General features: G+C 36.3%; 1 protein-coding gene across 1 annotated transcript; it reads right to left on the bottom strand.

The window, feature by feature from the left end:
• Window positions 1-14776: 14776 nt before the first annotated feature.
• Window positions 14777-56467, bottom strand: CUNH14orf39 (chromosome unknown C14orf39 homolog). The gene is made up of 17 exons (XM_041657921.1): window positions 56419-56467; window positions 56275-56331; window positions 54979-55105; window positions 52768-52857; window positions 49076-49263; window positions 48945-48987; window positions 47102-47222; window positions 45707-45795; window positions 43052-43176; window positions 42263-42339; window positions 39361-39446; window positions 39140-39186; window positions 25757-25818; window positions 23955-24133; window positions 21559-21697; window positions 17741-17798; window positions 14777-14898 (listed from the first exon to the last, which is right to left on the bottom strand). The coding sequence occupies exons 1-17, from the start codon at window positions 56465-56467 to the stop codon at window positions 14777-14779; spliced, it is 1659 nt and encodes a 552-aa protein (XP_041513855.1).
• Window positions 56468-72089: the final 15622 nt, after the last annotated feature.

The following is a 72089-nucleotide window of genomic DNA, read 5'->3' as shown; positions in this document are numbered from 1 at the left end:
GCCTTTGTGTCTAACGGTAAGGCTTTTATGTTCAAACTGTTATTTGATTAAAATAAATAAGTAAAGCTATAGATATTCTACTTACATTTTAAGGCAATTAATAAGGTAAGTAACTTAAACACAGGGGAAAAGACCAAAATAAAAAGATGCCAATAAAAGAAATCAACAAAATAGAGAGGGAAGAAAAGGAAAGACAGAAAAGAACTATTAGACTAACAAACACACACTAGCAATGGTTGCTATTTTCCTATTGATAATTACTTTAAATATAAATGAATTAAATGACCAGGTCAAAAGATAGAAATTGGTCAAATGAACTTTGACAATATGACTAATTATATGCTGTGTAAAAAGACTTACCTGAAATAGACAGATTAAAAGCAAAATTATAAAAAAGAATAGTTCATGCATATCAGAACCACAGGAAAGCAGAGGCAGCAATGCCACCATCAGAAAAATCAGACTTTAATATACCAATAAAAGTCAGTACATGCCTGGAGGGCTGGCTCTGGAACTAAGGTCACTTGTCACTCAGAGAACCCAAATTGATTTCCCAGCATTTTCAAGGAGGCTCAACCATGTAACTCCAACTTCAGAGGATCTGACAACTTCTCCTGAAAACAGAGGGCTTGAATGTGATGGACTAAGTGGACCTGGTGGACACAAATAGAACATTCAGCCCCATGTTAACAGCGCACACCTCTCAAGAGTCAGCAGACTTTCTCAATGGTCAGTCACAAAGGAAGTCGCAACATTGAAGAAATCTGGTATCATATCAAGTGTCTCTGCCGACTGCAACAAAGCAAAACTGGATAGGACTATCATTTTTTTTCTCTTTTCCCCTTTGAGAGCCAGAAGTTAAAGTCTAGGACATTCAGAGAAAGCATGAGCAAGGGACATTAGACCGTGACCATGCATGTCCCAGGAAAGGCACAGGCTCGGGAACGTCCTGAGAGAACTACAACTCTCAAGTTCATGTCTCAAGCTCATTTTTGTAACAGGCAGACTAGAATAACTTTTTAAAAAAAAAAAAGAAGAGAGACAGAATGGAAGGAAGGAAGGAAGGAAGGGAGGGAGGGAGGAAGGAAGGAAGGAAGGAAGGAGGAAGGAAGACAAAGAGACAATAATAACACCTCACTACCAGCTAAACCAACCCTGAGAAATGAAGAAATTCCAATTTACAGAATTACAGTATTGGGTTCATGTTTTTATGTTTTTCAAGATAGGGTTTTCCTGTGTAACAGTCCTGACTGTCCTGGAACTTGCTTTGTAGACCAGGCTGACCTAAAACTCAGAGATCCACCTGCCTCTGTCCCGCCGCCACCCTCCAATGCTGGGATTAAAGGCATGCACCATCATTGCTGGGCTCTGTATCTAGTTTTTAACAACAACAAAAACCAACCCCACAAAAGGCACAAAGAAACAGGTTACTGACCGACTGCAAAGATAGAAAGGTGAAGTGGATGAAAATATTTGGTGGCACATCTAATGACAAAGGCTCTGAAACATCTGGTTTCAGGTTTCTTAAAGCATTAGAGAAAGTCATGGAGGCCATGTGTTGACAAATGGGAGTGTTTGCAGTAAAGAGACAGGAAAGCCTATTTTAAAAAAGGAAATTCTGGAATACAAGAGTATAATCATTGGAATTCAAACTCCACCATCAGGGTTCCACAGCAAGGCTGTGCAGGCAGGAGAGTCAGTAACCTTTAAGATGGGAGAGCACGAGCCTAGCAGACGGTGCTTATGCAGTCAGATGCTCTGGAGGTTAAGACTGGAGGATCTCTTGAGCTCAGGAACTCAAGGCCTCCTTGAGCAACATAAGCAATAAAGGCAAAACGAACAAACGGAACCCATAGAGAGCACAGAGAGAATTCTGAAACCCATGGAAGGCCTGGATTGGAAAGTTCAAGCCATGTCAACAGAGCAGCACGTGTACGGTAGGCCTGAAGAGACAGACAAGACGGATTGTTCGAATGGAACAACTGAAAAAGTCCCCAAATAATAAAAGACATGAAACTGAAGAGATTCTGGGATAAACCCAAATACATCCATACCAAGACACACACAAGTCATGAAGCAGCTCGAGAGCAGGGGGAGCTCCTTGCATACAAGAGTCCCCAGTAAAGACATTGGCAGGTTCTCATCTGAAATATCAGCTGCCTACAGGCAAGTGTAAATCTAGTCAAAGAACTGTAAAAAAAAAAAAAAATACCTGTTAACCAAAAAGCCTATAAGCAGTGAAATTTTCCTTTAAGTGAGAGATTTAAATGTTCCCAGGCAAACAAAAGCCGAAGGGACTGTTCTGAGCTCCATCCAGGGAGTCCTGGGGGTGTGGTGTAGCAGGACACTAGACAGCAACTTGAAGTTATATGCAGAGAAGCCACCTCAGCAAAAGGAATACATGTAAACTTACAAAAGCTACCATTATTGTCAGAGTGGCTGCCGTGGCGCTTTTTGTTTTCAACACTGAGACTAATACATTTTATAAAAAACAAACATTGGCTTAAAAGCTAATGCTCCTGTAAGTGGTTTGTAGCTCTACCTTTGCTTTCTATGTCATCTAAAAGACTTAATACTTTTCAAAGTATTACTAGTGTGCATTTTGAGGCACACGATATATAAACACACCATTTTGTGACATCAGCTGAAAAGGGAAGAGATGGAGTTGTTAAAGACATAGAACTAAGTTTACAGATGGCTGAATCAAGCTGGTAAAAGTTAAATTCGGATGTTAGGCCTTTGTATTCAAATGTGAAGTCCTAAAGAAAGCAGCTACACACTCGCTCATTCACCCATTAAAGGGGAATGGAAAAGTTTCACTGCAAGTTATCAGCTAGACCCTGAAGAGCACAGAAACCAGGAAAGGAAGGACAAGAACTATAGGGCACAGAGGAGACACACAACAAAATGACACAAGTCCCTCCTTGTTGCTCACCACTTTGAATTTTCAAACCCAAGGACAGAGATTAGAAGATATTTTTGTTTGTTTTGTTTTTCAAGACTGGGTTTCTCTGTGAAACCGCTCTGTCTGTTCTGGAATTCACTTTGTAGACCAGGCTGGTCTCAAACTCACAGAGATCTGCCTGCCTCTGTCTCTGCCTCGTGTGTACTGAAATTGAAGGCATGTGCCATCACTGGCCGGCAAAGAGATTTTTAAAATATGATTCACCTACACACTGTTAGAAGAGATTCAAGTTAGATCTAAAAGATAGAAACAGATATTCCACACAGAAAACCAAAGACAGCAGAAGTGGCCTAGGTAATATTGAATAAAATCCATTTTACATAAAACATTGGAATAAACATATATATATGTGTGTGTGTGTGTGTGTGTGTGTGTGTGTGTGTGTAAAAAGTTCAATACAGCATGAAGACAGGGTAATTGTAAACATTTCGATACCACTCCTCAAAATACGCGGGACAAACTGGACAGAACCAAAGGAAAAATGACAAAATTTTATAATAATGAAAGGCTGTGGCATGTCACACTTAGTGATAAATAAAACAACAAAACCAAACGATGACTAAAGAAACAGAGGGCTAAGGGGCTGTCTCAGTTTGGGTTTCTATTGCTGTGACGAAACACCACGACCAAAAGGCAGGTTGGGGAGGAAAGGGTTTATTTGGCTTACACTTCCACATTGCTGTTCATCACTGAAGGAAGTCAGAACAGCAACTCAAACAGGGCAGGACCCCAGCAGCAGAAACTGATGCAGAGGTCATAGAGATAAGCTGCTTACTGGCTTGCTTCCCATGGCTTGATCAACCCACCTTTTTATAGAACCCAGAACCAACAGCCCAGGGATGGTATTACCTAGCATGGACTGGAAACTCCCCTGTTGATCACTAAATGAGAAAATGCCTTACAGTTGGATCTCACAAGGGCATTTCCTCAACTACTGAGGCTCCTTCCTCTGATGACTCTAACTTGTGTCTAGTTGACATGCAAAACCAGCCAGTACATGGACAAAGAGAAGGTTCAGTGGGGAAGTGCTGGCCAAGTGAACGTGAGGACCTGTGCTCAAGCCCCATCAGCACATAAAGAGCCAGGCATGGAGGCTAGACTTCCAATCCCAGTGCTGGGGAACAAGTGCTGGGGCTCGCTAGACAGCCAACTTAGCCTCATTGTTGAGCTCCAGGTCCCAGGGAAAGATACTGTCTTATAAAAAATAAACTACAACAAACGAAGGTGCATGGCTCATGAGGTTGACCTCTGGGCTCCACATGCATGCAAATGAACGTGCACCTGTTTATCCATTTGGAACTGCACACACACAAACATACACGCACTCTCATACACAAATACATGGAGGGTTTAACACAATAAACTCACAGACATATACAAATGTTCTATCTAGTTAAAACAGTATATATATTCTTTTCCAAGTATACATGGGATACTTTTCAGAATAAAGCAGATTTTAACCCACAAATGAAGCCTTGAAAATACAAATATCATCCAAAGTTTTTTTCTCTTACTAGTAGATAAAATTAGAAATCAATTCCTAGAAAAGTTAAGTACTCTTTAAAAATGGATGAAAAAATAAACCACCAATACAAATTTAAAATACCTATAGAAAATGAAAATAAAAACACCACAGCAAAAATTAGGGACCAAAGAAGACAGTGCAAAAGCAAGAAAAGATAGCTACAAGTGCTTACATTAAGAAAGATGAGGGCTGGAGAGATAACTCAGTGGCTAAGAGCTACTCTACTAGAGGACCAGAGCTCAGCTACCAGCATCCATATGGCAGCTTCACAACTGTCTGTAATTCCAGGCCCAGAGGATCTTACACCATCTTCTGACTGCTAAAGGACCAAACACAGATATGATGCACAGGCATCTATGCAGTTAAAACATCCATACACACAAAATAATAAAAAATGTCACCTTGATTGTATATGTAAGATACTAGAAAAAGAAGCTATTAAAAAACCCAAAGCTAGCCTAAGGAAGGAAATAATAAAGATTGGAGTGGGAGCACATGAAGTAGGAAAAAGATAGGCAATAGGCAAGAGTAAAATATACTGAAAGGAAGTTCAAATTGACATTTAGCTATGTATACTGAGGAAAAAAAAGAGAGAGAGGGCTCCATGGATCTTAGATCCAAAATGAAAATGAGGTTTTGCTGTTAAACATTAGAGGACTGATTATAATACAATAAAATGATTATAAGACAATCAAAGGATCATGAAGCTGTGTTATAAAAATTTTATGCTAACAAATTGTATAACCTAAAAGAATTGTACAACTCCTAGAAGCATAGAAATAATGGGCATTAAATGATAAAGAGATGGACAATCTGAACAGACTGGAAATGGTAAGAAGAATGAATTGGCAGTCAGTTTCCCAACAAATTACAGTCCTGGGCTTACCGGCCTCATTGCTGAATTATATGGAACATTTAAAGAAAGAGGAACCAAATATTTTTTCAAATTTGATCAAGCAATGAAAGAGAAGAGAATAATCCCTTACCTAGACACCAAAGCCAGACCCCCCCAAAAAAACAAAAAAAACCCAAACCTATTGACCAATATCTGCTATAAGCATTAATGTAAAAACAATAACAAATTACTATCAAATCAAAGCAATATATTAAAATAGACTATACCATGACCAAGTGGGATTTGTTCCTAGAATACAAAGATGATTCAACATATGATTAAAAAAATCAATCAACAGAGCATTTCATATTAACAGAATGAAGTGCAAAAACTACAGGATCCTCTTAATTCATGTGAAAAAGTATTTGATAAATTTTAACACTCCTTCATGATTGAAAGAGACTGAACAAACTAGGAATAGAATCATCTTCAACATACTACAAGGTACCACGAAAAGCCCTCTAGGAACACCACACTCAACAGTGACAAACTGGCAGCATTTCTTCCTAGGCAAAATACAAAGTAGGGATGTCTGTTTTCACCACTTCTATTACAGACAGTGCCGGAAGTGCCAGTAAAAGCAAAATAATAAATAAAGGCATCCAAATTGAAAGAGAGATAAGATTATCTCAGTTTATATACGATACACTCTTGTAGGTAGAAAGCCTTAAACAAGAGCTTGTGTGCATGAGTGTGTTTGCACAGCACACATGTACACACATATGCACACATCCATTAAGGGCTCTTAAATGAATCCAGTGAAGTCGAGTAATAAACAAGAAGCAAAGGTCAGCTGTATTCCCCTATATTGCCAAGGAACATTCCAAAAGGCAACTACAAAGATAATTTCACTTCTAATAGCAACAAAAAAGAAAATGCTTAAGGATAAACCCAATCTAAAAGGGTCCACAGATGTGTATACTGGAAACTGCAAAACATTGCTGAAAGAAATCAAAGAAGACATAAAGAGATGGAACCAATCCCACTCTGTGAACCGAAAGGCTGAACACTAAGATGTCAATACTATCCAAAGCGATGTACAGACCCAGTGGACCCCTATGAAGTCTCAGTGGGAATTTTGTACATAAATAGAAAAACATAGCATAGAATTCCAAAATGCACTCGAGTGGAGAGAGTCAAAACAATCTTGAAAATGAACAAAGTTCGAAGATTCCCACAACCTGATTTCAAAATTTGCTACAAGACTCAAGTGGCTGAATCATAAGAGCCAAAAGGTAGGAAACTCCACCAGCAAAGGAATCAATCACCCACAAAAGGTGATGCATACATATAGAAGTATTATTTGGGGCTCAAATGGGAGTAAATTGTGGCAAATTTCCTCAAGGACATTAAGCTAAGTGAAATAACCTTTCTAGTCCCAAAAAGACAAAAATTGAATTCCACTTACAAAGGAACTTAAAGTAGACAAAATTTACAGAGACAGAAAATGGAACTGCTACTGGCCAGAGGCTTGAGAAAGATAATGGAGTGTTGTTTCATGGGGGTAGAACTTCAGCTGTAGTGTAAAGAGAAGGTCATACAGTACCACAAAGGACTTTAGCTCAGATGGAAATATTCCTGGGAAATATTTTCCAAGAACCCTTGGATATATGCCTGAAACTCATTTTCCCCCTGCACATACATCAAGATATAACTTAATTCATAAAGTAGGCACATAAAGAGATTAACAGTAGCAGTAACGAAATGGAAGAATTGTAACTATGTATTATAAAACTGAGTGGCTGCCAGTACTCTCTCCCTAAGGAGATGAAGGAGCTAAGACAGTGAGCCTAGAGTGGACACGCTGGAGAGGAATGATTCATCCCTTGTGAGGCGGAACCAAATGATAATGACACTCCAAGATGCTCAGAACAGGACACTGTCATTTAAGACTCACTGTTTATTTATGGAATTTACACTTAATATTTCAGCTATGGTTGACTGCAGTTAACTGAAAACATAAAAAATGAAACCCACGGATAAGAGGGGACTAAAGTGATTAGGATAGTAATTTTACTATGTGTATATTTTACTACAATAAAACATTGTTGGAAGGGGCTAAAGTTTTGTTTAAGTAATTTTATTGTCTATTGAAAACATTCTTTAATGCAATCATAATAACATTAGAAATGTAGTATAAGAACACTAATGTTGAATCTATATTTTAAAATTAAACACAAAATAAAAAGTAGTGGCACAGTGTTTGCCAAGTATGAATGATTACATAAAATAAATACAGTATAGCATGATCACAGAGAATAATTTATTGTCAACACTTTTCATTTTGATCTTCCTACATATGTGTGTACAGACATGGTTGAGAGTGAGTTATGCATAAGCATGTATGCCTTTTAATTGTTTTAGATAACAGGGTGTGACGGTTCTATGAGAACATTAAGCATGCCTTACAAAAAGGTAATGTTCTAGAAGGAACTGTTGAGCTGCAGACCACGTGGCTGTGAGTCAGAGGCTATTAGGACAAGGCTTGTCCACCAGGAATACAGATTTGATTACATGTGACTCGTGTCAGCTTTGGAGAAATCAAGAGCAAAATGCAAAGGGAGGCGACAGAGGGCTTTCTAAATGAGCTGCTGAGCCTCTGAGGCAGGTCACATGGCGACAACTGAAACTCAAAGGGAAAGCATGTCAGCTTTACTGCCTTTCAGTTATATATCAGTCGTTCATTCATTCCCTCTAAAGGTCAGACAGTTTACAGCGAGTGGTGGCACATGCCTGAAAGCCCTCAGGAAGCAGAGGCAGAAGGATTACAAGTTGGAGGCACCTCAGAATACATAGGGAGACTGTTTAAAAACTAATCGGACCTGGGAGGACAGAAGTCAATAATAAAAGCGACTAGGCATGGAGGTGTGCATGTGCAATGCCAGCACTGGAGAGCTACAGCGAGGCTCAGTGGCCAGTAAGCCTGGCCTCCTTGGTCAACTTCAGGGCAGCAAGAGGTGTGTGTGTGAACCAACCTGGGAAACAACACCTGAGGTTCTGAGATTCTCCTCGGGCTTCCATATGCACATATGTTCACATGTATATACAATCATACTTCTAGCACCTAAAATCTTAATACCTATTCAACTGAACTGAATTAAAATAAACAATCTTTATATTTCCAGTCATCGAAAGGATTAGCAACCCTGAGTGGACAGGGTAGTGAAGGTTCACTGCTTTTAGCATTCCAAGCTATTCCGCCAAGAGCATTTATATCTCATTTCCTGAGTCGACCAAAGTGCACTGATGCTACTATATACAAATAGATCTTATTCCCAAGCTTTAAAGTCAATATAGTTTACACTGCTTGAAACCTAGCAGGATACTGAGGAAAAATTCAATTAAATAGTGAATTACCTTAATATCGATACTGAATCAAATGCTCAACTACAGTCAAGCAAAGTGGTCTCAGAATCGTTAGTGGCTATATGGTTTGGGGACTCCAAAGAGAGTTCATCCAATTTAAGTAAACAAACTTCAGTGTAAGCATTTCAAATTCCTGCCTAAATTTAAAGGAAGCTAATTGTTTGAGAGCATTCTCTAATTTGGATAATTGAATAATTGTTGATGAACTGCTACATGGTGCTGGAAATGGAACCTAGATCCTCTGGAAGAGCAGTCAGTGCTCTGAGCTACTAAGTCATCTCTCTAGCCCTTAAACATACTTTTATATGAAAATAAGAATACAAAAATTTGATAAAGTAGTAATTAAATATAGAGAGAATGATATATAGAGAGATATATAGATATAGCTAAAGTCGCACCAAGAAGAAAATCTACAGCACAATGTAGTAGAGAATACATCAACAATTCAATTATTAGAATCAGAGAATGCTCTCAAACAACTAGCTTCCTGTAAAAATTTTAAGACAGACAGATCTCTGTCAGTTCCAGGAGAGCCTGGTCTCCATAATAAGTTCTAAGTCGGCCAAGATTGTCTAGTGAGACCCTCTCTCAAAACAAAAATTATAAGAAACTAAAGCAAGAGAGAAAAATAAACCTAAAACAAAGAAAGAGAAGGTAGGAAATGAGGAGTATAAATTTATGGAATTAAAAACAGAAAATAGATAAAACCAATTAAATCAGAATCTAAATTTTCATGGGGTAACAATAACAAACTTGTAAAGCCCTCAACATTAAAAAGAAAAAAAAAATCAATGTCAGTTGGGCTTGGAAGTTAGAGGCAGGTTGACCTCTGTGAGTTCAAGACCAGTCCGGTTCACATAGCAAGTTACAGGACAGTAGGACTGCATAGATAGCAACTTGTCATCACTTATAATAAAAGAATTTTAAAGAGGGGGATTGGATTGATACAGAAAAAGAAAATTCAAAGTCATTCAAAATAAAAAGTCTCGGCAAACTGCGTCTTGAGCTCAATGCAACCCAGGCTGGCCTGGAGCGTGTGACCTTGCTGCTTTGGCTTTCAAGCACTACATGCATCACCACATCTGGTCAAACAGCATCGAAAACAATTTAAAACTGATAATACTAAGTGCTGTCAAGGCTGGAATGCTCACACAGTGCTGGCGGGAACACATGATACGATCACTTTAGAGGACACCCCTGGGCACTTAAGGATGCGAAATAAACACTCATTGCTCAGAAGGCTTACATCCCTGTAACTTCCATATACAACCCTAGAGGTGATTGGGAATGCCGGCTCTCATCAGATTAGACAGACCTTCTCTACCATGTGATGGCATAGCTAAAATGAATCATACATGACTAGAGGGCCAACCTCCATCAGACACCAAATCTCCCCATGTGTTGGATGTGGTCTTTCCAAAACTATGAGAAACAAGTATCTGTTTATAAGCTTCCCAGCTGATGAGCTTCTAGAGATAAGTATCTCTTCCTATGTTGCCCAGTTGGTGGTCAGCTTCTAGCACACACATACACTAAGCTATCCATAGAAATCCTGAACAAGGTATTTATCGGAGCTTTATTTATAATAATCAGAAATTACAAAGGTGGTTAAAGTCACCCCTCTCCCCTATCAACAGGCTGACAGATAAGCTATGTTATAAACATACAGTGGACTATATCTAGCAATAAAAATGAACTATTACTATGCAGTGCATTTTGCTATGTGAAAGAAGCCAAATTCCAAAGAATGTGTATTCTATATTTCTATTATATGGCATTCTGAAAAAGATAAAACTAAATAAACAAAAAACAGATCTGTGGATTCCAGGCATTGGAAGTAGAAAGAGGAGTTGACTAAAAGGGACTAGGGGTGTGACCTTCACAGGAGCAGGTACAAGGAAGCAACTGCCCAGGGAGCAGGCCCAAGCCAGAGACCTCTGTGGGACCAGGCCTGAGCCAGAGACCTCTGTGGGACCAGGCCCAAGCCAGAGACCTCTGTGGGACCAGGCCTGAGCCAGCAACCTCTGCTGGAGCAGGCCTGAGCCAGTGACCTCAGCAGGAGCAGGTATAAGGGAGCAACTGCCCAGGGAGCAGGCCCAAGCCAAAGTCCTCTGTGGGACAGGGCCCAAGCCGGGGACATCTGTGGGAACAGGCCTGAGCCAGCAACCTCTGCCAGAGCAAGACTGAGCCAGTGAACTCCAAGAGAGCAGGCCCCAGCCAGTGACCTCCAACAGAGCAGTCCCCAGCCAATGATCTCCACTGGAGCAGGCCTGAGCTAGTGATCTCTGCCAGAGCAGGCCCAAGGCTAAGAACATTTGCTATGCAAGTTTGGGGACAGATGTAAGATCAAATCCCCGGCACCCATGTAAAAAGCTAGGTGTGGCTGCATGTGCCCTGTAACTCTAACATTTCAGGGAGAAGACAAAGAGGATCCTGGGAGCTCAGTGGCCATCCATCCAGACTAGCCAAATCCAAGAGCTCTAGGTTCAGACCCTGTCCCAAGACAATTCAGTAGAGAGAGATGAGGAAGGCTTCCACACATGCATGGGCATATGACCTGAACACTCATTTATGTATCATTATAAATACATAATAATTTTAATTTTATTATTATTTTAAAATTATTAATAATTTTAATGCATTTAAATTTACATTATAAATACTCATTATGTACACATGCCATCAACTCAGAGCTGTAGGTACAGTTTAGAGACTACATGAGCAAGATTCTGGATCCAATCCCTGAAGGGTTGATGATATGAAGGCTTCAGATGGAATGAGAAATTCCAGACAGAAAAGTTGACTGATAAGACTTGTGTAAGCGGGGGCTGGAGAGGTGGCTCAGAGGTTAAGAGCACTGGCTGTTCTTCCAGAGGTCCTGAGTTCAATTCCCAGCAACCACATGGTGGCTCACAACCATCTGTAATGAGATCTGGAACCCTCTTCTGGCCTGCAGGTAGACATGCAGGAGAAACACTATATAGAATAAATCAATAAATCTTAAAAAAAAAAAAAGACTTGTGTAAGCTTCTGACAAGAAGATCAACATACCAATCCCCACTGGTATCTACCACTTCAAGACTGGAGGGGAAGTGACCTGCAGATAGAATCTTCCATCCCTTTTTCCTTTCTGTACAACCCCAAACCCCGATACTATATGAACACAGTCTTTAGGCCATAAGTAGATGACTGTCTGCTTTCTATTATTTCCATGTTGCCTCCATCAGTAGTGATCTAACAACAATCCCCAGTGCTCAATTTATTAGCTAATTAACTAATATGTATGCTTAGTGGCATCAACTTACTTTGGAACATTTTATAATTTATATACCTTTACAATTCTAATTAAAACCCACTTCTTCAATGAATCATTCCAGTCCATGCCTTAATTTTTTTTTAAAGAAACCAATGTCTTCTACAATATATCAGTATAGTCTATGAAAACAAAAGATAACTGTGTAGAATATTATTTGAAGATGTGTTACATTCTTTTATGTTGTGGAACATTTGTTTAATGATGCAAAGATGTGTTGCATCCTTTTATGTTGCATTTGCTTAACTCTGTGGAGCTGTGTTAATTTACCTGCCTGAAACACCTGCTTGATCTAATAAAGAGTTGAATGGCCAATAGCAAGGCAGGGCTGGCAGGCAGAGAGAATAAATAGGAGGAGAACTCTGGGAGGAAAAGAAGAAAGAGCAAGGGATGGAGGGGCAAGAAAAGAAGGGCTCAGCAACACAGCCAGCCATGGACCAAGAATGAAAGTAAGACAGACAGAAGTAAGATAAAAGGCAAAAGGTAGATGGAATAATTTATGATAAGAAAAACTGGCCAGAAACAAGCTAAGGCTGTGCTTTTAAAGTAGTAAGACTCCAAATGTATTTATTTGGACGCTGTGTAGTAGAACTCCCCCACACACAAAAAAAAAGTCAAAAGAGCCAAAGAGTGAAAAAAACTAACAACAGATAACTATTTCATTGTAGAGTTTTTTGTTCCTGCATTTTCTTTTTCAACCATGTTTTTTAGTTCAAAATTAAACTATTTGTATGCTCTCAAGATGACATGAGCACTTATATATTTTTAAAATACCATTTTTGTCTTGCTTCATTTATTGACTTACAATAAATTGAACCATACCAGTATGGTACATATTATTAAAATAAAAACAAACTATTAAATTGTGATTTAAGGCTAAGACGAGTTTTGAGTCTCTTTTAAAACAACCCAATCCCAGTTCTTTTTTTCTTTCTCATACAGTCAATATCTTTATCATATCAAATCTATGTCATGTCATAGAAAAGGTATCTGATACAAAAACCAAAACCCTGGAGTTTTAAAGTATATATGAATTATACAAATGAATCTCACTATGACATTTTCATCGGTGGATATAGTTAGTGTATTTTGATCATAGTCATACACACACCAATTATCTTGTCTTGAAAAACTCTAACTTTTAAAAAGTACTTTTTTAAAAAAAAGATTTTCATTCATGTCATTTAGTTTCATATTTATTCAGAGAATGTCACATAACTGTAAAACTCTACATTTTAAACTATAATTCCTTTTCATATTTTAATCAGTTATTGAAGGTTTAGATATTAAGGAAGTTTATAGTCTGGATAAAGGCACAGAGGTTAAGAGCACTGGCTGCTTTTCCAGAGGACCTGGGTTCAATTCCCAGCACCCAGATGGTGGCTCACAACCATCTATAACTCCAGTCTCAGGGAAATTTGACACCCTCTTCTGATCTTTGCAGGCACCAGACATAGTGCACATAGTGACATATAGGCCAGCAAACAGTCATACAAAATAAATAAGTAGATATTTTAAAACATATAACCTAAAATGTTCTTAAATTCTATCAGTTAAATCAGGCTCCTGAAGTCTTTAGAAAGACTTAATTCAATAAACTGTGAATGTTTTGGATATTCTGAAGAAGCTAGACAGACCTTCACTCAAATTTTGTTTTGCATGTTGAGAATGATGATTCTACACACAAACCCAAAATACATTAAGAAATAATTTTCTGCTCATATAGCAGATTTCTGGAGGGAATTCCAGAAATGACTTTAGAGATCATTTGAGTTTTAAACAATGACTAAGGATGAGGGTTCCAATAAAGACTTTCAACTTCCTGTTGGCAGCAAAGAGAAACCAAGAGGATTTTCTCTGAAGTTTGATCAGATGTAGGGGAAAAAAGTGAAGATTTAAAAATCTGTCAGCAATTACACATTAAAATGCGGAGCTATACTCTTTATTACTTGATAACTGAATCTAAAAAGCACATAAAGATTTTGAGTAAAGTATATAATTTCACCAAATTTTAAATATCTTAATTCAAGCTATATCTAGTTGACAAATATGGAATATAAAATATAAACACGAAAGCCCTGTCTCAAACCCCCCAAAACCAAAAAACAACAAACATGAAACAAAATATAAAATATAAAAACTAAAAATGTTAATATAAATGTTCCTTGTTGAAGATGGAAAACAAAAAATTTTTTATTAGTCAAAAAAGCTTTAACCAAAGCCAAGCAGAGATAGAGCAATACAATTTTCAGATATTAGTCTTTCTTTCACATTTTAGTAACATAATTAGCAAAAGTATAATTTTACTGTTGTTGCATTTAAAAGAAAATAACATAAACTTTTATTGTCATTGACATTAATTTTTAAAAATTACTATCAGAATTTTGTATCCTGCAATAATGAAGCATAAATAAAACCCAGTGATTCCAAGACTTTTAATTGCTAAAGTATGAATTCTGCACAGTTATCATTAAAAGGTCTTCTGAACATTTGAAAATATCCTTGTTACTATCAAAATAACTAAAATATTACCAAACTAAAACTCAAATTCCAGGGAGAAATGAACTTAATATTATACAAAATTAATGGAAAAATATTGATAGAAGGACTGTCTGAAAGGGTTTACAAAGTCAAAATCAAATTAAATAATGATTAGCTTATGCCACAGTAAAAATAAAACATTCAATACTTAAATAACCTCATTTTTTGATTCTATTCAAAAGAAAATGGAAAACTAAAGTCATCTTTTCCAGTTCCAAATGTATGAGTTGAAGAGTCTGAGGGAAAAGAAAACGTGAAGGTATCGTCTCCTTCTGATTTCCCAAATAAGTTTCCTAAAGAATATAAATATTAAAATATCATTGTATTCATGTTATATAAAACAATCTACTAGACTACAGAGTACTGCACACAATAAATATAGATGAACATTGAATCACATATATTTAGCATATATTTAAATGTATTCTTCATATACATAAGGCATTGTTTGTGGTATTATGGAAAGGTACATTCTAACTTAAGCCCTACTTACAAATAATCTGAACTCAAGTATGTAAAGAACTTGTATAAATAGCAGGAAGTAGGGTAAGCCATCTCAAAGAGAATAGTATATAGGCCCAAAAACAGCAGTGCACAGGAAACAATAGGGTAACATAAATCCATTCAACTTAGCAGGACACTGAAAACAGTAACAAAGATATAGTAAACAAGAATTAACGAAAATGAGTTTGCAAAGACTACTGAATGTCTCACTAATGTAGACTTAGATAACAGGAAACCATTAAAATATTTTCGAGCACAGATATAACATGACTTAAACTGCTTTATAAGGTTACTTTGAAAAACATGTACAGAATCAGTAGAAAGGAGCAATTATAAGTAGTGATAGCTAAAAGGGGAAAATATATTTTTCAGCTATTATTTATTGAGTAATTACAAAATATGCTGATAGCAGCATCCAAAACCTTTGACAAATCTGTTTAGAGTTTTCCAGTTTTGAAAGAAAATTTATAAATCAACTTCATGGGTACATTTGCTTTATGTCAATTTTCATTCATTACTCATTTAAAATAGAAAGCAAAAATATTTTTCAGTATCTTCAATATCAACTATTACTAAATAATTTCAAATCTACAGCAATACAGCGGCTTAATTGAAATAAGTGGCATAAAACAACCAATGTCAAATGAACTCAGGATGAACAGATTAGCAGATATTTGTGTTCCCCCACTTCCCTTTTTATTTTATTTTTTACTAACTTCATTTCATAACCATAAGAATTAAACAGACAAGAATATACAAGCTCAGAAAGAAACATAGCCTTGAATTTCTTTTTGCATAAATGAGTTATATTTTCTTTTTAATTTAAGAAATTCCTATGAAGTCTTTGTAAAATTCCTAAGCATTCTATAAATAAGTTTATCACTGTGTAAGGCAGTATTTTAGGTGCTCTGAGAAATTCAAAGGTAAATATAAAACAAGTCCTTGCCTTCAAAGTTCCAAAGGATACTTTATATGTAATAAATACTTAAAGATATTATGTAGAATATAAACATTATTTTAAAAAGAAGAGGTTCAGAAGAGTAAAGGAGAGGTTTTTTTTTTTTTTTGGTGGGATGGAAGGTAGAAGGTGGAATAAAGCTTTTATGGAGGAGAAGGTAGTCTTTAAAGATGGAAGCTGGAGGTTGTAAAAAAAGCAGGAAAAAGTGTCTAGGCATATGACATATGCTTAGACATATGTCATATGACTCTTCAGTCTGATGAAAGCAAAAGTAATTTGTGTTTAAAAAGAGCTTCAATGTTATATTGAATTTAAAAATTAGAAAAATAGGAAGACGATATATAAATGACAGTCAATGAGAGCCACTTAAGAATTTAACTATGGCAGAGGACAGAGTCAACATTATGCACAAAGAAGATGAAACTGATCTAGAGGTAAGCCTTGTCTCTAATGTCTAGCTCTGCACTCTGATCTCCAGGTAAGCTTTATTTGTTAAAACACAAACAAATTATCATTACAGGTTTAGTTTCCTTCCTAGTAGTATGATCAATAATAAGGGTTAACTCAAGCCACAGCTGAGTTAGGCCCACATGGAAGGATGACTTAGGAGTTTTACTTCTCTTAATACCATTTTCTTAGAAAATACAGGATCAGGGCAAATGTAGAATGTTGTGCCAGCCAACTGTGCTGTGAAAAAATATACCTGAATTAGAGAAGTTTTGAATTAGCATACAGACCTTGAGCCTCATGACTAGAATGGGATAAATGACTGACAGCAAAATAATAGTGTAACTTTTGTGGGCCAAGATCACCTGCATGCACCATGTGTCTTGTTTATGGCAGCATGACATGTTCCATGTGGATGAGGTAGCAAAAGAAATCTTATTACTTGGGTAGCTGATGGGCTTTCAATGAGACAAAACACACTATATGTGCTTGTTATTTATTATTTTGCATCCTTCTACAAAGTAAATATATTAAAAATTATAATATGAATCTGACTACCACTTCAAGTCTACAAACTATTTAGTGCACTAATATAGTATACATTGATTTAGTCTGTCTTCTGTCACTCCCAACAGAACATAAGCCCTATGAAGATTTTGATTCTTGCCTACTGTTCTTTGATCAAGCCAAAGTAGTACCTGATAACTTGATACACACAGTTGTATCCAGTTTGTATGTGTGTTAAATACACACATATACAAAGATGATTAATCAAATAATAAATGAAGAAAGTATTTCAATAAAAAATATGCACCAGAGAGATAGGAGAAGATAAATTTTTTCTCAAAAAGATGGGAATAGTTAATGGTAAATTATTAAAAAGTATTAAATATGATAACAAAAGTGAGATACCCATGTTTGATATCCAGTTTGATATACTAACTTCTCAATAATACAGGAGGAAACAAGTTTGACAAGTTGTGGAAGTTGCTGAAGTGCTCAAAGAATGAAGAAGAAGAGGGACAAAGGGCAGGAGGACAGGAAAGAACAGAACACTGACTGACTGCTTTCTGTGTAATGAAATTGCAGCACTATCTCCTTAGTTAACATTGTCTAGAAGTTTTAAATAAATAAATTAAGGAGCTAAAAGATCAAATGGAGCTAAACCAAGTACCATGAAGAAGAATTAAAATGTTTTTATATGTAGAGAACTTCAAATCACTTACCAATTTCTTGTTGTGATGAAGGAGGATTTAGGTTAACTGCAGAGTAATGTTCATTAAACTAGAAAATAATTTCCATTAACTATTACTTGTGAAATCTAAAGTATAATTTATATAGCATTTATATTTAACATTAGAGTCTGTACTTTTAGTATATAAAATTAGAACAAACACGACAGTAACTTTCTACATACCACAGTACAAGACTTAAGAAAAAAAACCTCTTGTCTTTGGGCCTGGGATGTAGCTCAGTGGTAGAATCCTTGTTTAGCATCGATGAGGTTTTTGGTTCAATCTCCAGCACTGGATGGATAAATTTGTCATTTACTTATATTAAAACAAGGACTGGTCTGGAGGGTGTGACTCAGTGGTAGAATGTTTGTCTATAGAATTCCTGAGGCCTAGGGTTGGATTCCCGGTATTGCAACAAATAAATGAAGCCTAATAACTTGATTATAGCAATATATAAAAATATTTACCCCTAGAAAATCATCTCTATATTTCTTTTGAATATTTCATAGCTAATATTTTTTAAAATTTAATTTAATTCATCTGTTAAGTTTTATTGGTGTAATGTGTAAATGCCTAATTTATTCTTAAAACAAGTGGTCCCACCTTTATCATATTCTAAATTCTTTTGTTTCAGGACTTTCTAGCCTATACCACTGATTATTTGATCAATCCTTATATCTTTATCAATTAGATACTATTAATTTCTAACAGAGGTAAATGACTTTTTTGACAATCTAAGTTGGTCAGTTTCGTTAATCATTTTCAAAGAATTAACTTGGAATTTCTAATTTTCTGGTTTTATTTTTTCAGCTTGTTGACTTCTAGTGTTTTTTATTTCTTCATTCTCTTTTGATTTGCTTTTCTTTGTTGTTCTTTTTAATATCTTTTCAAAAGAAAATCAAAGATCATTACAGTTTTTTCTATTAATTATTTATCTTATAACTAAATTAAATAACTACCATCTTTGCTCTGGCTGTGTCATTACTCTACAATTTTGAAATGCAGAATTTTCATAGTAAGTAATTTTAAAATCTTTTCTGGTTTCTCTCATGACTATTTTCTTGCCCCTCAGCCTAACTGTTTAGAATTCTTCTAGATATCTTAAGTTCCAATTTAATTACACTATGGTCAGAGGATACACAGTTCTCTGATTCCAATACTTCTATATTTATCATGATTCATTTCATGAACCAAAACATAGTCTATCTTGTAATTATACCATTAGTGACTGAAAACTTAAGAGTTTTTGGATATGGTGTTCATTAAAGTCAATGAGACCAGAGAGACTGGTTATATCATTTAGATTTTATAGGACGTGTTTATTATGTTATCTAATTTTAACATCTGTTGAGAAAGGGGAGTATAAAACCTTCATAGTTGGGTAATCTATTTACCTCATATGCAAATTTGATTAATTAAATATTCAATTGACTCATTAATTTTATAACTTGGAACTGAACCCAAGATATTGCAAATGCTAGGTAGACACTCCACTAAGCTCAATACATAGCTCTCTCTGTTACATGTTTTAAAGCTGTTGCTAGACAGAAACCATAATTGTGAATGTTCTATCTTCCTTATGAGTTGAACTTTTCAGTTTTATAAATTATCTCTCATTTTTAGCAATGTCTTTATAATGAAGAGTACTCCAAATAATAATCATATAGCTACTGTGGCCTTCTTAAACGTAGAATTTTCATGAAATATAATTCACATCTATTAATTTTCAATCTATTACCAGCTCTATATTGAAATATATGTCTCTCTCCTTTATTCTTTTCTTCCTCCCTCCCTCTGTCCTCCTTTTCTTTTTTTCAAGAGAGGGTTTCTCATTCCAGAGTTAACTCATTCTACAGATCAGGCTGGCCTCAAATTCGGAGATCTCCCTGCCTCTGCTTCTCAGTGCTGGAATGAAAGCTATGAGTCACCACCACTGCCTTTATGCTTTCTTATTCAGTTCCTTCTTTATTGTCTTCTTTTGAGTTAAATACTTGTTTAGAATTCCATTCTGTTACCAATTTTACTTTTGGGCATTTTAATAATGCATCATGATGTTTGTACTAAGAAATATATTAATTGAGTGGTCTCTTTTCCCAACTCACCACAACAAAACAAAAATTAAAAATACACAGTTCCCCAGGATTTTTGTTTGTTTTTGATTTGTTTTTATTTTTAGAGACAAGGTTTCTCTGTGTACCCCTGGACGTCCTGGAATTCACTTTGTAGACCAGTCTGGCCTCAAACTCAAAGAGAATCACCTGCCTTGTCCTCCCAAGTGCCTGTATTAAAGGTGTGTGCCACCACTGCCCAGCTAATATCCAGATTTTCAATTATATTAAAACTATATTACATTTAAATTGCATTAAAAATAAACAGATTTTCATAATATTTTCTTCCCATGTAAATACCTCATGTTTTTATGCTTTCAATTATTCAGTGGTTTTAGTTTTCTTTAAGCAAAACTTAAAACTTCCTGCTAAAGCAATTTAATTTTTATGGTCTGTTTTTTCTTGTCTAGATGTTCTTTTTAGAAATTACTTGCTTATTAAGTAAATGTATAAGTAACAAAAGCTAAACACATTAAAATAATATAAAATGTATAATACCATATCTTCTATCAATAAATTTATAAGCCTTTCAATTTAATATACTGTAACAAAACTTAGGCCACATAAAATGCTAGGTATGAATATTTAAATGAACAATAACAAGAATAACAAAAATTTACATTTGTACTATATAGCATTAGTAAGTAGCACTTTTGAAAATACTTTTATATATAAACTCATTTAATAGTCTTACACTCTATGGCACTGTCATTATTTCTATTTTACAGATTAGGAAATTAAATTATTTTCAAGTTCATACACTCTACATGTCCAAATATTGAGAGGATTCCGTGTCTTATTTTAACTTCTATATTTTATTGTATACTCTTACTTTTAAAGCATGAGTTAATATTGGGTTTTATTGCTAAATTCAGAAGTAAACAATTTATAGTGATTTGCATCACTGAAAAGCAGCAATACTCTTGAAAATTATTTAGGTCTTTTAAATCTAATTAATGAAAGAGTTACCATATACATACATAACTAAAAACACTAATGTAACACAATAGCATTATGAATTAAGTGAGAATGTGTAGGTTATTTTTACCCCGAAAGTGTGTAACATGTTAGTTACAAAACCAGATTCATTTTAATCTGCCTTTAACTACAATTTAGATCATCCCTATCTTAAGGGTTTTGTTTTTCTTTCTTTTATTTACTTTGATTTGGGTGCTGGAAATCAAGCTCAAGACTTCAGGAATAGTAGGCAAGCACTCTACCATTATGTGAGCCATATCCCAGATGGAGATTTTCTCTCTCAAGATTTATTTGTATTTCTGTGTATATGTTTGTGTGCCATGTATGTACAGATGCCTTGGGGGGCTGGAAAAGGCTGTTGGCTCCCCCAAACTGGAGTTACAGATGGTTGTGAACTGCCTAACATAGGTGCTAGAAACTGAACTCAGCTCTCCTGAAGGGCATCTAGTGATCTTAACTGCTGAACCATCTCTCTGGCCTCAATGTTTTCTTTTAATAAATAAATCTGAATCAGTATTGTCTGAAGTTAAGAATGAAAAAATACTCAGACCTTTTTCCATGTTGGAAGTGGAACCCAGGCCTCAAGCACTCTATCACTGAGTTATATTATAGCATTGTTTTTTAAGTTGCCTCTGTACATATTCTGTCCCAAGAAAGCTTGGTACTAAAGAACTAAAACTGCCTAAAGCTCCAATGTAGATTTTTAGAAATAAATCACCTTACCCGATCTGATGAGATTTCTGAATCAGAAACAAAGGAATCAAATAAATTTAGTCCAGGTGATCTAGAAGTATAACTTGTAAGAAATGAGAATCCAGGAGAATCCTTTTGTTTTTGTCCATCAGGTACTACATTTCTTGTTCTGTTACAGAAAAGATTTAAAAATCGCCAAAATGTTATAAATGTTCACTATAGGCAATGGTATATAGGTAAGAATTTGTAAAGAAATAGCTGGAAGTAGGCTTTAAAGTAACAAACTTACAGAGAAATGATGGCTTGAGTAGGGAATATAAAAATCTATCTGGGAATAATAACTGTGAATTCTTACTGAGAAATGCTGTCAGCATTATTCCAGCTACTTACGTAAGTGTAATTTACTTCATGCAACAATTGATCAGAACAAGTATTACTGTTATCACTTTCATTTTACAGCGAATAATTTTGAAGTTTAGAAATGTTAAGTGATTTGCTTAAAAGAATAGTGAGTACCAAAGTTAAAATTTAGATGCAGCAATTCTCATTCAAAATCTAAGCTCTTATCTCTGACACTGTCTTCAAAGATCTTGAAAATTAGTCACAAGACATGTTTTAATGAGAAGACATTATAGAGTGTTACATAAGAGAAGATAAGCTAGAAATGATCTTGAATAAATAATTAAACAAGACAGTATATAATATAGAACCAGAATGGTCTGAATTTAAAATTTCAACTTTAAGCCAGGCGGTGGAGGCGCACGCCTCCAGCACTCGGGAGGCAGGGGCAGGCAGATCTTTGGAGATAGAGGCCAGCTTGGTCTGCAAAGTGAGTTCCAGGACAGTCAGGGCTACACAGAGAAACCCTGTCTCAGAAAACAAAACAAAACAACTCAACTTTAACACAGACTGGATGTATCACCTATGGTTCTGTTTCCTCATCTATAAAATAAAATAATAGTGTACCAGTGATTCACAAAGTAAAATAAAAGGAACAATATTACAAAATACCCAACTGTTGCTTATACACACAGCACTAGAAAGTGTTTTTGTTTTCTTTTATTTGTTGGTTGGTTAATTTTTCAAGATAGGGTCTCACTATGTAGCTCTGGCACAGGTGTGCACTACCACCATCTAGCTTATAAAGTGTTGGGTTGTTTTTTTTTTTTTTAAGATGGAGTATAGCTCTGGTCAGTGTGTACTTAGAGTGAGGCCTCAGGTTCATTTCCCAGCCACCCCAATCACAGATAAATATATATAGTTATATATAAGTCTGACAAAACTGTCATAGCAATCTCTATGATCATAAATGAATCACGTATCTTTACAGATCATCATGTTCTCACCCAGAGTTTTAGTGTACAATGCAGCGTTCATTCACAATTTTAGGATTTGATGTTAAGTTTTATTTTGAATACATTTTACTTAAGCCAAATGCATGGCACTCATATATAAAATTCTTAGTAGTAATTTAAAATACATGAGTAGAACACAGGTGAGAGATACCTGATAAAGCAAAATTTAAGTCTAAGAGGAACTTAGGGTTCTGTTTTAAGCAACAGAATGAACTAAACCCAAAGGCTAAATGCAGCTTTGCTTTCTTGGCTGAAAACCCTCAGTCGGTGCTTTCCAATGTTGTGTATTTATATTAGAGACACTTAATCCCAGCACCTGGGAGGCAGAGGCAGGCGGATCTCTGTGAGTTCGAGGCCAGCCTGGTCTACAAGAGCTAGTTCCAGGACAGGCTCCAAAGCTACAGAGAAATGCTGTCTCAAAAAACAAAAAAAAAAAAAAAGGTGTGGGGGTTCTTGCTTCAGACACTACATATATGGAAAACTGACTGACTGCTGAAACATTATTCAGTAAGTGGTCCACAACCACTACATGTATCAGTAATTCTTGAGCTTGATTTTTTTTAATATTTATTTATTTATTATGCATATAATATTCTGTCTGTGTGTACGTCTGCAGGCCAGAAGAGGGCACCAGACCTCATTACAGATGGTTGGGAGCCACCATGTGGTTGCTGGGAATTGAACTCAGGACCTCTGGAAGAGCAGACACTGCTCTTAACCACTGAGCCATCTCTCCAGCCCATTTTTAAAAAAAATTCCACATTTTTACCCTTTGTAAAATCTGAAACCTGATATCTGAAAAATATCATCACACTGGATAATCAGAATCTTTATCACTTTACCAACAAACCCCAAACAAAAACTAAAACCAGGGAGGAGAGTCTATGAAACAAGAATGGCAGGACACTAAGAACTGTACAAATGTGGTACATGGTCTCTTCCTTGTTTTCATGACTGAAATACTAAAATCTTTTCAAGTTCTAATTAATTAGATATTTTACTACTTCTATAAATTATTTATATAACTCAATGCATAAATAATTCAATTAGAATTATTAATAGAATTCCTACATTTCAAAGAAGGTGCTGTTAGGGAACTGCATTTTCTCTACTGACTCAGGTGTCTTCACAGTGTCCAGAGATTTTAGAAATAAAGGAGTTTCAGGAGTTTTTGGATAATTCTCAGCCCTTTCTTCATCTTCAGTACTTTGATTTTCTATTGACTTTCCAAAGCGTTCTATGTGCATTGCCTACAGAAGGAAAGCAAGAGAACACTTTTCACAATGACTGTTAATACCTAATAAAAGAACACACATATAATGCATAAGATAGGATGCATTAGCCTGATAACATTAGCCTGTTATCACTTCATAGATAAGGAAAATAAGCACTGGTGAAGTGACACATATTCTTAAAAAATAGAAAACCAGTTATTTTGTCAGTAAATTCTTCTCCTCTTCTCAGCCCCATCTCTCTTATCTCTACACAAAAAAGCAAATGATAACCAAAACATACTAAAATCAAAGGAAAATACTGAGGAATGGTTTTTCTTTTAAAATTTCCACATTATATTCTGCTAACTCCATGAAAAGGAGATTTTCTTTTAATCAATTTTGTTTATTGCTTTATGCTATAATCTTGATCTATGTTGAAAGCTTAATCCCAACCTGGCATTCCTGGGCGGTAGTGAAGAGTTTATGAGGTGGATCTGGGAGTTCTTTAGATCATGGTGGGTGGCATGCTCTAAAAACAACTGTGAGATCTCTTCTTTAAAAACATTCTTGGTCAAAGATGAGGGGTTTGACCCCATGCACTCTGCCATGATTTGTACACTACTTCTGGCCCAAAGCAATGGGACCAACTAGTCATGAACTCTCAGATTGTGAACTGTAATAAAACTCTCTTATGAAGTTATTCCAGGTAACTGTGCTTTAAGGTGAATATTTTTTAAAATATTTATTTATTATGTATACAATATTCTGTGTGTATGTCTGCAGGCCAGAAGAGGGCACCAGACCCCATTACTGATAGTTGTGAGCCACCATGTGGTTGCCGGGAATTGAACTCAGGACCTTTGGAAGAGCAGGCAATGCTCTTAACCTCTGAGCCATCTCTCCAGCCCTTTAAGGTGAATATTAACAGACAATTGCCTACTTTTCTATTTTTTGCCATTATAATTTTATACTACTTTATCTCTAAAGATTGAGAACCTAAATACTAACTTTTTAACCTCATTTTTGTACACACACACACACACACACACACACACACACACACCGAGAGAGAGAGAGAAAGAGAGAGAGAGAGAGAGAGAGAGAGAGAGAGAGGGAGAGAGAGAGATTTATCATATATGACGATACCAAATCCTACTACAGAAAGAATTTGGGTTTGTGTAAAAGAAATATAATGTGCTCATTATCTGTATTTCCTTTACAATAGAATACTACTTTATCATTTTTCATTTTAATCCTTGGTACCTTAGTCAGTCATCACTAAAGCTTTCCATATATTATAAAGTATATTTTACTATATTGTCAAAATACTTTCATGGCAATCACTGCTCTTGAATTGCTATAACAAATCATTCAATCACATCAAACAAAATTATTTTCTTCAGTCATGAATTGGTTTCCATCTCAATATGTATCATCACTTATGAGTGAAAACCTTTTGGTATTTGTTTATATAAATTTTTATGGATTCTTTTTTCAAACTGAAAAATAAAATTTCTAACCTTCTAGAACCTGACTTCCAAACTAATAACATCTTACATAATTTTATTTGTAAAAAATCTAAAAAAATAAATGGGCACAGAATAATTTTTTAAATTATGATACTATGCTTAAAAACTAAAAACCTAACATTTGACTTACCTGTGGAGTATAATTTGAGTCTCTTAGTTGTCTTACTGTCTCTTTATTTCCACACCCAGCATCTATTTGTTATACAAGAATGAACTACTTTATTTATGCAATTTTATTATGAAATTAAACAACTTACTTTTCTGCTTTAAAATGTCACGGCAAATTATACATACATCTTATGTCTCTCTTTTTGTTTTGCATATGCTTATGCAATTCTTCCATATCACTGCATGCAGACACAGTTTTCTCATTACTTGTATAAATATTCCATATATCGATGCATTCTACAACAAATGGCACTCTTTACATATAATCCATATTTCTATTTCTCCAAGTATATATTTAAGATGTAACTGTGAAACACAGAGTATGTATGTGTATCTCCCAATATCAGGTATCAAACTTTCCTAAAATGACTGTATCAGTTTTGGCTGAAAAAACTAGTCACTGTAAAAATCATGAAATCTCAGAAAATTAGCTATAACTTAGGTGGTTTCAATATACAGTGATCTATTAATTATGATTCATATCACCAGCTTATGAGAGCACCTATTGCTCAACACTCTCATGAATAATAATATTGATAGACTTTTTAGATTTGCGGATCTGGCAAATGTATAACAGTATCTCACTGTAGCTTTACACTTCCATGATTTGCTAAGCATCATTACATGTTCATCTGCCAGAAGTTTCTTTCAAAGTGTCAATTCACATATTCTTTTTTAATAATTTATTTATTTTTATTTTATGTGCATTGGTATTTTGCCTGCATGTTTGTCTGTGAGGGTGTCAGATCCTGGAGTTACAGACAGTTGTTAGCTGCCATGTGGTTGCTGGAAATTGAACCCAGGTCCTTTGGAAGAGCAGTCGGTACTCTTAACCAATGAGCTATCTCTCCAGTCACAAATAACATACTTCTATTTCCCAAGTTTTAATTTTCTTTTCTTTTCCTGTATGTCTGTTTAGATATTCACATGTATGTGAGTGTGTGTGTGTGCACATATGGAAGTCAGAAGACAGTGCTGATTTTCAACCACTGCCTTTAATCTTGTTTGAGACAGGGTTTCTTGTTTGTGGCTACATATGCCAGGCAAGCTGGCCTACAAATTCCAGCAACTATCCTCTCACCACCTTCCATCTCATTATAGCAGTACTGAAATTAAAGACACATGTTACTGTGTCCAGCTTTATGTGACTTCTAGTGATCCTAAACAAGGATACCAAACAAGATCCTAAACAAGGATCCTAAACAAGATCCTAAACAAGATCCTAAACAAGGATCCTAAACACTTGCATACCAAGTAGTTTACCTACTAAGTCATGCCCAAGCCTCTATTCTGACATATTCTGCTTTTATCTGCCTGATTTGTAAAAGTCCTTTACACCTTGTGGAACTATTCTGGACAGATTTATGTATTATGAACATATCCTTTGGCTTTGTGACTCATTTTCTTCCTTTTTTATTGTATCTTTTTTTTAGATATTTTATTTTACATGTGTCTTGCCTGTATGTTTGTCTGTCTACTGAATATGTGCAGTGTACACAAAGGCCAGGAAATGGCGTTGGATCCTCTGGAACTGAAGTTACAGGTAGTTATTAGTGGCAATGTGGATGCTGGGAAACAAACCCAGATCTCCTCTGCAAGAGCAACAAGTACCCTTAACCCTGAACTATCTCTACAGTCTCCTTTTTATTATATATTTGGATAAACAGAATTTTTATTTAATATAACCAATGATCAGTTTTTATTAATTAGGCTTTTAGTTATTATTTGAGAAATCTTTTCTCTTGAGAGCTGGAAAGATGGCTTAGCAGTTAAGAGTGAGTATTACTCTTCAGGAGACCTGAATTTGTTTCCCAGCACCCATAAAGGCCACCTTACAACTGCCTATAACTCTAGTTCCAGTAGATCCAACACCTTCTGGCCCCTGTGGGCACCTCCATTCATGTGCACATACCCACACACTCTGATACAAAGAAATACATATTTAAAAATAAATCAAAAGGTAAATAAATCTTTAAAAATTGGAAATGCCAGCCGGGCGGTGGTGGCGCACGCCTTTAATCCCAGCACTCGGGAGGCAGAGGCAGGTGGATCTCTGTGAGTTCGAGGCCAGCCTGGTCTACAAGAGCTAGTTCCAGGACAGGAACCAAAAGCTATGGAGAAACCCTGTCTCGAAAAATCAAAAAAAAAAAAATTGGAAATGCCTCTCTTGAAGTCATAATTGAAACCTACTTTCTGAAAGCTTTGTACCTTTTTCCTCTTGCACTTAAATCACAGCTATTACTTTTTACCACATATTAATTTCCTCAAATATGGTTTAGCGATTGTTGAAAGTCTGTTTTTTTCTAAAATAATTACAGGTCTTCTTAAGTATGAAGCTTCATTACACATGCTTAACACAGGTAGTTCTATGCCAATTATATACATTTCCCAACATCTCTATGTCAAAGGTACATTGTTCTTAAGAGATTAATTATATTTTCCTGTCTAGTGCAATAAGCTTAGCTCATGCAGAGGGTTATATACAGCTGGAGCAGATCACAAGCACAGAAAAGGCATAATGGCTTTTTTTTCTCTTAGAGAAAAGTAAAGAAAGTATTCAGGTGTATAGGATACACATGTTGTTTCAGTTGAACAATGGAAGTGAGAAAAACAGGCTGATAGAAAATGACAATTCTGAAAAAGAATGTATCTAAAAATATTTTTAGAGATTTATTTTTCTTTATGGGTATGTATCTATGTGAATGTATGTCTTATGTGTGCCAGCCTAAGGAAGCCAAAAGAGGTCAACAGATCTCCTGGAGCTAGAATTATGGGTGGTTGTAAGTCGTCATTGTGGGTAACAGGAATTGAACTTGAGTCCTCTGGAAGAGCTGATGTACTCTTAACCACTGAGCCATCTCTCCACCCCCAGTTTACAAAATTGTATATAGTATCAGAATGACTCGTTGGAAACATCAAAAAGGTAAAAAAAAATGATGACTTCAATATAAGCATGATACAGAGGATAATGTTACTCATTAATAGGTTACATATATATATGTAAATATATATGTATGTGTAATGATATTTTGTTTATGTTTTAACAAATAATGTTTGCCTGAAGACCATAGTGCTGAGTTAAGCTACTAGAGGCCAGGGAATGGTGGCACAAACCTTTAATCCCAGGACTCAAGAGACAGAGGCAAGAAGGATCTTTGTTAGTTCAAGATCACCCTGGGCTACTGGAGATTGAATCTGTCTAAAAGAGAAACAGAACACACACAAAGGTGATCCCAGCACTGGGGATCCCACAACTTTAATCCTAGTACTAGGGAGGTGGAGACAAGAGTGATATGGTTGGGTGAAAAGAAGAATATAAAGCAGGAGGAGACAGGAGCTCAATGTAGTCTGAGGACACAGTTGAGGACTTTTGGTCTGAGCACTGGTAGAGGTAAAAGATCTCTCTAGTGGCTGGCCACACTGCTTCTCTGATCCTTCAGCTTTCACCCCCTAATATCTGACTCTGGGTGTTATTTATTAAGACCCATTAGTATTTGTGCTACATTTGGCACCCAACTTTTGGGCTATGAATTCACAAAATAAACATACTTGCTGTGGCTTTGCAACCACTGGCATAGGCAGAAGCTATCACATTCGGTGTCATCACCTCACCAGCTAGGTTTTCCTTTTTTCACTCCTCATGGATTTCCCCTGGATCCCCTTCTTGGGCTGCTGCCAAACTAGGTAGCTGCCTTGAAATCTTGTCAGACTTTTATTGTTCTATGCAACAGCACTCAGCCTCATATTGTCATCATTGGCAGATTTGGTGAGAAAATTGGGAATTCTTAAAAGGAGGAATTAGTTAAATGAGGGAGTTTTTTCCCATGTTAGAAAATGGGAAACACAATTATGATAGAGAAAGTTAAGTTTCTGTATGATTATGTAATGCATGCTTCAAAAATGGAACAATTAAATAAAGAGACAATTAACTGGGATTGACATACTATTAATGATCATTTTTATAATCCTTGTTGTCATTTTGATAATTCTTATTTTATCTCTTAACAAGTTGTTTGGTATGAGTGCCAAGATATAGGCCTTAGAAAAACTTTTTTTTTTTTTTTTTGGTTTTTCGAGACAGAGTTTCTCTGTGGTTTTGGAGCCTGTCCCGGAACTAGCTCTTGTAGACCAGGCTGGTCTCGAACTCACAGAGATCCGCCTGCCTCTGCCTGCCGAGTGCTGGGATTAAAGGTGTGCACCACCACCGCCCGGCTAAGGCCTTAGAAAAACTTAACAAAACAGATTATAGAGATATTCAAATCCAGACAGAGGAATTTAAAGAGAATCAATTTCAGCATTGCATTATAAAGTTAGAGAGGAACAGCCTAAAGTTTTCAAACAACCAACCTTAATATATCCAGTAACTTTACAGGACTTGCCAAATGACAGAGGCTCTGAAAGAGCTGATTGAACTCCTGTGGCAATGTTAGATTTAAGGAGATTCAAGGAAGCAACAGTCTTATATTGCATGCATTCACCATTTGTGAAGCAGATGTTAAATTTGTGGTGAACTTGTAATAGAAAGTCTCCTAAAGACTGGAGAGACTTGGTTACAGCAGTCTTGGAGCCTGGTCCACAATGACAATGAAGGACCTGGTGAAAACAGGAGGCTAAGATCACTGAACAATGGAATAGAGCTAGAGGTATGAAAATCTCCCAAGATCAACTTCTTGGAGAAGGAGATTATGCTAATGTAGAAAGACAATCACAGTATGATGGCCACATCCTGGCTTTATGCCATGCAGCAGCTTTGAATGCTTGCAACAGAATTGAAGGACTAGGAAAGAACATTGAGTCATTTATGGAAGTCATATAGGGTCCAAAAGAAACCTTCACTGATTTCTTACAAAGGTTGACATTAGCAGTAAACAGTGACACCAAATTCAGAAGCTAAAAAAAATAACAATAGAATCTCTAGCCTTTGAAAATGCTAATTCTCAATGCAAAAGGATAATTAGGCCTTTAAAGACAAGATCAGCACCCTTGGAGGAATGAATCCAATATACAATCAATATTGAATCTCACGACAATGATGATGCTTGGATAGGAGAGGTGATTTTTTGAGAAAAAAATTAAAATGTCACGTGTTTCAATTGTGGCAAACAAGGTCACCTGAAAAGGGACTGTAAACAGGGTATTCCTAGAACCAATGTTTTCTCTAAGCATAATCCAAACAGAACACCCCTCTGTTCTGTATTATGCAGAGGGTGTGGCAAAGGTAGACATCAGAAAAATGAATGTGGATCAACAAGGGACATTCAAGGTAATCCTTTGTCATTGGGAAACTCCATGAGAGGCCTCTGGCAGGCGCCTATGCCAAATTCAGTTCAGCTGTTTCCTGTCATTGTGAAGTAAACTGCTTCCCAGAGCAATTAAAGAACCTAATGCCTATAGTAAGAAACCAAACAGTTTTGGATGATAGAACAGCTATAGAAGAGAGAACAAAAAGTTTAGGAGGCCATAAAATGTGTATTTTGGCTAACTTCTATTAAATGAACAAAGACCAAAATTAAAAATATGAATAAATTATGTCATTGAAGGTCTGGTAGACACAGGTGCAGATGTAACAATAATTTCATCAGAATCTTGGCACCTAAATTGGCCTCTTCAGGAGGTAAATGTTTAGCTTTTAGGGATTGGAACTTTATGTCAGATAAAGCAGAGCATGAAATTTGTCGAATGTATAGGGCCAGAAGGACAAAGAGGAAAAGTAAAGCCATATGTGGCTAACATACTAACAAATCTGTATGAACGTGATTTGTTACAGCAATGGAATACTCAGATTAACTGTGCAGGAAAAAAATTAACATGTTTCTGGGGAAAATATAAGAAGGAATTATAAAGAATAGTCACCGACCATTCAGATTGTACAAGAACAGGCCACAACAGCTACTGATCTTTCAAAGGCACCAGCAGCCCTACCTTTAAAATGGTTAATAGACAAACTTGTATGGATTAAGCAATGGTCTTTAACAACAAAGAAACGGCAAGCCTCAGAACAGCTAGAACAGAACCAGTTCTATGCTGAGCTTATGAGTTAAATGCTCAGCATATTGAAAAAAATCAACCAGCCTTTGGGATTCTGTATTTTTTGTTAAAAAGAAATCTGGAAAATGGAGAATGGCAACAGATCTAAGAGCTGTTAATAAGGTGATTCAGCCAATGGGTTCTCTACAGTCTGGCATTCCTCTGCCTTCTCTGTTGCCTAAAGGATGGCCTCTTACAGTTATTGATTTAAAAGATTGTTTCTGCACTATACCTTTACAAGAAAAAGACAGAGAAAAAATTGCCTTCACAGTGTTCAATTACAATACTTCTCAGCTTGCTATTAGATATCAATGAAAGATTCTCCCACTGGGAATGTTAAATAGCCTCACCTTGTGCCAATATTTTATGTATCAAACACTGGAAATAATATATAAGCAATTTCCTGAATCTATACTTTATCATTACATGGACAGTATTTTGTTATCTGATTCAAATGTAGATACTTTAGAAACAATATATAAAGAAGTAAAGAAAATTTTGCCTTGTTGGGGATTACAAATTGCTCCTGAAAGAAAATACAAAGAGGAGATTCTATTAATTATTTAAGCTATAAAATAGGTTTACAAAATATTAGACCTCAAAAATGCAAATTAGGAGAGATCAATTACAGACTCTCAATGACTTCCGAAGATTTTAGGAAACATTTCCCATCTACAGTGCACTATTGAGAGAGGTCCTGGTGACCTGATTAAATTTAAACAAAACCTTAGACAGGGAATTAAATATTACCAGAGAATTATCAGCTGAAACTGAGAGAGAATTGGCTTTGATTGAAGAGAAATTACAGAGGCACATGTGGATCATGTGGATCTGAATCTTAACTGCATTCTGGTCTAGTACCCTCCAAACATTCCCCTACAGGAATTTTAAAGCAGAGGGAAGATATTATCTTAGAATGGATCTTTTTACCATATAAGCCGAGTAAAAAATTAAAAACTTATGTGGAAAAGGTCTCTGAGTTAATTCTAAAACAAAAATTGAGCAGGAATAGACCCAGCTGAAAATATTGCAATAATTTCTTTTAATAATGATGAAATTGACAAATTATGGGCAGAAAGTGAACCCTGGCAAAGAACTTATATTAATTTTTTGAGAGATATTAGCAATAACTATCCTCAAAACATGAGAGTTCAACTTAAAATGAGAACTAGCTAGATCCTTCCTCACATTTTATAGGACACACTAATAACTAGAGCCCCTACATTCTATACTAATGCAAATAAATCAGGAAAGGCACATTACAAATCAGAAAACTTAAGTAAAGTGGATTCTGTCTAAAAGTCAGAATTATATGTTATTCCCATGGTACTACGGGATTTTAAAGAACCTCTCACTATAGTTACAGGTTTGCAATATGCAGAAAGAGTTGTCTTGCATATTGAAACTGCTGAATTTATACCAGATGATACAGAAGTGACTTCATTATTTATTCAGTTAAAAGATATAATAAGAAATAGGCCTCCTCCCATATATATATTCCATAACACACATCTGATCCATACAGGTCTGCCAGGTTCTCTAGTATAGCAAGCATATGCCAACAAAGCAAAAAGCAAGCTCATGCAGTAAAAATGCTTCTGCAAAACTAAGGCGCTCCCACAAAGCTAGTTTCATAATCTGCCCAGAAGCCAACAATGACTGACACAAACCCAGAGCCTATCACACAATGCTAACATGACAGATGATAGCACAACCTCCAATCACTGCTATTTCTGCCCTATATAACTTATCCCCTTTTGTAAGAAACTGAGTTTTGCTCACCAACTCCTGGTGTCTGTGTCGTAGTACTCTGTTTTGACTCACCCTCTGCTCCCAGGGAGGTTAGATGCAGTTGGGAATAACGGTCACACTCTAGAACAAGGTAATGCAGAAATCGATCAATTATTAATTGGAAATGTGCTGGAGGCATTAGTATTTCATAAAAAAAATCATGTCAATAGCAAAGGTAAAAAAAAAGACTTTTCAATCATGTGACAACAAGAAAAGGAAATTTTAAGGAAATGTCCTACTTGTTCTTTATACAACCAAACACCACTACTGCAGGAAGTAACCCAAAGGGTACTCAAAAAAATGAAATATGGCAGATGGATGTGTTCCATTTTGTAGAATTTGAGAAACTAAAATATGTACACCACACAATTGATATTTATTCAGGTTTTCAATAGGCAACTGCTTTGAGTCCTGAAAAAAGCTGATTTGGTAATCACACATTTGCTAGAAGTTATGGCCATCATGGGTAAACCTGTTCAAATAAAAACAAACAATGCTCCAGCATATGTCTCTAAGAAAATGAAACGGATTTTTGCTTATCATAATATAAAACATATTACATGTATACCACACAATCGTACAGGCCAGGCAGTTATAAAAAGATCAAATCAAACTATAAAGGATGTGTTAAACAAACAGAAAGGGATGGTAAATACTGCCCAGAAATAGACTGTATAATGCTTTATTAACTTTAAATTTCCTAACTGTTAATGATAAAGGAACAACAGCTGTGGAGAGGCATTGTATAGTAGGAAAAACTACAGAATTAAATCAGTCAATATAAAGATGTACTGACCTCAGAAAGGAAACCAAGTCATGTTATGTTGGGGAAGGTTTTTGCTTTTGTTTCCACAGAAGAAGAAAAATTATGGGTACCATCAAAATTGATAAAGATTTGATTTGAACAACAGACAACTCTTAATTAGAGAAGATTATAGTTCATCAAGCAGCATGGCCATTTAAACTAACCTATAAAACTAATAAATGCTTTTCATTTGATCAGACATAACTTGCCTAAAGAGAATCTCCCCAAAATTAGGGTTGGAAAAGGGTATTGTTTTAGTCTTTTCGGGAGAATAAAAACATCCAGCTAAGAAATCTGAAGACTACTGGACAAATGAGATAGCTGAAGAAAAAGGACAAATCTAGAAAAAAGTCTCAAAGAATAAATTGGCTGATAGGTGTAACACATTTCCAACAGTATAAAATTTCATAAATCTTCCCAAATGTTTGTTTCTGCTGTTCTCTCCAGACATATAATGCAAACGGTCCTTTTGTAATTCTAGTCCAGTTAGAGATTAAAGCTGGCTTTGGAGTTGGAGTGTGGCTCTCTCCTTCTCTAAACCCAACCACACTTATTAAAGTAAAATTCAAAATTTCTGTCTCATGCCAGAAGAGCCACCTAATATGGGACAGAAGAAAAACAAAATTTTAAGAACTATTTTATTGCTACCAATCTCATAATCCTTTAGGTTTATATAGATTCTTTAACAGATTTTCTTAAGGTATAAGATATATATATATATATATATAATATAACGTATATATTATTTATTTAAACTTTTTGTCATGATATTACTGGTCATATAAAGTACTAATTCTAGGAAAAGGTTTCATCTACTTTCCTGTGTATGATTTTGGGTTTGAGTCTCTATCAGTTTTCTTCAGTGAACCATGAGCATGCCTAACAGTGATCTTTGAAGTCTCCAAAAGAAGGGTCCCACATTGACGATTTCTCTAGAACTATGATAACACCACTAAGATGAAAACATCACCTAAAGTTCAGTTTAGTTTAGGACTAAAAACTGCTCAGAACAATTTCGAGGTGACAAGTTGAGATGGTCTGGCTTCATAGACTAATCTAGCTAGGGCTTGAGACAATTCGTGCACCTTCCCATTACACAGAAACTGGACAACAAATGGTAGAGCTACTTGTCCCAGGACTTGACAATCCATTTTTTTCTTTTCAGGATCCCCTAAAGATGCTGTCGCCCCCAGACAGCAGGAAGCAAATTTAAGAACACGACACCCATATTCCGAAGAGATGGGGTGGGTGGTTTTTGTCATTGGGTTATGGATATTTGTTATTGTTTAGGGGGTTTGGTTAGAATTTTTTATTGGTATTGGTCAGGAAAAAAAGCTAAACAAAGGCAATTAGATTCAAGATTCTTGTTCTTAAAAAGGAAAAAGGAGGATAAAGATATGCTAGGAAAAAAGTGTAGATTATTTAATCTACTTTTAAAGAGCAATTACTGGTTTTAAATAATTTACATTGGATTGAATTTTTGTATATTGTATACAAATTTTAAAAATTAATACAAATACAGATTCAACGCAATGTCCATCAAAATCCCAGAAAAATTCTTCAAAGACCTCAAAAGAACGGTACTCAACTTCATATGGAAAAGCAAAAAACCCAGATTAGCCAAAACAATCCTGTACAATAAAAAAAACTTCTGGAGGCATCACAATCCCTGACTTCAAACTCTACTACAGAGCTACAGTACTGAAAACAGCCTGGTACTGGCATAAGAACAGACAGGAGGACCAATAGAACCAAATCAAAGACCCGGATATTAATCCATACCTCTTCGAACACTTGATTTTTGACAAAGAAGCAAAAAATATCATATGGAACAAAGAAAGCATATTTAACAAGTGGTGCTGGCATAACTGGATATCAACATGTAGAAGAATAAAAATAGAACACCATGCACAAAACTCAAGTCCAAATGGATCAAAGACCTCAACATAAAGCCAGTCACACTAAACCTTACAAAAGAGAAAGTGGGAAATATACTTGAACGCATTGGCACTGAAGAACACTTCCTAAATATAACCCCAGCAGCACAGACACTGAGAGAAACAATTAATAAATGGGACCTCCTGAAACTGAAAAGCTTCTGTAAAGTAAAGGACACAGTCAACAAGACAAAGCGACAGCCTACAGGATGGGAAAAGATCTTCACCAACCCCACATCAGACAGAGGTCTGATCTCCAAAATATACAAAGAACTCAAGAAATTGGTCACCAAAAGAGTACATAATCCAATAAAAAAGTGGAGTACAGACCTAAACAGAGAACTCTCAACAGAGGAATCTAAAATGGCTGAAAGACACTTAAGGAAATGCAAATCAAAACAACTCTGAGATTCCATCTTACACCTGTTAAGAATGACCAAGATCAAAAACACTGATGACAACTTATACTGGAGGGGTTTGGGGAAAAGGGAACACTTCTGCATTGTTGGTGGGAATGCAAGCTGGTACAACCCTTTTGGATGTCAGTATGGCGATTTCTCGGAAAATTAGGAAACAACCTTCCTCAAGACCCAGTAATATCACTTTGGGGTATATATCCAAAGGATGCTCAATCGTGCCACCAGGACTGTGTTCAACTATGTTCATAGCAGCTTTGTTTGTCATAGCCAGAACCTGGAAACAGCCTAAATGCTCCTCGATCAAAGAAGGGATAAGAAAAATGTGGTACATTTACACAATGGAGTACTACACAGCAGAAAAAAATAACAACAGCTTGAATTTTGCAGGAAAATGGATGGAGCTAGAAAACATTATTCCGAGTGAGGTAACCCAAACACAGAAAGACAATTATCACATGTACTCACTCATAGGTGGTTTTTAAACATAAAGCAAAGAAAGCCAGCCTACAAACCACAGTCCCAGAGAATTTAGACGACAATGAGGACACTAAGAGAGACTTACATAGATCTAATCTACAAGGAAAGTAGAAAGTAGAAAAGGACAAGAACTCCTGAGTAAATTGAGAGCATGGGGACCTTGGGGGAAGGGTTGAAGGGGGAAGAGAAAGGCAGGGAGGGGAGCAGAGAAAAACGTAGAGCTCAATAAAAATCAATAAAAAATTGATACAAATTTGAGATTTTGTTAGAACATACTGTATATGTTTCTAATCTTGTTCAAAATATTGTACCTATACAGCTCATTTAACAATCTAATGCAAATTTCCAGTCCTTCAAAACTGTTACTACCAGCTATTTATGATAATAAGGAAATGCAGGTCAGTAATTAGTCACCTATAACAACTGAACTTGTAGTCATATTAGGTATGTTTACATAGAAAAATCTGTTGGATATTCTAAGTCATTAGGCCAAAGATTGGTGTCCCAACGTTGCGGAGAAACCTTGGGTGACTGTCCAGGCAGTCAGCTGTTTCTGTCATTTCTCACATTCTTTGGAAGTCGCTTGCTCATACTTCCTGCTTACTCAATTAATATTATTTCCTTCTCAGGTATCTGAGGGAGTTGAGGACTTTATAGTTATAATCTTCCTTGTTTACCAGATCCAGAAAAAAATTCACTAAGTAAATGTAAAGTATATAAGGTTCAGAGACATGAAAAGATAATTTTGAATTGGTAATACAAGTTAGAAAAAAAGTGAATTATGTACAACACTTTGGATAACCAAGATAGGATAGACAATGGAGTATTTTATCTGAATTTGTCAAATGCAAATGGACTAGACATTGTTGATGTACATATTATATTGTATATATTATATATAGTTATTTACTTAATATATAGTCTTTCTTATATTCATTACAGCCTTTTTATTTTAGAAAAAAAGGAAGATGTAAATTTTTTTTTATGTTTTAACAAATAAAGGTTGCCTGAAGATTGGAGTGCAGAGCTAAATCATTAGGAGCCAGGGAATGGTGTCACAAACCTTTAATCCCAGGACTCAAGAGACAGAGGCAGAGTGATCTGTATGAGTTCAAGACCACACTGGGCTACACAAGATTGAATCTGTCTAAAAGAGAACAGGTCACACGAAGGTGATCCCAGCACTGAGGATTCCACACCTCTAATCCTAGCCTAGGGAGGTGGAAACAGGAGTAATATGGCTGGGTGGAGAGAGGATAGAAAGCAGGAGGAGACAGGAGCTCAATGTATATATATATATGTATGTATGTATATCCAGTAACATTTCTATTAAATGCATCCAAATAAAATAGTCAAAGCAGCAAAAATTAATATAAAATAATATAAGGAGCATTATTTATATTAGCAAAAATACTTGGAAACAAGTAGATACGAGAATAGTTGAAATCTGCTATATTCATTCAATGGAATACTACGCAGTCATTACAAATAAAATTAATGATATGAAAAATAACCTCATGTTATTTTTTATTTCTAATGATTGTATATTGTTGAGTAGAAAAATGGTACATAAATTACATATATAATTCAAATTTTGGGGACTAGAGAAAAAATATAACCATGTTATTAAAAAGACTATGAAACTATATAGATGAGACATATACATCAGGATGTATTATCTCAGTTATGCCTGGCTAGTGATATTTTGTTTCCTTTATATTTTTCTGTTTTCCAAATTTTCTATAAGTCAATGTATTCATTTTATTTTCTAATAAAAGTATATCCTTAAACCACATTTGTGTCCATTAACCAGAGATGAAAAATTCAGATAATTTTTTTAGTATAAAACTGTTAAAACTTGTATTAGGAAAATCATAAACAGTAAATACCTGTATGTCCTTGTTCAATCCATTGACTGCAATTTGATTGATTCAACCTAAAATGCAACAAATACAATTTTTATTATTTCAGAGTCAACATTTACAAATTATCTCAGATATGATAACATTTCTTTTCTTTGGGGGAGGCAGTGCTAGGAACTGAAAGCAGACATACAGTAGCACTGAACCATACCCCAACCCTTTGGGCATTTTCTTATTTTAAAAATTACCTGAATTGCATAAAACCTTGTGAAGTTTTAACAGCTGTAACATGTGAACATTTTGAACTATTATCCATATCAGAGTCATTAAATATCTGAAAGAAAAAAATTAAGTATTAGATTTCCTATACAAAATAATAATCATGTATCATAGTTATACTGAAGTCTCTAATTATATTAGCATTTCATTCTCATAATCATCACCATTATCAGTATCTACAACTACACACATTAGCTGAAATAACTACATAGGAAACATAAAGGCATATATGCTGAGAAACAAAAGGATTTAGGATTACATAATTTGATGTTTTTGACAAGTATTTTTTGACAAGTATGGTAATTATTTGTGTTTTTTTTTACACTGAAGGTAAACTTTAAAAATTTTTTCTTACCTACATTCACTAATCAAGTATTAGAATATTGTTTTCTCTTTATCGACTACCTTATTTCTATGTCCTTTTAAAAATGTATGAGATGATACAAATATTCAGGGATCAGTGGTGACAACTGTGCAACCTGTATATGAAAAGTCATTGAACTTACACTTTATTAAATAGTACATTTTATGGATGTGGATTATGCATTTTACTTTTTATGCAAAAAATGAATTAAATTTTTGATGGCTGACAGTTCTTGGAGTATCCTCTCCTTTTTTTTTTTTTTTTTTTTTTTTTGGTTTTTTGAGACAGGGTTTCTCTGTAGCTTTGGAGCTTGTCCTGGAACTAGCTCGAACTTACAGAGATCCACCTGCCTCTACCTCTGGGATCAAAGGCGTGTGCTGCCACCACCTAGCAAGGATAGTGGTTTTAAGGAAATAAAGCAGGTACTGGAAAGATAGCTCAGTGGTTGTGAATACTGGCTTGAAAAACAACAACAACAACAGTCAGGACCATCATTCTGATGCAATCCAGAAAGCTTTCTGGAGTTCCCCTGAGAACCTGAGTCTCGGTCTATATGCTGAGAAGAGTAGGGAGAAGGAAAACACTAGCTATTAGAGATTGCATTTGTTCTGCTTGGAAGACTATATACTTGTGGTTTTCTTTTATTCGTTTTTTTTTCAGACTGTTTATAACTTAAATTGTCTTACAGAAATATCCATCTTACCCCAAACTTAGTGCTTAAAGAGTCTTATGTAGCATTTTTCCTGTTTTTTTTTAAATTATCTTCCACATTTAGGATGATCTTCTGTTTATCCAGAAGATAAACACACTATCTTTTCTTTTGCTGCCACTGTTTTGCGGGGACAAGGGTTATTTGTTTAGACTCATTAACCAAACCTTTTAATATCACCAATTTTTGCTTTTCTGTTTACTAATCTCTATTGTATACATTTTGAAGTAGAAATGCTTGACATCTAAATTTTTTCACTTTCTGCTGTTTATTTTTAAAATACATTTTGCTCTGAGAACTAGTTTGTTTCATGTTTTATAGTACTTTGTTAAATCTTATAAATTCTATTTTCTTTTATACTCTCCCAAATTATCTGAAATGTAAATTTCTTTTCCCTTGGCAGCCTAGTTTTCCCAGGAAAGGGTTCTTTTTTTTCCTCCCTAAGACAAGGTTTTACTAGCCCTGGTTGGCCTAGAACTTGCTATGTAGACCAGGTTGGCCTCAAACTCACAGAGATCTGTTTGCCTCTGTTTCATGAATACTGCAATTAAAGATATATACCACTATAGTGAAAATGGTTCTTTTTTTTACTTCTATTTTTCATTATGACAAGGCAGCAAATTATTTAGAATTAGTTGTGTGGTGTTTGTGTGTGCGTGTGTGTTTTTGGTCATGTATGCCTATAATCCCAGTACTTATAAGACAGAGGCAAAAGGAAATTGGGTTGGAGACCACTCAACACTGTATCTCAAGACCTGTCTGTCTCTGTCTCTCTGTATATATACGTACTTTTTAGGGGCTAGGGAAATGGCTTTTGGTAATGCACTTGCTGTGCAAGCATGAGGACATGAGTTTGAATTTCCAGCACCCAAATAAAAGTTGGGCATAGGATGCTGGCACAGCAGGCAGGTCCCAGGAGCTCAATGAGCCAGTCACCTTATCTGAAACATCAAGCTTCAGGTTCAGTGAGAGACATGGTCTCAATGGAATAAAGCAGAGAGTGATATACACCTCTTTGTTGTGGTTCATAGGCCTTATTGGATGTAGTAATATTATTTGTTTTTCTCCCTTGGCAGCTTAAATAGCATCTTTAAATACCAAGAGAACTAGTTTTCAGCAGGGACACTTCCAGGTTAGATCAAACTCAAATCTTCTAAGTCCTGTATTGGAAATGTATGGTATCTTCAGCAATAGGGTCTTGAACCTTTAAGCTTTGGTAGTGAACCAAAATCAAGAGCAACAATCTATATTGTTGTAGGAGTCACACTTTTTTTTTCTCTTTATAAGTAAATTGTCGCCAGGCCTGGTTGTGTGTGCCTTTGATACCAGCACCTGAGGCAGAGGCAGTCAGAGATTTGTGAGTCCAAGGCCAGCCAGACCTACAAAGAGATAGCAAAGACTGTTACACAGAGAAACCCTATCTTGAAAAAACAAGAAAAAAAATTGTTTCTGATATTTTGCTAGTGACAGAAATCTTTATGAAACAATGTTGAGGCTACAGCCTTTGCAATCAGTACTGTAATGAAGGGTTTAACAGACATTTCTCAAAAGTTTTGATCTACTAACTACCAGGTTTGATATTTTTAAAAATTTTTTTATATATTTAGTCACAAGGGGAAGTTTATACTAAATGCCATACTGAAACTCTACATGTTTTAAACAATGAGGTAATAGTAGTGGCTAATTTAATATGTACATGCACGTATACACAAGCACACACATACATCCTTGTATCCTACCTACATTTATTATCTCATTTAATGGAAACATTTATGATATTAAAAACAGAAAAACACACCTGAGAATCATTTTCCTTTTGTCTCAAATCACTACTAGAAAACTTTGACTGATTGACTGAATTTTCTTCTTGATTGACTGAATTTTCTTCTTGATTGACTGAATTTTCTTCTTTTTTATCTAGATTAAATATATTACTTCAAATTAATTCCAAAAACAAAATCAAACACGATCTTAAACTCATTGCCTATATATGCTAAGCTTACACTCTGTCATTGAGCTACATACCTGGACCAAGCCTTCACCTCTACAACATTAAGAGTATTTATCTTAAAATATGAAATTATTTCAAGCCTTCTAATTCACTACTATATACTAGTTATTACAATAATTATGAATGTGAAATGACAAAATGGCCAAGTGACAAAACTACTCCTAAAATTCTAAAGAAGACAGAGTAGTGATATTAATGAAAAAATTAAAATAATACAATGTGATTAATCTGCAGACCATTGAATGAAATTTATTTAAACATTTCAACGACCATCACTATATTACAACTGTCCCTTTAGTATAGAGTTAATCATCCTCGTCTGACATTCGTGCTACCAGACTATAACACTTTTAAAAAGCATTACACAAATGATTTCCTTTCCAAAAATGAAAAGATATGTGTACAAGTCATATGCTGTTGGCTCTCAAGAAGAGTTAAAATGTTACTTTCCCATGCCTATACATCTTCAGTATTGTTTGCCATTGCTTACACCAAGTGATAACTAAAATTACTTTTTATTTTCTCTCTGTCAAGTAAAAAAAAATGAAGCTTCTAAATGATAAACAAATTCTGTACCTTTAACTCTTGGTTCTGAAGAATGCATCTTTATTAGTCTTACAAATTTCTGAGACTCACAAGGTGATAGTAACTGGCTACTCTGAGACGATCTGTTCAATATGTGCTCATCTTTTTCAAAAATTCTGAAGAGAAAAGTTTACATTCACTATTAGCTAAGTAAAAATTAAATTTAAGTATCCAGAAGGGATACTTCAATATTCTACAGTTAAAACTCTTAATTTTTGCAAATCATGATACTGGTTTTGCAGAGCACTTAACAGATTTTATCACAGAATTAAATTACTTGGTAATAGTATAATTAATAATAGTAATAGTATAATTAATAACAATAATGCCAGAACTGTCCTGATTAAGTACAATGCTCTTCTCAGTGTACTACATTCTTCCTCTTAAACACAAACATTTTTTAAAGATCAAAACCATTTTATACACTTTCACTATAAATTACATAGATTTCAGAGTACTTCAAATTTTTTTAAATAAATCTTTTTTTTTAAAGTATACAATGGTCTTATTCTGTTTTTATTATTATTATTATGTATACAATAATCTGTCTGCATGTATGCCCTCACGCCAGAGGAGGGCGCCAGATATCACCACCATGTGGTTGCCGGGAATTGAACTCAGGACCTTTGGAAGAGCAGGCAATGCTCTTAACCACTGAGCCATCTCTCCAGCCCCGAGTACTTCAAATTTTAAAAAGATTTATTTAGAAACAAATCAACTATCATGAATACAGAAATTAGTAAAGCAATATAATATTATAGCCATAAATGTGTCTTTTAACCTTTTTTCTGTAAGAATAACTTTACTTAATTTTTCTAAATCAAGTAAGTATAAACACTATCAAAAATACATCATTCTCCTTTTGTGAACAGAAGATATATTCTATGGCCCCTAACCCTCAATGACTGCTTAAACAACAACTAGTACCAAAGCTTACATATTTTCTTATACATAGTAGCATACACATTCTTAATGTCTTTTCCATCTTAACTAAGAAATTATTGTAGTCTGTAGGTATAACTTCTATATTAAAGTATGAGAATAAAAGTGGTATTTATTTCTTCCTTCTTCAGAGTTTCACAAATAAATTTGATATCACAAATCTTTTTGTTTTGTTTTTGTTTTTCGAGACAGGGTTTCTCTGTGGCTTTGGAGCCTGTCCTGGAACTAGCTCTTGTAGACCAGGCTGGTCTCGAACTCCCAGAGATCCGTGATATCACAAATCTTAACGACCAAAGTATATTGTTGTTTTCATCCCTTAAGTTGAAACTATCACTTAAAGAAAACACTTAATAGTCTCTCTCTGACATCTCACAATTGCCAGCATTGCTACTCTTCTATGTAGAAACCAATTTAAATATAAAGGTTATCCTTGACATAAACACAGGATACCACCACAGTTAATTTGATAACTGAGATGGATACTAAACAAACAACAGGCAGGTAGTGCATCTAACACTGATTCACTGGACAAAGGAATGATTCACAATTTAGGTGGAAAGGAGCAGCATGGCATGAGACTTCATCATTCTATTTAGAATGGTGTTCAATTTGTTTATTCTTGGAATGTCCCATTTAATATTTTTAAATCACGATTGGGCATGGGTAACTGAAACTATAAAAAGCAAAAACATGAGTAGTAAAGTAGTATATAGTGAATAAAAACCACTAATTATATAAGTTCCTCTTAATATAAAACATTTTTATAATATTATATTGAAGTGTACACAAAATAAAATTCTATATATTTGCAAATACATAGAATATATAAATCAATATATAAATATATAAAATAAATGACAAACTGAAAGAGGTAATAAGTAATATATAGGAAAGATGGCATCAATATAACAGTGCCAAAGAAGTAGGACCATGGAAATTAACTCAGGAGGAGAGTATGCTGGAAATATATTAGGATAAATGTAATAGAGTCCAAGGAGTGAAATTTAAGAACTAAAATAGGCTATGTGCCTTTTTCTTCAAAAAGAAGAAAGTTGATTAGAAACAGCATCAATAAGTAATACAAGTATTTTCCTCTCTTATAGTAACAGGTAAAATCATTGTGTTTTTTATGCCTCATTCATCCTTGTATTATCTCCACAAGTATCATTAAAATACACAATGATGCAGATTCAGAAGAATTTGGAGTCTCGTCTTCACTCTTTAAGGTAAGGAAGAACTAGTAAAGCTGGTAACAAGTCAAGTTTTAAAAAAGGGTAAAAACACTGCTTCTCTACTGTGTAACTGTTGCAGTCCTACCAAAGAAACTGGATAATTTTTTTGTATACTGACAGGCTATAGAACAGATGAACCTGAGAGGCAGAGGCAGGCAGATCTTTGTGTGTTTGAGGCCAGACTAATCCACAAAGCAAGTTTCAGGACAGTCTGGGCTGTTATAGAGAAACCTTGTCTCAAACAACAACAACAAAAAGAACAGATGAGGTGCTCTTACCCTATTTCTTGTTGTATGCTATATTTGGTCTTCCTAAACAACAAGCAGTTTTGGATATTAGTTCATAATAGTTACAGAAATAATAATTTCATAAAATTAATGGAAAAATTGCTTGCATAAAATAATATCAGATACAGACTCAAAATTTTAACTGTAGAATTCATATTAAATTCAGTTTTAAAGTTTACCTATACATTTCTTTAATTTCTTTTCTCTTTTCTGTATTTTTATTCTTTTCTTCTAGTGCTTCTGAAAAATTCTTACTTTCAAAAAGTCTTGCAATCTGCTAAAAACAAAAATGAGAAAAACAAGATAATTAGCTTCATGACGGCTCATACTTGCAATTCTTAGAACTTGGAAGACTATGGTAGAAGCACTGCCTGGAATTTAAAGAGAGAAAAATTTAGTGGGCAAGGAGTTTGTCCTGAAAGCGTACGGATCTCAGTTCAGATCCCCAGTGCCCACATACAAGCTAGGTACAAGGGGATGAGCCTGTAATCCAGTACTGGGGAGGTGGAGACAAACAAATCTCTCAAGTGCACTGGCCAGTCAGTCAAGCCAAATGGATAAGTTTCATTTTCAGGTGGAGAAGATTAGAGGAAGATACCCAGTGTTGATCTCTGGCCTTTATGTACACACACACACACACACACACACACACACACACACAGAGAGAGAGAGAGAGAGAGAGAGAGAGAGAGAGAGAGAGAGAGAGAGAGAGAGCGCCTTCAGTGCAGTCAGACATATATACTTTTCTTAACTAATAAATACACTTTGGGTTTTTTGTTTGTTTGTTTGTTTGTTTTTCCCCTAGAAACTCAGATTTGTACTTTTGGTAGTATTTAGTGAAAACTGCTGTGTCATGGATGGAGAAATGGCTAATGATTAAGCGCACTGGCTGCTCTTAGAGGGGACTTAGGTTCAGTTTCCAGCACTTATATGATGGCTCACAACCACCCAAACTCCAGTTCTAGGGAATCTGATGCCTTTTTTCACCTCCACAGGCACCAGGCCTGCATGTAGTGCACATATATGTAGAAAAAAATATTCATACAAATAAAATAAATAAATCTAAATTAATTAAGAAAATCAACAACTCAAGGGATGATACAGAAATGTGTTACAGAAAAATTCTAAAAACTATTTTTATCCTAGATTTTTAAATGTTATAAACTATAATTGTAAGTTTTTCCAAATCGCTCAACTATTTACTATTTTGTTTTCTCTTTCAAAGACACTGTTGTTCTTTAAATTCTGGCTGAGGGTGCACCCAGTAATGCAATTGCCTAACAAGCACTGGTGCCTAGGTTTGACCCTTCACCGAAAAAAATAAATCAATTCTTATAACTAAGTTACATCCTGTTCTCTCTTCATCTTCTTTCCTCATACCTCAAAGAAATCTAAACTATTCCCCCAAACTAAGAGTTACATAAGTTCAGAACCTGAAATATATTTTGGCTTCACTAAGACAAATAAATTGGCCTCTCTCTATACTTAAAACTGTCTTTTAAAAACTGCTCTTCTAAGACCATAGACTAATATTATCATCATATTTATATATTAACAATATATTAAAATATGATATATACCTTATTTAAAGAATTAATTTCTATTTCCATATCATTTGCTTCTTTCTCCAATTCAAGTGATCTCTTGGTAAAATTGTTGGCACATTTAAGAATGTCTTGTGTTTTATATCTCAAATTAACTCTTTTTATGTTAAGGAACAGGCACAAAATAAATTTTACATTTATTATATAATTAATATATACTATTTATATGTATTTTCCACAAAATTGATAATTAGTATTTGAAAAGACAGGTAATGCTAATACAAATAGTTTACCTATAGTATATTAATGAACTTAAAATTTACATTCTATCAAGAATATTTGTTGGGGTTTTTTTCTTTCAATGAAATATTTTTACAAGGTACAATTCTCTTCTTTTTCTATGCAAGTTCATTATGTCACTTGGCATAACTAATAAAATATAATCAATTCAAATTTAATTTAACATAAGTTTCTATCATTTATTCATTCCAAAGCCAACATTAAAAACCCACTCAAATTTCCCTTTTCTTTATCCATAATGTTCATCAGTGTCAATGTATCCTGTATAACTGAAAAGAGCTCCCCATCTGGTCTTCCTGCTTGAAATAGTTTATACCTATAGAGTATTTCCCAGCTATTAACATAGTTTATTAAGTTACTGTATAATCCACTTAGGAAAACTAGAACTGATTATAATAATAAACCATGAATAAAACTCTTAGGAAACTTTTTAAATCCTTTCCTATCTTGCCTTATAGATGATTTGTATGCTACAACCAAAACTTCAAGTGAATAGTCTACCAAGTGTATTACCAAAAGTGTCTATTTAAAAATTTACATATAAAAACTTAAACCCTAATTCTTCAATTCTTCCTACCTCCATCTACCTCTTTGTCATTCAAACTTTGTATGTCCTCCCAAATCATACTCAATCCTTTAAACTCAGCTGCATCTTAAATTACCAAGTTCTGATCCTTCCCACTGAGAATTTAATGCACAGCAAATAACAAACTAAAACAGTCTAAAACCAAAACATGGAGAAAGCAAGTAGTAGAGCCATTAAAACAATGGCTTTGGAATGGGAACAAAACAGAATGCATGGATAAAAAAGACAACACAGTAGAATTATAATCCGATAAAACAGCATATAAAGGATTCTAAGGGTTTAGAGAAGATTAAAGTTTTAAGCTCATCATCACAGATCTTTTTGACAAACAGGTGAGACTTAAACTATTTAAGAATTACTTAACTATCTATTATAGTGGTATTTATCAGATTTATTTATGTGTCTATTTCCCATGCTAAACTCAAGTTCTTTTCAAGGGAGTTCAGTAATTGCAGCATTTCCCAGCACAAGACAGCTACCCAACACATTTCAAAATGAATAATTATGACTCACTTTCTTACTACCTTCTGTCCTAAAGCGAAATTAAAAATCAATTAATCTGGAACTTTTTAGAAGACAGAGAAAGATAACATTCTTCATTTGGTTGCTATTTTAAAGCCAGATGCACATACTATTTTATTTTCTCTTAAGTTATTTGCTTTTGATCACATGGGTATATAAGGAAACTAACCCCAGAAGACTTTTAAAGTGATTTTTAAAATTTGACCTAAACTGGGGCTGGAGAGATGGCTCAAAGGGTAAGAGCACTGGCTGCTCTTCCAGAGGTCCTGAGTTCAATTCCCAGCAACCACATGGTGGCTCACAGCCATCTGTAATGAGACCTGGTGCGTTCCTTGCCAGCAGTACATTGTATGCTTAATAAATAAATAAATCTTAAAAAAAATTTGATTTAAACTGAAAAAACAAACCAACAATTCATAACAGAAATTATACTTATCTAATAAAATTATAAGTGAAATCTGCTTTGGATACATGTGTAATGTCCATTTAGTAAGTGATGAGAACGGAGCAGGCACTGCAAAACAAATTTGTAGTTGAGAATTATATTCTTTTCATTGTAAAAATGCAGTAACTAGAGCAATATATAATAAAAATGTTAATACCTAGAAGTTCCATAAGAATAGTTTCATAATGTTTTAGTTGTTCAGTACATGCCAACACTCTGTTTTGAAGTTCTTCATGTTCTTTTTTCTTCTCATAATATTTACATGAAAAACGTGTTTCTGAGTATTTTAGTTGGTATTGTTTCAAAACATCTTCATACTGACATATATAACCATGATACATTTTTCTGTTAAAATTAAAAGAAATTATATAGAAATCTAAAAACTTATCAAATATCACTTATTAAAGTCTATTCCATTAAGCATAAATGGCAATCATTTACTTATCTTTATTTCCCTGGATATTCTGTCTTTCAAGCTCTCTTTAACTCCTCCACCATACTTCTGTTTTATTACCTGAGTTATTCATGCACTCCTTAATCCTCTTCAATTACCATATATTCTCATCATTTTAATAACATTATTTGAGAATTTTATGCAATGCATTTTGATCATATTCACGCTGAATTCCTCACAGATCCATTTCCACCGTCCCACCAACCCCAATGTTGTGTCTTCTTTTTGTTAATTATTGATCCAATTGGTACTGTCCATAGATTTCTGGCTGTGCAGCCATCCACTGGAGCATGGTCAACCTACCAGATGCTACATGCTTAAAGAGAACTGACTCTCTATACCCAGAAAAGCCATCAACTATCCATAATTCCTCAGCAGTGGGTGGGGCTCATGAACTCCTGACTCCATGCTAGAAAGCTGTCTTGATAGTGTGCAGACAACCAGAGCTATTATTAGTAACTGTGGCAATCCAGTCTTGTCCAGAAGACACTATTACTAAACTCTGTCCTCTTTAACAATATATGAACGTTGAGCCTCAAAATAAGCTTTTCCCAAATTGTGTATTTGCTAATTAATCACTTATCACTTGGAGTAACTTGGGAAAACAGTAAAAGGGAATAGAGAAATACCTTTAAGAAAGCTAACATACCATATGAAATTAGCATCCATCCATCTTGTTCACAACACATATTTATTACCAAACATACTCCATATAGTAATCCCAGAAGACCACATAACTTCCTAAGTGATGATTCAAGAAAAGTCATCATTATCTATCAAGTAGTAGCAATATTAGTTCTCATGAATGACTTAGGCAGGATAAGAGATTAGAAGCAGGCAACTGTTAGAATGAGACTAGAGAATTTAAAGTGTGAAGCAAGGGTGGGCTATATACCAAGCTGAAAGCTAGTTGAGAATACATAGTGAAACCATGTCTGAAAAGTGAGGTAGAAAAGAAAGAATAGCTGGTGCATTATTTCATTTCCTTTTTTTAAATGTCTGATACTGAGTCATCAATTCAAATTATCTGTATGACTGGTTTAGAAAACAACTGCTTCCACTTAAATACCTCTGTTTAGCTTGAAAGATTATCTAGAATAAATGCTATTTTTAAAAGACACATATTTGGATTGATTTGCTTTAGCTTTTCATTGAAACATTTTTCTTTAAAAATTATATATTTGTGTGTGTGAATGTATACATAATATACACACACACATAGAGAGAGGGGGGCTAGAGAGATGGCTCAGCAGTTAGGAGCACTTAACAACTCTATAATTGCAACTTCAAGGGAGCTGATGTCTTCTTCTGACCTCCAGAGACATTGGGTACATTTGCAGTACACAGACATACAAGCAGGCAAAAAAAAAAAAAAAACGCACATTATATAAATTAAACATTTTTAAAAATCTTAAATGACCATGAATTACATTTAAATGATATAAGCACACATGCATGTGCATGCACACATACAAAATTTTAATTACTCCATTCTCCATTTCCTCTTTTTGAAGACCCAGGAAAGAAATTTGTTTGAAGCTTCAGGAAAAGATACTCATCTTAGGCAACTGAACTGTCTTTTACACGAACAGTTTGAGTCCCAACCTGATGATATTTCTACATTGCCTTGACCATTAGGAATTTCAAAGTCTAATCTGCACCTATACCAAATAAAATATGTAGGGCCACCTGTGTAAATTTCTAACTCAGTTAAAGGTTTCCTACATTATTGTTTTGGAATATTATTTAAAGGTATGTTATGTTTGCTTATGCTGTGGAACATTTGTTTAATGATGCAAAGATGTACTGCATTCTTTTATGGTGCATTTGTTTAAGTCTATGAAGCTGTGTAACTTTGCCTGCCTAAAACACCTGACTGGTCTAATAAAGAGCAGAATGGCCAGTAGCTAGGTAAGTAAAAGAAGGGTAGGTGGACTGGCAGACAGAGAGAATAAATTGAAGGAGAAAAAGAGGTACTGGGAAAGAAGAGAGGACTGAGGAGCAAGAAAAGGAGGAGGACATCAGGGGCCAGCCACCCAGCAAGCCATGTAGTAAAAAGTAAAGAAGGTATACAGAAATAGAGAAAGATAAAAAGTCTAGAAGCAAAAGGTATATGGGATAATATAGATGGTATACTCCAGCTTCCTCCTTGTCTTAGTTAATTTTCTATTGCTGTGAAGAGACAACATAACCAAAGCAACTTACAGAAGAGTTTATAGGGGGATGACAGTTCCAGAAGGTTAAAGTCCATGACGACAGAGATGATGAAGAAGACGGAGAGGAGAGGGGAGGGGAGGGGAGAGGAGGGGGGAGGGGAGGGAAGGGGAGGGGAGGGGAGGGGAGGGAGAACAAGAACTGACTGGGAATGGCATAGGCTTTTGAAGACTCAAAGCCCACCCCTAGTGACATACCTCCTTCAACAAGGTCACAGTTCTCCGTCCTTCCCAAACAGTCCACCAAGTATTCAAACATATGAGCCTGTGGAGCCATTCTCATTCAAACTATCATGCTCCTGGTTTTGCTCCATACATTTCCTTAAGACATCTTACATATTTTCATGATTTCTAATTACAGAAATTCCAAATATATAACTTTCACCCCTACTTCTTTTAGGGTTCATCATTGAAAATAAAGTATTACAGGTTTTTTATATGTAGAACCTAGATTTAATCTGTATGTGTATTTTTATATAAAGGTGTGTGTGTGGCTAACAAAACTAGAAAGGGGAGGAAGAAGTGAGAGAAAGGGAAGAGATCTTAAGAGAGGTGGGAAATAGCAATGACTTTACAAAGTAGGAGGGGGGCTAACTAGTGAAGTGGGGAGGGAGCACAGGGTGGATTAATGAGGGAAGGAAGCAAATGAGAGCAAGGAATGACGCATATGTGTAAACATGCCATGACGGATACCGTTATTTTGTATGCTAACCTAAATTATTTTCAAAATTCTTTCATGTGTATTTTTAAATTAAAGTATTTAAATACATTTAGAGGTATTGCTTCCACCCAATTACGTTACTGTAATTTCCAAAAAAGTCAATATCCCCAAATTTTCATGAGCTAGCTCTACATGTATTTCTTTACATGGTTTCCTATAAGAATCACTGAATAATTCTGCTACAATAGTTGTTTCTGATAAATAGTTTATATCTGAGACGGTAGCTGAACACACACAAAATAGAGATTTACAATAAATAAACAGATCTACAATGGAACACAGCATTCGTTTACTTAAAACCCTCAGAATACAAACTTGCTCCATTTTTCAATTACCATTCTTACTAATACTAATTATTAGTAATTATATAATTAAAATTAATTAATAAATATAATCCCTGACAATACTAATTTATGGAACTGATATATTTAATATATTATATATAAATGCATATACTGTACTTGTCTTTTTCATTGGTTTCTTGATAAACAGTAAGTTGATCTTGTATATAATCTTCATGTTTATGAAAAACATCACATGTTGGCTTCCAGCTATGAAAAAAATTATAATTTTGATTACCATTTCAATGTGATTACCATCTCAAAGTGATAAATGAATATAATGGGATGGCTATAGGAACAAAAAAGAATGTAATCATTTAAAGAACAATGAATCTCCAAAAACAAAAAAACAAAGGCCAGGTGGTAGTGGCACACGCCTTTAATCCCAGCACATAGCAGGCAGATCTTTGTGAGTTCGAGGCCAGTCTGGTGTACAAGAGCTAGTTCCAGGACATGCTCCAAAGCCACAGAGAAACCCTATCTCGAAAAACCAAAAAACAAAAACAAAAACAAAAACAAAAAACAAAGGAAAAAAATCTAAAATTACTGAATACCATGGCACCTCTGTTCTAAGTAGTATGTGATATTTTCTGTTTTCTTATATTTTTTAACTTCAAACTTAAGCATGTTCATTCTGTAAGTACAGAAAAGTTATATAGAAAAATAACTATCTACATTCTCACCACCCCCCCCCCTTTTTTTCTTAGTTTTTCCTGAGACAGGGTTTCTCTGTATAACAGCCCTGACTGTCCTGGAATTTGCTCTGTAGACCAGACTGGCCTCAACTGAGAGATCTACATGCCTCTGCCTCCTGAGTGCTGGGATTAAAGGCCTGCAGCACCAGTATCTGCATTCTTAATATTAAGTAACTAGTATTACTACTTTAATAAGTTATCTCCAGATTTTACTATCATTTTAACAATATTGAGGTCATAATCACATATAACTTATCCTCTTTTATCATTTGCTGAGCAGAACTTATACTTAAACATTTATTTGTCTATATTTCTGATCAATTCTTAGAAAGTTTTCTCCAGAATAGAATTAGAGGTTCAAAAATTACATATACATATATTCTGTGCATTTAAAAATGCTCACACTAATCACTAAGGAAATATTCACTACAAACATTTTGATATACCTCTGGATCTTCTTAATTTTGGAAATACTGATATATAATTATTAGTTGGGTTCATACTATGAAGGATGTTTTATTATTGCTTTGTTCTATTTCTAATGTACTTTTAACTTCTTTCCATATAAAACATGCATGTCATAATTCTATTGGCTGTTGAGTAATAAGTATATACCCAAATTAATGAGACCACCTAATGTTGGATATTGGCAGTTATATATAGTGTTTTCCTACAGCTAAACCTTAAATAAGAAATGCAACTTAATTGCAACCAAGTAAGATATTAGTGAATAAATCCAAAGGCATATTTCTTAAAAGAAGTTTTTACCTTGAAAATTTTTAGATTGATTTTTTTTAATGTATGGGTGTTTTGCCTTCATGTTGGTTTATGTACCAAATGCATTCAGTGCCCATGGAGGCCAGAGAAGGTATTGGAACCCCTGGGACTGGAGTTACAGCCTGTTGTGAGCCACTCTATGAGGGCTGGAAATCACCCCTGGGCCTCTGCAAGAGCAGTGAGTGTTCTTAACTCTGAGCCATTTCTTCAGTCCCTAGCTTAAATTTTTACAGAAATCTAAGACCTTGAAAAGTCAAAGATCAATAGCAATTTTACATACCAAGCTTACACCCAAAATCATTTATTTGTTTATTTGTAGACAGAATCTTATATCTCAACTTGGCCTGGGAATCTATGTAACTAAGGACAAACTTGAATTTCTGATTTTTCTGCCTCTTTCTCTCAAGTGCTAGTATATAAGCATGTGCCAATACTCTCAATTTACAAAATTCTGTTTAGACTAAGTATTAGTGAGATTATAATAATCTTATTTCTGATTTTCTGTGAAATCTTCTGTAAGTCCTTCTGTAGTTGCATATAACTAGACAATTTAATTATTTTGCTAATATGGATACTAACTTGGGAGTTTGGGTTTAGTTCAGTGTGAGGGAAGAATATACAAGGCCTTGGGTTCATTCCCAGTGGGAAAAAGGGAGGGAAAAGAGAACGAAGAAGGAAGACAAGGGAAGGAAGGGAGAGAAGGGGGACAGAGAAAACACTGTTACTTTAAAATAGGATTTTTGTCTGTGGTTGTCAAAAAAAGTTCTTGCACATGTTAAGCAAGTGCCCTACCATTGAGCTATACTCCCAACTCAACATTTCTGTAATAAATGGAAATTCATTTCTGTCAAATACTTACTTACTATAGCAGTCTTTCATTTCTTTACTATGTTTACAGTAATAAGCAATTTCCTCATCTGTTTTGTTTATGGCTTCACATATATTAGAAACATTTGCTTTGTTTTCTTTGATACTTTCAAGGCATGCTGAAAAAGAATATGTTTGTTTTATTTACCTAGAAATCATAAATTCAAAATAAACAAACATACCAGAAAAACAAAAGTATATGGAAACTTACCTAAAAGAAGGAAAATCAGAAAATGGAAAGGAAGCAAGACTTGAGAGAGACAGGCCATCTATACTAAAAATTAAGAGAACCAAAGCCAGGTCTAGTCCTAGAACCAGAAGCTAAGAAGGACATAAGACTAAAGAAAAACAAATGGCCCTGCCCCCCCATCTTTTACAATGGAGGGCTAGATTAGATGGCATTTAAAGCTATAAATGCTTTAAATGAAACATGTAAACATTTATTCATTAATGATACTATCAAAGGCTTTCATTTTTGATAAAAGTTAAATTTCATCCATTGCACATCAATTGTTAAATACATCAACACGCTTATTACTCATGATTAAATAAATGATAAAAAGATACAATTTTAATTGGGATAATTTTTTAAAATTTATGTGTATGAGTATTTTGCCTGACTGTATACACGTGGCTATGTGCATGCCTAGTGAAGACTGGAAGAGGTCGAGACTCCCTGAAACTAAAGTTACAAGAAGCTGTGAATCAGTGTGGATGCTGGGAACGGACCCAGAGTCTTTCACAAAAGCAACAAGTGCTTTTAACTACTGAACCATCTCTCCAGTCCTGAAATAATCAATATTCCATTTTTTATTGCAGAAAAGATAATAAAATTCTTTTTAGAATACTAAGAAATTAACAGTTATGTTTTCAAAACTAAATAGAACTAAACTATTTTAAAAATCAAAAACACTGCATTTATTTACTTAATTCTGATATTTTACTTATTATTTTTTCAAAATCATTCTTCCTGAAAGCATGTCATTTATCAACCTATGGTTTTCTGTTATTTCAAGAGAAAAAAATTCAAATATTTGAAATTACCTTGTTATTTGAAGGGGAAAAATGCTGTATATAAGGGATTATTTCTGAGAAATTCTTAACAAAATGCTGAGTACAAACATTTATCATTGCCAAGACTTGTCACAACCATTACCCCTAAGATAAACAGCTCATTGTTACTCAAAAGAAAGATCTCACACACAAACAACTATAGGTTGCTCTAAGCAGTGTAACTATAAAATAAAAATAAAAAATGAAAATATTTATTTCATACAAAACTACTTACTATTAATTCTTTGAACCATAGCTTCTTTAGTACTTTTGTCTTGTTCATACTGGAAAACTAAAATAAACATTTCTTTTGTAATTTGACTTCATGGTTAAATGTCAAATTTTAATACAAAAGGCTTTATTTTCATTTTATACCTACCAAATTCTAACAAAAGCCTGTCCAAACTGACAAACAGGCTGTCCGTCATCTTGGATCCTGGGCAAAATAAATAACAAAACTTTCAGAAACCATACATAAAATATCATATATAAAGTAACCTTTCAAATATAGCAGTCTGTAAACCAGGCTGGCCTTGAACTCACAGAGACTCCCCTGCCTCTGCCTCCCACGTGCTTGGATTAAAGGAGTGTGCCACCACTGCCTGGCAAATACAGCATTCTTACAAGAAAAATACAGGTGGATTAAAACATGGGGAGGAGAGAGCCTCATCCAGTCGAGGGCTGAATTCGTAGCCAGCCAGAGTCCTAATGATCAAATGAATGGACCTTTGAAAGGCGCTGCAAAATGGAAAGTTCTGGAAACTGTCCTTGTGGTAGTCTGTGCTGGGTATGGCGGGAAGTCTTTGAATACTAGAACCCACAAATCTCCAGACATCTTGACCTAGACTTTAAAACTTCTGTAACAACTGTAAGGGGCGGGGGGGGGGGGGGGGGGGGGGGGGGGGGGGCAGTGTGGATTCTTAAATCCTTCACAGGACTGGACCTTAGAGAGACGGGGCGATTTGCTGCATCTGAATTCGCTGCCACCGCTCTTTCTTTTCCTTAAGGTTTTCCACAATTTTTGGTCCGAGACCTGCCCCAGGCCGGCTTCGCATCCCCGGCTCCCGCATTTATGGCGGGAAAGTGTCCACAGATGACGACAGCCCCCATAGTCGCTCTCCTCAGCCCAGGCCGCGCGATCCCTTCCCGGGCAGGGCGTGCAGTTTGTGGGCAGTTTGTGGGCCCCGAGCCACGCCCTCCGCGGCCCGCATCTGCCCCGGACCGCACCTTCCACCTAACGGGCCCTACAGGACCCCCGAATATCGCTCTTCGCGGGGTCCCCAACTCACGGTCCGGTGGACAACCTCACCTTCGGAGTCTAAACCCTCTGGCGCCGGGCTTGGGAGACGCACACACGTAAGGTTCACGTGGTCAGCTGCAAATCTCGCGAGATCACGTTGGAGCGGAAGCCTTCTGGAGGTGGAGGCGTCAAAAGTCCCAGGATGGGTGCTGGGGTCAGAAAGCCGCGCCAAAAAGAGTCCATGGCTTTCTGGTGACTAGCAGGGTTCTTTAAACGCCACCCAGTCCTTTCGTGGGAAAACGTCTTGGAAATCAGCAGGAAAATGAACATTAACACACGGAGAAACTTGAATTCAAATATCCAGCTTGAATTCGGAACTTCTCAAAACTTCCTGGAAAGCAAATTTTAAGAGTTTTTCATTTGATTTAAAAAAAAAAGAACTTTTTTTTAAAAACTACTGTCCCTAGATGTAGGAAAACACCCAGACCCTGATATGACCCCCAAGCCCCAACCAAACTAGGGCCAAGAAACAGAACCCACTAATCCCTGTGCTTCTCTCAAGATAAAGTCACAAAAAATTCTCACCAATCCCAGAAACCCTGCCTTCTGCTCAGCTCCCTCTTGTGTGAGGTTTGTTGTGTGGAGTGATTTTTTCTTTCTTTTTTTCTTTTTTTTGGGGGTGTGGGGGGGTGGGTGGTTGTTTCGAGACAGTGTTTCTCTTGCAGCTTTGGAGCCTGTCCTGGAACTAGCTCTTGTAGACCAGGCTGGTCTCGAATTCACAGAGATCTGCCTGCCTCCGCCTCCCGAGTGCTGGGGTTAACCACCGCCTGGTATTCCTTGGCTCCCGGCTGCCAGGATGTCTGTCTCTCCATCTGAGCTGTAACACTCGCATTGGGGAAACCTTCCCCGCAGGAGCAGAGCTGTAGCACTTGTGTTGGGGAAGCCTTTCCCCTCAGAGCTGTAACACACTAGATCATTTATGCTTTTGAATTTATGTATCTAAAGTGAACATACGGGGTGGGGGGGACAGAGAATCCCCTAAATTGCCCCTATTTTCAAATTATTACTCTATTATATTTTAATTTTTTGAGACAGAGTTTCTCTATGTAACATCCCTGGGTGCCTGGAACTCACTCTGTAGACCAGGCTGGCCTTGAACTCACAGAGATCCGCCTGCCCCCTCAAGTACTGTGATGAAAGGCATGTGCCACCACAACCGGGTCTATTTTTTATTTTTTAATCTCTTAGTGATGAGGACTGAACCCAGGGACTCATGTTTGTTAACTGTGCCTTCTACCGCTGAGCTATGCCTCTTCTCAATTTTTTTTTTTTTTTTTGATTTTCGAGACAGGGTTTCTCTGTAGTTTTTGGTGCCTGTCCTGGAACTAGCTCTAATACTTTTATTACCATCCTAAATGATCTCAACAATTGGTGTTTTCATAAATTATTTAAATGAAAAAGCAAACTTCCAGCATTTTTCTTAAATGTCTCAAATTATATACATACACATTCATGTATTCAGTTTTGTTATAACACGTTATATTGTTCACTGGTATTAATGATAGTAACCCATGAAGGCTAATAAGTTTTGATGATATAAGAATTTATCTAATTTATTCTTTTTTGTGTGTGAGAATCTTGTTTTTCCAGGCTGATCGGAGTATAATTTATGAATAAAAGTTGCATATATTTACAGAGCATAACAAGTAAACTTGAATGCATTAGTGGATTCGCCGTCTATTGCTAATAACACAACACTACAGACTAGCAAATTTGCCTTAATGATGTATGTTTTGGCTCAGATTTCCTGAGGCCCAAGGCTGAAGGGCTACATCTCCTGGTGGTCCTCTTGGCAATAATGCCGCCAAAGCAGTGCAAGGCATCAATCACACCACAAGATGTCAGTCAACAATGCATATCAGTCAACCATGTCTCTTCTGGTCCCCCACCTTCTTTTTATATATCTATCAGAATTCAATTATGAAGGTTCCATTCCAGTAACTATAGCTAATCCTAATTTGATCCCCAAATCCCCACTTCTAAACAAATCTACCACCTTAATATCTCAAAATGGGGATTAGATTTCAACACATGAAGCATTGAGGGAAACACACTCAGTCTGTAGACAAGCCATATCAATTATGAAATGACTATGAAATGAAATCAAATTAATTTATGTACATATCCACCACCTCCATGCAATTGTTATTTGTGTGGATGGTGAGTCTGTTTAATTTCTACTCTTACCATATATTAAGTACAAAACACAGTATGATCGTCTCTAGTCACCAGGATGTACACTAGTTTTCCAGAAGTTTCTCATCCTGCCTAGCTGAAGTCATGTGCCCTTTGATTTAAAATCCCCTGCTTCTATGTCCCATCTCTCCTAGTCAACCCTCAGCAATCTCTAAACTGCCCTCTGCTTCTACGAGTGCAAACTTTGAAACATTTTTTGAGATTATGATTACATTTTTCCCTTCCCTTTCCTCCCTCCAAACCCTCCCATATACCCCTCCTTGCTGTCTTTCAAATCTACGCCCCCATTATTTGTTATTGCGTGCATATGTGTCTATGCATGTAAAGTCACTTGTATGTGTGACATTTCAGAGCTGACTGTTTGATATTAGATAGCGATGTGTTGTGCTCTTCCCTGGGAAGACTCTCTCTCACTCCCGGAATTCCTTACCTAGTGCCACTGGTTTACTTTGACATGTTTCTTGCTACCCATCTTTGTTCAGCTCATGTTTGGGCAGTCGTTACTGAAGTCTCTCAGCAAACTCCCTGATCCTCTGGCTCGTACAACCTTTCCTCCCCATCTTCCACAATGTCCCCTGAACCTTGGGTGTGGGAGTGTTTTGTAGATGTATCTCTTGGGACTAAGAATTTGATTGGTTGGGATTTTCTATAGCTGTCTCTATCAGTTGCAAAAAGAAGTTTCCTTGATAAAGAGTAAGGCTGTACTTATCTGTGGGCACAAGGACAAACGTCTAGATTGTTGTTAGGGATTCTGTTGGTTTAGTAAAGTAGTGATTGTAGATTCCCCTCCTGTATATTAATGACTTCACTGTCACGGGGCAGTTAGCTAGGTTTCCAGTGTCAGTTGTTTTTTTTTTTTACATTATGTATGTGTGTATATATGTTTGTGTTTTATATATGTGAGTGCTCTATCTACATATACAACTGCATGCCAGAGAGAGCACTGGATCCCATTATAGATGGCTATGAGCCACCACATGGTTGCTGAGAATTGAATTCAGGACCTCTGGAAGAACAGCCAGTGATCTTAGCAGCTGAGCAATATCTCCAAGTGTAAAATGGGTCCTTAGTCCAGTTAGAGAGCTGCTGGTTACTGCCAAGGTTTGCATGCCTGTACTACACCTTTAGAGTTTGTGCCATGCTGTTCATTGCTATGGCTCATAGATGTCGTGGCTGGGTAGGACTGTTGGTTGCCTCCCTCTTTGGAAGCTCTCATGAAATCTTCTGGTACCATGAAAGCTAGTCCTCAGGGAGGAGTCATTCAGTTTACTTGCAACTCAGGGTTCTCTGAGACTTGTTTCTAAAGTGCATGGTGTCTTTAGCAATTGGGACTTCCTTGCCACCTCTGGCAGGGGGCAAAAAGCAGTGGGAATAGACTGTATGTTTTGGGAATCTCTTGGACAGCTCTGGTGCACAACATAAAAGGGGATTTCTTGTGTCTGGTATCTGGGTGTTTTTTTTAAGGTGGTTTTTGGCTCTTGGAAGGAGCATTGTCAGCCCAGATGAGATAGGTAGAGTCAGGTGGTGGAGGCACATAACTTTAATCCTAGTACTGGCAAGCAGATCCCTGAGTTTGAGACCAGTTTGGTCTTTAGACAGAGTTCCAGGAATACACACACACACACACACACAGAGAGAGAGAGAGAGAGAGAGAGAGAGAGAGAGAGAGAGAGAGAGAGAGGGAGAGAGAGAAAGAGAGAGAGAGAGAGAGAGAGAGAGAGCGCTGTAGAATTATAGGTTTTTTTGGTGAGTTGTTAACAGTATGATTCCTTATGGCTTTTCCAGACTCCCTTATTATTATTTTACCCCCCTCCCCTCTTGTTCTGTATATATTTCCCTCCCCTCTCCCTAAAGAGCCCCTCATTTTGCATTTCCCCAATCTGATCACATGACCCTAGTACTCCCTTCCCTATTGCTCCCCAAACCCCTATTCTAGCAATGTTTCTGTTTTACTTTCCTGATTTCTACCGTTATTTCAAGCTATGTACTTAACATCTGAAGATTTGGAGGTAAGAACCTCCAAAGAGAGAATGTATGACATTTGTCTTTCTGAGTCTGAGTTACCTCACTCAACACAATCCATCATCTGCTTGCAAAGTTCATGATTTCATTTTGTTTACAGCTGAATAGTATCCCTTAGTGTATATTGTGGACATAGTGTATACGTACCATGTTTTTATTATTCATGCACTGGTTGAAGAACATTTAGGTTGTTTCCTAATTGTGAAACAATTGTGAAGAGAGCAGCAGTGAACATGGTTGAGCGAGGAACTGTGGAGTAGGATGTCCAATCCTTTACGCCAGGGGATGGAAAAGCTGGGTCATATGATGGATTTGGTTTTTCTACACTGATTTTCACAGGATCGATGAATTTAGTATACATTTATACGTGGAAGGATGGGTGGAAGGATGGATAAAAGGATGGATGGATGGATGGATGGATGGATTTGAGATAAGGTTTTGATGGGCATCTCAGGCTGGCATAGAACTGGAGATCCTTTAGCCTTAACCTCTAGAGTACTAAAACTGTAGGTATGTGCAACTATATCAGGCTCCTTTTTCAAGTTACTTGAGGCCCCTTCTCGTTTTTTTCTAGGACGACTTCACTAATTTATATTTCCACCAATAGTGTACACAACTTTTCATTTTCTACACATCATCACCAGCACCTGCTATCTTTCCTTTTAAAATGATAATTTTAAACAGGTGTGAGGCGATATCTCACAGGTTTGATTTCAGTTACTTGGGGACTGGTCACGCTGTACATTTTTTCATGTGCCTGTTGTGTGTCCTTGCAAAAAATATCTACCTAGGTCCTTTGCACATTTTAAAATCAGATTGTTTGTTTTCTTGTTACTGATTTCCTCCTTCCCATTTTAGAAAATTAACCTGGTTTTGTTCTTATCACACTTGCTGTATTCTGTTTATTAACTACGCCCACCTAGGAAAGTTTATGAAAATAACTATGAAAGACGGAGGCACTGAGATTTCTCGGCACCGTGTTGCTATAGCTGCCAAGAAAATGTGTGAAGAGTCGACTCACTTCAACTCAATACTAGACTTCCTAACGAAATTTTGTAGAAAACTAGAAACATTACATTAATGTGATGTAAAAAGATCAGATTATTTGCATTGAAACTCACATCCATGCATATCTTAGTTACTGTCACACACACACGCACGCATGCACACACACACACACACACACACGGTCCAGAGTTTTACCAATACCACTATCACCTGTCCCATGCATGAGTAATGAAAAAAATTATTTAAAGTTATCAGTAGACAGAGTATCTTCCTTGTCAGAGCATCTTCAAAAGAGAATTTTTGAATGGGGCAGACACCAGCTCAAGACCAGAGGCTCCATCATGGGTACTAGCCTGGGAACAAGGCTACCTGAATCTGTCAGAGGCTGCATTTACCAGTTTGGTAGTTAGATCCAAGGTAATAACCTGTACTGACTTTCCCACGATATTACCCAGCAGATGGAGTTTCTCTTTGTGTTGTCTGATTCTGGGAGAAGGAGACAAAGCCCTTTGGTCATAAGCCAAGGCCCCATTCAAAGACTCTGGTCTGGGGACAAGTGCCATTGGACTCTGCTGGATGCTGGGTTTTCCTCTGTTTGGTTCTACCTCTCTGGCTTGGATTTAACGCCTACAGATCTTCTCTCAACAGTCTCTCTCCACGTTAGCCTGCTTGAAATTAGGGAAAGAGTACAATCAGCTTCTCATTTCTTCTTGACTTCTCCAACATGTTGTGCTAAAACAGACTTTTCACCTTGTCCTCAGCACCCCTGAAGGTAGTTTTTAATTTTTTTATACAAATCACCACTTGAATTGGCTTCTGGAGATTCTTCCTCCACAGCCAATTTGCTTGACCTCTAGCTGACACATTTTTAAACAGTCATTCAAGCTCATATTGTCTCCTCCTAGCTGATTCCTCAAGTGACTCCAACCTGCCTTCCAATTCCATAAGCTTCGTCCTTACTGAACATTAAAATGACATTCTATCATTGTTTTAGTTCAGGTTTCTATTGCTGTGATTAAAAAACCATGACCAAAATAACTTGGGGAAAGTATGGCTTATTTGGCTTATATGTCTGAATCACAGTCAATTGAGGGAAGCCAAGGTAGGAACTCAAACAGGGCAGGAACCTGGAGGCAGGAGCTGATGCAAAGGCCATGGAGGAGTCCTGCTTACTGTCTTGAATCTCATGGCTTGCTCAGCCTGCTTCCTTCCTTTTTTTTTTTAATTGATTTTTTATTGAGCTCTACATAATTCTCTGCTCCCCTCCCTACTTCTCCCCTCCCCTTCAACCCTCTCCCAAGGTCCCCAGGCTCAGCCTGCTTTCTTATAGAACCCAGGACACAAGTCCAGAGGTGACCCCCACCCACAATGGGTTGGGCACTCGTCATCAATTGCTAATTAAGAAAATGCCCTCCAGGCTTGTCTGCAGACTGATCTATCTTATGGAGATATTTTCTCAGTTGAGTTCTCTTCTCTCAGATGACTATAGTTTGTGTCAAGCTGACAAAACTAGCCCACCAAGTCAGTAAATCTACTAAACCATGTTTAGTCCTCATGTGACCTGACTTCTCCACAGCATTTTAGCACATGCTCAGTTTCCTCTTCCTCCCAAACATCTACAGCAGGAATTCTCCAAACAAAAGAAGAAGCATTATATAGATAGTCAAATTGAGTAGCTATTTTCCCATGTTACCTATCTCCTGGGTTCCATGCCTATATATGTAGCAACACGGCAAACTGTCTTATTTCATCTCTACTGTTCTAATATAACAACACACACACACACACACACACACGCACACACACACACAAACCAAATGGCTTCCTTTTGTTCCAGTAAAAATAACAAAACTCTTACCATAGTTTATAGGGTCCTTTATAGATCTCTCTCTCTCTCTCTCTCTCTCTCTCTCTCTCTCTCCATCTTTGTATCATATTAACTCCATCTGTCTTTTCACAATGAATCTGTATTACAAATCTTTCAATTTTTAGTATATTCTTTTCCACCACAAATCCACTGAACTTGGAGCTCATCAACTGGTTAGAGTGGTTGGCTAGAAACCTCCCAGAATTCTTCTGTCTCTAACCCCCAATCCTGGGACTACAGAAACATGTCACCATGCCCTGTTTTTTTTATTTGGGTACTAGAAACCCAAGTTCAGGTCTTCATGCTTGTGTAGAAGCACTTATCCATTGAATCATCACCTTAACCCTTAGTTTTACCCACTTTTATCCATAATTTATTATATATGTTTTATTTTCCTGGAATTTCTAATTGCATCTCTTTTCCCCATCTATATAGAAGAATCCTGTTTGTCACCATATTGTCAAAACCCTTTGGCTTTTTGTTTATTGTTGGTTGAGCAAACATAATTTCCAGGCCCAGAGGAAGCAAAAACATTCCATCTTGAAAGACCTGTATCTTTCCATGGTCATCACTTAGCTTCATTAGTGGGTGTTTCTCAAGCATCATGTAAGGTTCATTTACAAGATGTGGAAGGGCTAGTTATCACACCCCTACTCCAAGCAATTGTTTAAGTTCTAATCTCATTTTTTATTATCTTTCCTTTCAACTGTCAATATCCACCAATTCAAGGGAATGGAAAAGCTTTCTAGTTCATTATTAGTAATTCTACATGTTAATTATTGTACTACATTATGATACAATAATGCCTTTAAAGTATATAAAGTTCCATAGTACCTAAGACCTTAATCATCACCATCACCGTCAATCATCCTTGTTACTTTCTGTTGCTGTGATAAGGGTCATGAACCAAAGCAACATGGGGAGGAAAGAGTTTATTTCATTTTACAACTTACAACCCATCACTATGGGAAATCAGAGCAGAAACTCAAGGCAGGAACCAGAAGGCAAAACTGAAGAAAAGGGTGGAGGTCATGGAGAAATACTGCTTACTAGCTTGCTTCTGTGACTTGTTGAGACAGCTTTCTTTTACAACCCAGGACCACCTGCCTAGGGCTAGGACTTCTCATAGGAGGCCACATCTGTCCGCATGAATCCTTAATCAAGAAAATGCCCTTCTAGATTTGTCTACAGATCCATTTATTCAACTGAGAATTACTCTTCACAGATGACCCTAGCTTGTGTCAAGTTGACACAAAAACCACCACAACAAAGAAACTAACCAAAATAATTGATCCTCTGTCAACTTGGCATACAAACACATCACTAGTAAACCATAATCTTTCCTTTATTATTTTTCTCAAAACCTCATATTAATGTCATAGTCTAAAATGTAGTATGATTTTAAAAGTCCTATAGTCTTTAAATACATTCAACATTATAAAAGTCCAAGTTCTCTTCAAACATCCAACACCACTTCATTGTGGGCCCCTTTAAAGCCTAAAATATATTATATACCTTCTAATTCTAAAAGCAAAGAACCAGCAAAGGCCTACAGGTAAATCAAATCAAAACAATCAATCCAGCAGTATAGTCAAATCCTGTAGGCCAATGTCCAGCATCTGGGATTCATTCATAGTCTCCTGGGCTCTGGAGGGCTTGAACAGTTCTGCTTCTCCAGCTCCGACATCCAGAGCTCCCGTAGCTCGTCTCGTAGGCTCTGACTGATCCCACTCCATACCCGCCATGGTCCCTGTGGGCATCCTCTAGTCCTGGTATCTCCACTATCCCGGGGTTTCCACTGCAATTGCAGCTGCATCTTTACCAGTGGCCTTTCCTGGCCTCTCGCAGCGCCAAGCTCAGCTGCTTTCTATGATGACTTTGATCCTGGACCTTCATGACCCACTACCAGCTCCACACGGAAGACTCTCACACATTACCAAGTTCAGCTACCGACTTAAGATTCAGACTTTTCCTCACAGCTTCTCTGTGATATTCCTGAGTAAACACTTCCTGGCAGATGTCACCTCAATGATGCTGGCCTCTTATTAATCAACTTATTGTTCAGCCTCAGTTAACCAGTATTGATTATTAGGAATTTTTCCTAACGCAAGCTTTCTGCCAACGCAAATTCCCAATCAAGCCAAATCAAAATAAGCCAAATTAAGAAATATCCAGGTTTAATGGGATTCCTGTGCTCTCGGGTGGCCCCGAGGGAGAACCGGGGTGGGGGGGGGGCTGCAAATGCGACCACCAGGAGGAAGGAAAAGGGACCACGACCACATGTTCCTCTTTTGGGAGTTCATTTAAATACTCTGTGGGAGTGGTCAGGACCTGGCCTGCTGGGATTTGGAGTCCAGATCAATACAACTCTCAGTCCTGGGGGCTGGTGTAGATGCGAGGGGCTCGGGCCTACACTTCCAACTTAACATTGATGGCCCCAGTAAATGTTTCACTTCTACAGATTCTTAACCCAAAATGTCACATAAATGACCCTGATAAAGTCTTCGCTTCTGAAACGTCTCCATTATGGCTTCCACCATCTGCACTGCTCTCAACCATTCTTGTCTTCCAAACTCCCACAGAACAGACTGTTATGATTAGAGCCATGACCATAAGCATCCTGAGGGGAAAAGGCGGCTTATTTCATCTCACAACTTACAGTTCATCATGAAGGAAAATCAGAGCAGAAACTCAAGCCAGAAACCCAAAGTTGGGAGCTGAAACAGAAGCCATGGAGGAATGCTGCTTACTTGCTTGCTCTTCAGAGCTTGCTCAGCCTGTTTTCTTACACAACTCAGGATTACCTTCCTAGGAGTGGCACTGACCACATGATCTAGGCCTGCTCTCAGTAGTCTTTAGTCAAGAAACTCTCCCGCAGGTTTGCCTATAGGCCAATCTGATGGGGACATTCTCTCATTTGAGGTTTCCTTCTCTAAAATGGCCCTAACTGGTGTCAAGTTGGCACAAAACTAACCAGCACAACCCCAAATTGTGACACATTTCAATTCTCATCTTTGCTTTTCCCACATAAGGAAACCCCAACATTTTACTGCTGAGCACAGAAGAATACTTGAATAGGGTGTGAAGGTGGCCCAGAAGTGAAGGGCACTTGCTGCTCTTGCAGAGGACCTGGGATTTGTTCCCAGCACCCATATCAGGTGCTCACAACCACTTATAACTCCAGTTCCAGAGGATCTGCCATCCTCTTCCGACCTCTGCAGGTGCCTGCACACATACAGAAAAGCAGACACATACATGTATGTGGCAGGAAAAATAAAAGGGAAAAGAATTTAATCACTTCAGCCATGCCAAGGGGTAACTCTTTTGATTCAAGTCCCCAGTTTTGAGATACACAGGGTTTTTTGTTTGTTTGTTTGTTTGTTTGTGGCTTTTTTTGCATCTAGTTCTTTCCCATATGATGAGATCTTAACGGGAGAGGCTTTGCTTGAATAATAGTTTTCACCCCTCTACTAAGAGGGGAAAGGAAAGACTGAGCAACATAACAGAATTACAGCTGATGATGGATTTCACCAAATCCAGAGAAGCAGCTCATTGTTGTATGTTAATGACGTAAATTATATTGAAGAGATAAGATCCTGACTCCTCCGTGATATATTAATAGAGATCAATTACGCGTATTATCATTTTAGAAAGGGTAGGGGCATTCTCTTTCAACTCTCTGAAATAAAGAACAAGTGGACTGCAGTTTCTTCTTATATTTATGCCTTCTTCTTAAACATTCTATGTTTGAATAGAAAATGCAAAGAGAGATGGAATCTTTTCTCATTTCTTTAATCTCATGACATAAATCTAATACCTCAGCTATTTTATATCTATTATTGTCCTAAGAAAAATTAACAGTTTCAAATAAAATGAAGAAATTAATCAAAATCTGATTGGGCTCTTCCCAATCTTGATATTGACTAATTTGAAATGAAGTAAATAATTTGTTTTAAGAATATTAAAGCCAAAAAATGGTTTTCCTATTTCTAGATCAATTAATTGCAGTAGTCTATCTTTCCATTTACAAAAACATTTGAGACTGGCATGTATGTCAGGTAACAGGGTAAGTGTGCTGGAAGAAAGAAGATTGCCAAGGATAAATTCACTTCTTAATCCCCAGAATCTGCGAATCTGACTTTATGTGGTAAGACCAGTGATTAAGTTAAAGATCTTATAAGGAGGAAACTCCCCTGATTACCCATATGGTCCCTAATACAGGCATCTAAATCCTTATAAAATATGGAAAGTTCACATGCACACACATACACACAATGACCGTGATGCAAAGATCAGCATGCAGACTAGAGAGAAGCAGTTACATGGGAAGAAATAGCAGCAGCCTAGAATAGACACATTCTTCCCTAGAGCCTCTAGAAAGAGCAAGACTCTGCCGACATCTTGATCACATGTGTGGCCCCTAGACCTGGAAGAGAATACATTTCTGGTTTTGGTTTAAGGCACATTGTTACAGCAGTCACAGAAAATAAGCATAGTAAGGCTCTAAGGAAACTCATGGAACTTATTTTGAATATTATAGATTAGTCATTGCAGCAATAAGGAATAGGAAAGCTGACCTCAGATGAACCTATTGTTTTGGACATTTCCAGGGGCTGAAAGGATGGCTCAGTGGTTAAGAGCATTTGTTGCCCTGGACCTGGGTTCAATTCCAGCTCTCACACAGTGACTCAAAACCATCTGTAACTCCAGCTCCAGAGGATCCAGCACCCTCATCTGAAACTCTGCAGGCACCAGGCATGTGTGTGGCACACATACTTAACATGTAGGCAAAGTTCTCATATGTATAAAATAAACTCTTTTTTAAAAAATCAAGGAATATTTCTAGGGAGCCAAAGACAACACCAAAGGGTAGTGAAACCAAGAACAAAGTGGAAAGTGAGACACCATGCAGACAATACTTAAGGCCCAGTTGCTAGATTAAGTCTGGCTGGTCACAAAAGGGGAACTAATTCTTGTTGAGATGCATTATGCCCGGCACTGTGCAAAGGATAATCGTTCATATCTCATTAATCCTTGTAGTTACCACCTAAGGGTTACTGCGCTTGTTAGGTGAGAAAACTGGGGCCCCAAAACATGTGGTTAGTGCAATAACATAAACTTAAAATACCTGAAGTCCTCTTGCACCTACTACTTCAAGGCTTCGGTAAATTTTAATGTAAGAAGCATCACCGTCCTGAGACATCATATGGTGACTTGATTTGTCGTCTCTAAGACTCACTCCTTCATCCCATCTTCTTTGAAGAGTGAGCATTTTGTCTTTGTCTACCTTACAATTTAAGCTTAGTCTGTGGAGAAGATACTCAGTAATGGAGACTAGGAGACAGGTGGAAGGAGTCACGGATCAGATCAAGTAGAAAAGAGAGAAAGTAGGGCATTATTATATTAGCAAAAAAATTAACAGTCATTAAGGAATAAGATAACAGTAAAGAACAAAAAGGATGATATAGGTTAAAAAAAACTGAAGTAGCTTAAAAGATAGAGAAGAAAGCTTACTAAAGGAAGAATAAAAATAAATATAAAAATTTCTAAAACTCAGTTTGACCCCAGCGTTAATAACTGTTTCAATAAATTTTCTTATTTTTTTTCTAAAACAGAAAAAAGGAGAGTTTAATATCTTGCAGTCTGAAAGGCCCGAGGGGGAAAATCTGTTGTTAAAGAAACACACACAAACACATTTCTCCATCCCTTCTTTTTTGCAATGCTTTTCCTCCTGTCTGCCTACATAATTCCCTGCCAGAGCTTTGCAGCTGGTCCTACTGGGGCTTAAGCAGCCTCCTCTCTGGGTTTCCATTTAAAAATCTTTATTTCAATAGGTGGGCCTGAAGCATCTGCACTTCCAAAATTACCACACAACTGATCCAAAATGATTGAAACAAAATTGGTTTCAAAAATTGCCCCTAGGCTGAAAAGAAGATGAAGGCTAACACTTCAGACCTAAAGAAACATTTATCACAATTCTGAGGTCTGTAATCGACTTCTGTAGACGGGATAGAAAATGTTGACAGCTTGTTAATTACAGATGTGTGCGAGCATCACTGTTATTCTTTTGAAAGACCTGACAAAAGAGTTCAGAGTTTTTTCACTTAAACCCAGCCTTACAACAACACCTCAAGCCCAATCCCCTCTCCCCTGAGGCCGCATTCAGTTCGGTTTTCCTGTAAGTGGACAGAGTGCTGACTCAGGAAGGGCTCTTCAATGGTGCCAGCCCCGGACTCCGGCGGTTTTCCATCTCCAAAGAGGACAATGGGGTCCCAAAGCCACATTTTAATTCAGGGACTCTTTGGAATTTGCAAGAGTTCCATCCAAGACAGTTTAAATCTCCCTGAGCCCTTTGAACTAGAGGATTCCAAATGCTAGGGTCATAGCTGTGTGAAACAGTACATTTACATTCAGAGGGTCAGTAACTACCTGTGTGTGGTTCAGATCTTCTGCCCCCAACTCTGCTAGAATTAAACCATCTCTCTTGAGTGGGGAAAGCAAGGTGTGCAATGGATAGACATGTGAATATGTTCTGTTCCTCTGTCTGTCACTCGAGGTGTGTAATGTGGGTAATCTTTGGTCTCTGTAAAATGAAGAGAGACTGATGACCACTGATATCTGTCCTATCAAAGACCATAGCTCCATCATGTTTAAAAAAAAAAAACAAAAAAAAACCCATCTTGTTCTCAGGTTTTAGGCTTACAAATATAACGACTGGTACCAACTATAGCAAATTTTAAGAAAAAAATAGGTCCTAAGAACTGATTTTATTGATGTGGTCTACAAACAAAGTAAAATTAAAAGTATACTGAGCCCAAGTCTGGAGAGATGACCCAGGGGTTAAAAGCACTTGTTGCTCTCACATGACATAGGTTCAGCTCTTAGCAACCATATGATGGCGATAACCATCCCTAACTCCAGTTCTAGGGAATCCAGCATCCTCTTTTGACATCTTCAGGCACCAGGCACACACTTGGTGCACAGATATACACATAGGCAAAATAGATATACAACTAAATAAATAAAAAAAAGGTACTGATTTTTTTGCAAACAATTCACCTCTAGGGTAAACAGAATTTTAGCAAGGCTTCATACCTTCCTTGTTGCTTTGAAGTCCTTTGATGCTGGACTACTTAGTAGCAATGCTACTGGTGTTTACTGTCAGGGGTTGCTCTGCTCAAATATTAAGATGTTAGCATCTTGGTTCAGTCACTAGATGGCAATTTTGGCCATCAAAAATATCTTTGGGTATTGTCAAATGTCTCCTACAAGTAGGAGAAGGGAATGGTAAGATTGCCCTTGGCTGAGAAGGTAAGATGTTATATATTTTTTATAATGCAATTTATTTTTTTAAAAAACTCAGAGAAGTTAAGGTATTCATTAATGATGTGTGTGTGTGTGCGTCTACCACAGCACATGTTCGTAGATCAGAGGACAACTTGTAGGAATTGATTCTCTCCTTCTACTACCTGAAATCTGGGGATCTAACTTAGATTGTCAGGCTTGGTAACAAAAACCTTTACACAATCAGCCACTTCAACTTCCCAGTACGAGTATTTTAGAAAAGATACTTTGATTTTGGTTTTGCAAATGGCTAGAAAAAGAGAAGAAATAATGTTAACGATAATGGAGGAATGTTAAATACAGTGTTAAATTA

Source organism: Microtus oregoni, unplaced genomic scaffold (genome assembly GCF_018167655.1).
Source record: "Microtus oregoni isolate MIOR12 unplaced genomic scaffold, Mior012 000009F_ref0000495, whole genome shotgun sequence".
Taxonomy (NCBI): Eukaryota; Metazoa; Chordata; class Mammalia; order Rodentia; family Cricetidae; genus Microtus; species Microtus oregoni.
This window is presented reverse-complemented; position numbering and strand designations above follow the sequence as displayed.

Coding starts and splice junctions, on each gene's coding strand:
- CUNH14orf39 (XM_041657921.1), bottom strand. CDS start 56,467: ATGACGGACAGCCTGTTTGTCAGTTTGGACAGGCTTTTGTTAGAATTT. Junction 49,264..52,767: donor GAAACCAATGAAAAAGACAA/GTACAGTATATG, acceptor TAATTTTAACAG/AAAAATGTATCATGGTTATA. Junction 17,799..21,558: donor CAGAAATCTCATCAGATCGG/GTAAGGTGATTT, acceptor ATTATTTTCTAG/TTTAATGAACATTACTCTGC.